This window comes from Hibiscus syriacus, unplaced genomic scaffold (genome assembly GCF_006381635.1).
Source record: "Hibiscus syriacus cultivar Baekdansim isolate YM2019G1 unplaced genomic scaffold, ASM638163v2 tig00111582_pilon, whole genome shotgun sequence".
Classification (NCBI taxonomy): domain Eukaryota; kingdom Viridiplantae; phylum Streptophyta; class Magnoliopsida; order Malvales; family Malvaceae; genus Hibiscus; species Hibiscus syriacus.
In genome coordinates, this window is record NW_024063126.1 from 1,409,480 (window position 1) to 1,465,576 (window position 56,097).

At 33.1% G+C, this 56,097-nt stretch overlaps 2 protein-coding genes across 3 annotated transcripts; both read right to left on the reverse strand.

Annotated features, from left to right (window-relative positions):
- Positions 1 to 6,135: 6,135 nt before the first annotated feature.
- On the reverse strand, positions 6,136 to 16,131 carry LOC120165525 (protein TRANSPARENT TESTA 9-like). Its single transcript, XM_039175037.1, has 21 exons — positions 15,940 to 16,131; positions 15,219 to 15,270; positions 15,053 to 15,129; positions 14,839 to 14,972; positions 14,634 to 14,730; positions 14,421 to 14,478; positions 14,211 to 14,319; positions 13,971 to 14,094; positions 13,700 to 13,886; positions 13,227 to 13,543; positions 11,656 to 11,744; positions 11,510 to 11,580; positions 10,996 to 11,106; positions 10,004 to 10,063; positions 9,088 to 9,225; positions 8,590 to 8,695; positions 8,443 to 8,514; positions 8,283 to 8,338; positions 7,918 to 8,077; positions 7,592 to 7,758; positions 6,136 to 6,778 (listed from the first exon to the last, which is right to left on the reverse strand). The coding sequence occupies exons 1-21, from the start codon at positions 16,023 to 16,025 to the stop codon at positions 6,524 to 6,526; spliced, it is 2,526 nt and encodes an 841-aa protein (XP_039030968.1). The 5' UTR covers positions 16,026 to 16,131; the 3' UTR covers positions 6,136 to 6,523.
- An 11,619-nt stretch (positions 16,132 to 27,750) lies between these two features.
- On the reverse strand, positions 27,751 to 32,901 carry LOC120165182 (ethanolamine-phosphate cytidylyltransferase-like). Of its 2 annotated transcripts, none has more exons than XM_039174762.1 (10): positions 32,674 to 32,901; positions 31,989 to 32,378; positions 31,084 to 31,319; positions 30,824 to 30,957; positions 29,597 to 29,668; positions 29,173 to 29,240; positions 28,906 to 29,026; positions 28,433 to 28,498; positions 28,220 to 28,342; positions 27,751 to 27,888 (listed from the first exon to the last, which is right to left on the reverse strand). In XM_039174762.1, the coding sequence occupies exons 2-10, from the start codon at positions 32,342 to 32,344 to the stop codon at positions 27,817 to 27,819; spliced, it is 1,248 nt and encodes a 415-aa protein (XP_039030693.1). In that variant the 5' UTR covers positions 32,345 to 32,378; positions 32,674 to 32,901; the 3' UTR covers positions 27,751 to 27,816. The 2 variants fall into 2 exon arrangements, with proteins under 2 accessions (XP_039030693.1, XP_039030692.1); XM_039174761.1 differs by having other exon boundaries at positions 32,801 to 32,885.
- Between the last annotated feature and the right edge of the window lie 23,196 nt (positions 32,902 to 56,097).

Genomic DNA, 56,097 nt, shown 5'->3' on the forward strand with positions numbered 1-56,097 from the left:
CTTTTTTCATTTATCCCTTCACAAAAGGAGAAAAAGATACATCTCTTGTTGTCCCCATTTGAGCCTAAACTATTTTTGTTCAGATTCAACCCTAACCAAGGATCACCCTCCACACTAGGGGAAATGAGAAGGAAATTTGCTTGCATGAGTGAAGATCATCAATCCAAGTTTTATTATAGAGGCAAGCCCTTGGAAATCAAGTGAGAAATAACAAGACACCACAGGGTAGATCAAATGCAAAGTGCAGAGATCAAATATAGTCGAGAACAATGAAAGAAGTTCCAAATGCAAGAAATAAAGAGGAAAATAAGGTGCTCAAAGCAATTGAAGTCCTAAACTCATCCAATAAATTCATATTCAAAATAGAAATAGAAAAAGGAAAAGGAAAAAAAGAAGAAGAAAATAGATCAAGTATTTCAAGATGAGTGACTCATTAAGCCTCAAGCCACATGGTTGATCAAGTACAAATGGTTTAAAGATACATATTCAACAAGAAGAGCGAGAAATGCCAAAGATATAGGAAAATGAAAATGAATTCTAGGGTGAAAACCCAAAAATGGGCAGTATAGAGGGATCCATAAAAAGAATGAAAATAAAAGACAAGTGACAAGCAGATTCAAATTTGATAAGATGAGATTGAAAGGATCAGAATGTATTGATCTTGTGTTCGACCACCTTTAAACACTTGTTTGGGCCTATTATCCCTTTATTTCGTAACTGTGATCGTAGCCTACATTATGTCCCTAAAAAGTCCCTTCTAATCATACATGGAGTTCTAAGCAAAAGAGACTATCTTCAAATTTCATTATGCCTCTCAAGATTAATTTTTTATTTGCAATTAGTTTTCTAAAATCTTTAATGCATGATAGGAAAAATAATAAAGGGTGTTCAAGACATAAAATTTTGAAAGACGTCTTGAAGTCAAAGGAGGATTTGAGTTAAAAACCTGAAAGGGACTCGAATATTAAATTGAACAACTACGACATAAGAGGCGATTTCTTGATGAAACACCTCACATCCCAAATGTGCTCCTGAGAGCTTGGAACTAATGAGTATCTCTAGAAGATGAACATAGCAACCACTTCCTCCAATATATGATATAATAAAAAAGGCCAACCTGAGAGACCTTACCTTTCAATCAACCTATACCTCAAATTTGTCATTAATATTGACACTTGTCAAAAGGATATAATACTTGAAGAATCAAAAGAGTAATTGATTTGTTCGATAGTTAATGAACTCTTGTTTTATAATTTGTTTCAATTGCGAGCCCATTGTATGGGGCACCAGTTTTCAAAAATTCTTCATCAAAAGATTTCACATTTTGAAAAATTGAAAGAGGAAGAAATTTTTTTCAAACAAGACAATCTTTTGAGAATGAATGAGGTCCTTGAAGATGATGAGACTTGTTCTGCCTCAAATGAATAAATGAGAGGAAATAATAAGAGCCAAAGCAAGAAGAATAAACGGCATAGGAGAAATGGAGACATTCTTCGTTTACTTTCGAAGCAATGAAGTTTGAAATATCAAAAGACTTACGAACAAAACTCTCATACTTTGTTGTGACATCATCAACATCAGTAATAGATCATGAAGCATGCAATCACCTTAATAAGAATGGCTTGTGATTTTTGATAAATGATGCAAGAGTGAGACCAGTCAATGATGAAATTTTGGCACCTAAATAGGGATGAGTCATGAAAGTACCCATATTGGGGCATGACAAAAGACCCATATCATGTTGAGATAACAAGGTTCAGACCAAAAAGACATTGAGAATGAGCCTCACAACTTGGAGTGTCAGGGGAAGAACATGAATTTGAGAAGAGCTTACCTTGTAGAGCAAACCAGTTGAGCATCAATTAACTGTAGAGTCCTGGAAAAACAACTATGATAGCGCAAATGAGTTAAGGACAGAAAAGGGCATCAAGGTCATATTTCTGACCGTATCAAGAATTTAAGAAATGAAACATTTCTTATGAGACTTTAATGTAGATAAGAGGAAAATAAGAAACAAAGACATAAGATGATCAAATGACTTTTCAAAAATGCAAGCTTGAAATTATAAGTTGCTACACTAATATCAGAGTAAACCCTAGAGAAGATTGATCAAGTGAAAGAAGACTGAGTTCTCCACTTTGGAGTCAAAGGAAAATGGAATAAACATTTATGTATTCATGAGAACATCATTTGTATAAAAGAAAATACATTACATTGGTATATTTAATTGCATTCGCGTTTCACACATAAATGCATGGTTTTTACAGATCTTCCAATGAAAAGAGAAGATTCATGATGTCAATATCCCAAAAAGTGAAAGCTAGAATTCAAACCTCAAATAACATAGGGGCCCAATCCACAGAAGAAGCATTACTTTGAAGTGAGGCATGTTACCCGACCATTAAGATGCTTTCATATGATAATTTGAAAAATGAGAAAGCGATTTTCAAAGTTTCTCATTTAGTATTTTCAGAAAATGAAATTTTTGAAAAGTAAGAATGTGATTTCCAAAGTTTCTTACCTAGTAAACTATTTCCAAAATTGGTAAGTCCTTCGGGTCATCAATAAGTCTTTTGAGCATGATGATTAAATCATTCGGGTCATCTGTCAGTTTTTCGAGCAAGATGATAAGTCCTTCGGGACATCTATAAGACCTTCGGGCAAGCTACTTTCATATGATAGTTTGAAAAATGAGAAAGCAAATTTCAAAGTTTCTCATTTAGTATTTTCAGAAAATGAAATTTTTGATAAGTAAGAAAGCGATTTCCAAAGTTTCTTACCTAGTAAACTATTTCCAAAATTGATAAGTCGTTTGGGCCATCAGTAAGTCTTTTGAGTATGATGAGTAAATCCTTCGGGTCATTTGATAGTCTCACTTGTGACAACATCATGATGGAACTAGACAAAAATGCATTGTCTTTTTTTTGTCTTTTCCTTATTCTTGTTAACACAAGCATGAGCAAAAAGGGGCAACTGTAGACACCCGTTTTGTCCAAGTTTTTAGTATTATTATTATTACTATTATTATTATTAATTATTTTTATTTTTTATTACATGCCTATTACAACAAGCCCAACACAAGCATGCCCAAATTACAGTAAGACCCAACCCAATGGCCCAATTGCAAACCCTAGGCCCAACATTACACAAACCTTGGCTAGCCCTAAAATTAGAGTTAGTCACCAACGACACTGTCACCAATAGGATTCTCACCCGCGTCGCGCTGCATCGCCGTCGAAGCCACTTTCGCCGCCGCCAATGATTCCCAAGCAGCTCTTGTCAGTAAACCCAACCAAATCTCACAAAATCAAAAAATATATAATAATAATAATAAAACAAAAACAAGCAATCGATCCCGAAAAATCTGGGATCCCCATTCCTCTACCGACCAACCCTAGCCTTAGCCCTCATGTCTCCTCTGTCTTCATCAAACTCCAACCACCATGAAGAAGGAAGCAATAACAATAAAAGAGATGAGAAAGAAAAGAAGTTAAAAAAACATAAGGGGTTGAGCAAAAAGAAAGAAAAAACAGGAGATCGATGGGGAACTTTTTTCGAATTCGAAAAGCAGAGGGAGAAAAGAAAGAAAAAAAGAAAACAGAAAGAAAAAAGGTATTTTTTCGGATTTGAAAAACAGAGAGTTCAAAAAAGGAAAAGGAAAAAAGAAAGAAGTTCAAAAACAAAAAAAAAAAAGAACGAGAGAACAGAGAAAATAAAAAAAAGGAAGAAACCTCACTGTTGGAGTCGAATTGCCCTGCTTTACCGACGTTGTGGGATCCCTAAGACACTAAAGGTAGTTTTTTTCGTCATGGATTTTATTTTGAGATAATGGGAGGGGTGATTCCATAGTTTAGGAGTCTGTTTTTTTAGGGGTACAAAAAAAGGAGAATATGAGGCTGATGGTCCCTCATTGGGATTGTTGATGGTGGCCAGAGAGGAAACCTTTTAATCTCTTAGCGGAGAGAAGGAAAATGAGGGGGAAAGAGATGAAAGAAAGATTGAAAACAGCATGGGGGCATGAAAATATTAGGTTTTCTTTAGTTATAATAAGGTATATATATCAGATAAAACGACGCCATTTTGGTATTCTAGGGCAACCCAGTTTGGGTTTTATGGGTTAATTGCCTAAGGAGTCATCCGAATTTTTGTACATTTGCAATTTGGTCATCAAATGTAAACTTTGCTTAGTGGCATTTGAATTTCAAATTTTACTGGCTTTACATTTTAGTCACCATATATATAGTTGATGTTACTTGGGTAAACTACTCGAATGGGGTCTTCAAATTTGTGAAGTTGCAATTTTAATCCCTGTTAAAAGGTTTTTAGAGGTTTCGATTTTGCCTCTTCATTTTGCGTGTGTTACAGTTTGGTCACCTTTAGTTATTTGATTTTGCTTATTTTAATTTCCAGCTTGTAATTTTAAATACTTTTATTTTAGTCCCAAATATTTATGGTTTATTTCCATTTCCTAGTCTTTGTATGTTACAATATTTACGTTTAGATCCTTATCTTTGTCATGTTTTTTATTTTACCTTTACAGTTTCAATTTCTTTTTATTTATTTAATCATGAATGGTATATTTGATTTGTATACTATTTCATAAATTTATTATATTATTTATATTGATATGATCTTCATATAATATGTCTTTATTTATATATATATATATTCCTTGTATTTCCAATTTACATGTATATATTATATTTTTTTAAAATTTATATATGACGTGTATGTAATAAAATTTATATTTATGTTTTTAAATTATTATTTTATTTATATGATATACTAAGGTAAGGTATGAACTAATTTTTATTAAATATTTTTATGTATAGGTTTACCATTAAGTATTATATATTATTATATTTATGTGATGCATGTACATACAGGTTTAGGTTTTTAATTTGAATTAAATTGTATGAAACCCTTATAAGCATGACTTGACTTGAATTAAAATAATTTGACTAAGGATAATATTCGTTCATTTTAAGATTATTGTGAAGTGATTGTCTTAACGTATATGAAAGTTGCTTTCGGTCATTTTTAAAATGAAAATGTATCCTATTAAGTGAAACCTTAAAATTTGACTACGCGTAAAATTTGGGAATGTGAGAAAAAGAAATGTTTATCTATTTAAATATATCGAGAAAATATCATTAGAACTTATAAAAAGTTCGATCTCTATGTCTTTAAATAACCTTCTTTCTGAAAGAATTGGTAATTCGTATTTAATTAATTTTTGTCATCATGTATGCATTCGAATTAATAATGAATTTTAGAATGGAATTGTAATATTTATTTATTTTGATTGGAGTAAGAAATGACTGCTTTAAGGCAAAATAAATCATTTTTTCTCGATATGAAATAATTAAATATTGTTGTTTTTCATCCTAAAATTCAAGAAACGTGTTTTAAAAAAAATCTTAAATTTAATTTGTTTTATTTTATTTTATTGTTATTTATTCATTTGAATTTGGAATTAATAATGAACTTTAGGATGATATTGTAATATTTCTTTATTTCGATTGGAGTAGGAACTGACTACTTTAAGGCATGAGAGATCAATTCTTCTCGATAGGAAATAATTAAATATTACTGTTTTTCATTCTAAAATTCAAAAATTATTATTTATATGGGATCTTGAATTAAATTAAACTTGAATTCATAAATTTCATGACAAAGACAACTAATTGATCGACTAGGTATCAATTTAGGGCATTGTGGGGCTGATAATCCTTCCCACGCGTAACCGACTCTCGAACTCAAATTTTTTGTAACACAAACCGTAATTTTTTTTTAATTAAAATTAATATTTTTATTAAAATGAAAAATATGCTTTTGGTACTCAATCACAACCTAATCAAATATTTGTGACAACTTCTCGAACCATTTTTTTATTTTTTTAAAAAAAAAACACCAAATCAATCGAGACGAGATTTTTTAAACCAATCACTTAAAAATTAAATTTGTTTTTAAGAAAAATCGTTTCGACATAATAAATTGTGTTGGTAAGGTCGCCCTTGCCTTTGTAGTACCCAATACGGATTAGTCGATTAATAGATCGGATATAAGTGGTTATACCAAAAAAATACAAATAATACAAAGCTTAAATGAATATAGTGTTGCAAATTTTGGAAATAAAAGAAAAGAAATGCACACCGGCTTTTACTTCTATGAGGTTGAAGATGTACATCAATGTTACATAGCTTACAAAATTAGGAGATGAGGGTAAGCAATGCCTAAGCTGAAGAATGAAAGTAAAAAATTATAAAGAGAACCAAATAAAAAGGAACAAGGCAAGACCAACAAACTTACAAATAAGACAAGGGATTGGTATATAGCTTAGCTATGGCTAACAAGAAAAACCTGAGGACTTGATCTACGGCATACATACGAGGGGCTATACCTAGGCTCGCCTAACCGGCATAGACAAAAGGAGTCAAAGGACTCGCACCTAAAAACACTAAAGCCTCAAACAGGCTAGTAACAACGGGGTATTTATAGAAAATTAAAAGGATTGAAGAATCTACAGTTCGAGGTCGAGAACCGGTTTTAGTCTTCTCTCCACTTCGGTGCTTTGTAGATCAATCTCTTCCAGGATCATAGATACAGCGGTTTTGCAGGATTCGTCGTCCCTGAAAGCTAGGGTCCATCTTCCGTCGATTAGAGATTTTATCCTCGTTTCACCGGGCATGCTAGATTTAGGAGGATCCAAGAAGGGCAATGATGATGGACGAATACGCAAGTGTAGCCATCTTGAATGCTTATCATCTATTATGGGCTGAAGATTTGAAGACATTAGCACAATTACCCAGAAAGGACAAAAATTATGAATGACATGATATCTGCCCTCGACGTTCAAATCATAAACAAACAAAAGTAGTACTTCGGGTTTTGCAGCACACAAGTTCTAGTTGTTGACCAATGAAAGTAAATACAGATCGTGTTCAATTATTTTAAGGCATAATAGAGCTACAGATTGTTCAATTATTTTAAGGCATAATAGAGCTACAGCAATCTTTTTTTAATAGAAAAGGTGCCTTGTTAAAACCACTGTTCGGAGTAGGCATAGCAGAAAAGGGGTGCACCCGTGTGGTCTTCCATTGATCACAACAAATCAGTACAAAACCAAGGACTAATAAAAGGTGATGGTTCATGCCACCACAAGATATTTTTTATCACATCCTAGAGAAGTGAGTTTAGCAAGATGACAAGCTAGGGACGAATACAGTAATCAATTTTTAATTTAAATAAAAAAATTAAAAAGGAAAATGATATATATAATATATTAATACTTACTAAATACGGTACAGGTTGATTCAGGTCCAGGTCAAATTTGTTTTGCAGTTTTGGTTGGGCAGGTATTTTGTGCTATAGGTTTTGCCAGCTCTTGGGCCTTAAGATGTACCAAGACCAACCTCAACTCATTCCTAGTTCCCAATCTCACTAATTATGCTAAAAGCCTAAAAATCCTAAGCTGTTATTTCATACCGGAACTAAAGCAAATAGAACAGGCACAAGCATTCGATCAAGTGCATACAAGTTCTCTGGCATCTACTATGAAATTCACAACAGAATATATAGCTGAGCTTACATTTGTTCCAGCCAAGGGAGCAGCAACACGAACTATGCCATAATTCTGCTTCAGTGGTAACTCTTCAGCAAGAACAACCCATCCCAATGTGCCCACAGAAACTGCTAGAAAATGGAAATGACGCTCTTTGCCCCTTCCAAATGCAATCCGACAAGGCAGTGCATGAACTGCAATGGCAGTGACAGAGTTAGGGAATCGGAAATCCCAATTGCTTAAATAGAACAAGTCAGATTTTTTTTTTGGGGTAAATAATTGAAAGTGATTGAACAGAGTGAACACAGTGCATTACACACGCTCGCATAATTACATATAGAGACAGAACAGACCAAGTCTTATTTCAGTGCCTGGCTTCAGACCTAAAACATCCAGACCAACTGCCTTGGCACGAGATGTTTCTGGGATGTCAATTGAAGGATGGATAGGAGGCTGTTCAGGCGAAGTTCTACCAAGGGAGAACATTTGAAGCTGATGAAGAAGTACAAATACCTAATATAGAAAGGTTAGAAATATTAGCAACCTAATGCAATCAGAATGCTGTAAAGCCATGCTGATGGAATAAAAAGGCTAGACTGTTAGAATCTATAGACCATCAAAAGAAAATGACATTTCTATAGCAGACTAACATTAAGCATAGTCACATTGATAAAAAAAAAATATTAATTTGATTTATACAGAGAGTATATATACAAACCTTCACCAAATCACACATCCTCTCACCAGCAGCAAAGGATGATTCCGCAGGAATATCTGTACATGTAAAAATGAATATTCCACATTCCAGAAAAATAATAGAAACAAAGTTAGAAAAATGGTTTAAAACCATCCCATTTTTGAAAAGCAGTCAATCCTACCTTCAGAATTCAATTTCTGAAATGGCAAAAGTATGCACTTGGGCTCCTTTCGAGGGGATGAAGCCTCAATAGCTACAATAAACTGTTTTAGTCAAAAATATGACCACCAAAATCACTATTTACTGCATTAACTTCTTAGAAGAATACCTCTTTTGCAGTTTTTCCACTGATCACAAAACACCGTTATAAGGACATCAACCCAAATCCCTTTAGTCTCCTGTAGAAGAGCACTTCTGCAATTCCTATACGAGTCCTGCACATAATAAGAACGTTCACTAATAGCTCATACTGAAAAGAAATTTTATAATATAGTAAAAAAAGTGAAGTGCATAAACCAATAAGAAGAATTTGCATAAATTTTCAAATTAGAAACATAATAGAAAATGTTATTATGAAGTACGTTGAAGATGGCTGAGGAGGAATTTTTCCTAGTTTAGGTTTATATGATTTGTATTTATGTATATATACATTACACATGCTGTTTATAAATGAAACAGAAAAACTCTTTCAAATCAAAACGATTACCGTCATTAATAATATCACAAAAGTCTGATATAAACGAAGCTAGAATGGTAAGATTCCTTGAATTTGAGGCAGTAATACAATTCCTACTATATCCTGTATATTCAGAGACATATCACTCACCTTCGACAATTTAAGATGATAGCTTTTGAACTCTGCCTCACTATAAGGAAGCAGTTGTCGCAAAAGCCAACCAGCATCCCACAAAATTTCTGTAGGTATATTTGACCGACAAAGAAGCTTGACCAATGCATCAAGAACCTACAATAAAAAAATTAAACTTCAAAAGTTCTTATGATTTTCATATCACAGAAATATGTATTTACAATCTTGGCCTTTGTTCCTTTTATTATTACTTTTCCCCCAAAAAAATTTTAAAGTAAATATAGGGATGGTCAAGGGGATGGATTTATGAATTCTGAAGTAATACTTCTGCATATAATTATATATTTGTTTATTTGAACACTTTATGCAATTGCATAGCATGTTGTTTTGTTCACATTATTTTTCATCGGGTTAAATCATAATTTGTAATGCAATTATCATGATGGGTTGATGCAAGCATCATCTGTATATTACATTTAGATGTTGAAAATATCAAATTGTGATTGTTTGGAATCAAATACTCAAAAAAGATCGTTTACAAATTTTGTATTATTAATCTATCTGTGGCTGTGAGTTAAAACCACAATCAATAAAGTCAATTTTACATTTGTAAGTTACTAGTTAGTAACCATTTACGTTATGCAACTTCTGTACAAATAAAACATATATTTCTGAAAAAACCCTGCAGCCTTGTTAGGATTTCTTTTACAAAATAATTATATTTCAAATTTTATTTAATCATTGATATTATCCTTGATGAACATTTGAAAAATATTTATAATTTTTATTTTCCACATGATAAAAACAAACAGAATATCCTTTTTCTTTGAGTGATTATAAAATTGCAACAAAAATTGGATAAGTGCATAAAATAACAATGAAACAATCACAGGGTGAACAATTTGTAGCCCCTAGTTTAGTAGAGCAAAAATACCTGGTTTTTATGCATACGAGGACTTGCTCCTGCTCCTACAATAGACACTCCGTATTGTTCCTATTAACCAATGAAGGAAAAATAAATTACACAAAAATCATACTTTAACCTAAACCCAAGAGCCACAACTTGCAACATGACAGGTAAGGTGTTGTAGTTATTAATCATTATGAAATCTGTGCGTACTGCTATCAGTTCAATGAGAAAACCTTCCCAAATTTAATGCAACAACAGATGTCAATCAGTTGCAGATATTAAGGACTTAAAGTACCGTAAATCTACCAATAGAGAAAAAGAGAATTAAGACTGGAGAAAACTTGGCAAATAAAAGATAAATAGATGGTACCTTTTGAATAGCAAGCTAAAGAACTATTGACATTAATGACATCCTATTCTGACTTTTAAGTTGCAAAATAATCAAATCCACAACTTAAGGTTAAAAACTGTATACTTCTTCCGACTGTCTTGTTTTCTTTTTTTCTCAGATACTTCTATTTTTTTTTTCAAAATTAGCATTCAGAAAGCACTAAATCTATTAGAAGATCCCTGGTAAGGTTAGATCTCAATTCATACTACAATCTAGCTTTAGGTTTGATCTCTTAAATGTTATTAAAAGGTGGAAAATGCACTCTAAATCCTAGGACTCTTCTATACCCCAAGGAAAATGGGAAGGGGGGAAAACCACCTACAAGGCTACACCACAAGTAAAACAATCAGATAGCAGTAGACCAACAATAAATGAACACCAAGAACAATTTCTCTATGATACCCTAGCTTGGGATGCTAAAGTGAATAACTTTTATCAGTTCACACTCCTGATAAGGCAACCAAAGAAACCAACATAGAAATTGTTCGTAGCATTAATGGATAAATTAACAATCAGAAGGAAAATTATTCACTTTATCTACATTTTTCTAGGCACAATTTCTTTTTTTTACTTTCTTTTAAGGGTATACATGAGTGCGTATAGATATAGAGAAAGAGAACAATACCTTCAACTTTTTTAAATATCCATCAAGCTCAGTACTAACACCATCTCTTGGAGAGCCACCTTCAAAAGAAAAAAGTTGCTCTTCACCTGAGCCCTCACCTACCAAAGCTTGCTGCCAAAATTTAAGACAAAAGGTTCAACACTTCAATCAAATTGATAAAAGGAAATTAGGTACAAAATGACAAGCGCAATAAATCTCTAAGTTTTTTATTTCTCTTAGGCGTGCATTCATAGGTGTTAAACTAATCTTCACAAATTGTTTTTTTTTCCCCAAAAAATACTTGCACCTGGTTCTGCTGTCCATGCATGTGAGACATTATTAGACTCCACTAGGGAGCAATGAAATAGTGCTTATCATTATGAACCATCTGATAATCCTTGAGTATTGAACTATAGGTCACTGATGAATTTTCATGAAAAAATCATAGGAAAATAAGCAAAACTTTTAGAAATCACATGCTAAGACAGAGCTCACTATTCCCTCTGAAAGATCATGACTTTACATTAAAACTTACCAGTAAGAGTCTTTTGTGTTGTTTGCGCTGGGGAAGAATACCAAGAAAATCTAGCATTGATTCATCCAATTCTACAATATAAATACTCAATAAGAAAAGAGCAATATAAATGAAATAAGTGATGTAAACTTCCTCATCATTATTACCCTTTGTTTGTAACAATGTAGCCAACACATTCAAAGCTCCCAGGGCTCGTGCATCATCTCCATCAGTGATATAAGAAAGCAAAGTCTCCCTAGACATAACATAAATGCAAATCCAAAATTAGACCATATGCAACACAAACAGTTATGAAAAATAACCTACAATGGAGATCATTAATTGCTTTTGAAAAGGGAAAATAATTAAAAAAGAAAAATTGTTTTTCCTTGATATTATGTTTTTTTACACAGATTAAGTAATAGGTATTGGCCAAATATGCTTCTTCAGAACCAAAAGCGGAATGAGGGTTTTAAAGGATTGACCAAGTGCCAACAATGAAACAGATCATCCAAGAAATAAGTTGCCATCTGTCTATGACAAAGTACCGTTCCAAGTAGCACCATGCACAGACTTCAATAAGAAAAAAATGATTGCGCAAAGACTGCAATAATGGATCCTTTTAGCTTTTGTATTTTGTACCACAGAAATGGTAAATTTCCTGAATTTCAAATGGTTATCTACTTGCCTTATGCTACATGTCAGTAAGTTTGGAGTTCAACAATCAAGCTTCCTTACAGGGTATCTCTCAACTTGGAGAGAATTTACCCAGTCATGATCTACAGAACTTTTTTTTATATTTTACTCCAAAAATTTTTGCAAGAACCTTTTTGTACTTCTAGATTTTCTCATCTAAGGTAACTTAGAGACCCAAACCATCTAGGTCATGCTATGATTAACTATTTGTTGGGATCTATATTACCAAGATCAGCTAATAAAAGGCTTCATATTTAGCTCTATGATTTGGTCATTATTGAACAAGAGTTCTGGTTTGCTTTATTTGTTTCTTTTCCTTCTTACCCTTAATGCTTGCAAATCAAGTCCCATCACTCATAATATTTCTTACCATGCCCCCTGAATAACAAATCTGCTTTCTAATTTGACCTTTATCTGACTGCTCTTTACAGGTTCATCAACTATAGGATAAGTCGACCAACAAAAGCTACAAAATTACTTCAATTAAAGATTCTTATCCTTGCATTAAATTTACTCTACTTTTATTAGAACAAAATCTGCACTCACAAATGGAAATTAGAGTTCAAGGCAGAGTGAATAATGAAATAGAACAAAAACCAAAAAGCAAAGTAGCATGATAACTACAATTAGACTGAAGACAGAAATGAACTTAGCCTTAAATTTCAAGATAAAAAGAACCATAGTTCTACCGCTGTTAAGGCAGGAATCAAACAAATTCAGACTCATGATGCCGGTACAGAAATCAATAACCAAAATTATAATTACCCTGATTAATGATTATTATATCAGACTGTAAAGTTAAAGGCCAAGTTCAAAAGGCAAACATATTTTATCCTTTATCAAAATAATTACATATCCAAAATAACGAAAGATTTATGCAAAAGAATTACAGCAAGAAATAATGAATTTTTTGACTTATGAATTGGAATTATTTACTGTGGATTTATTGCTAATAAATGTTTTAAATGATAGAAAACAGAGCAGGAAATGTAAAACATATATGATTGAGCAATGGGCTGTAATTAATGAACATATATCTTACCTCAAAGAAAAATGTGAACGAGATAAACTCCTCTCTGCAATAATGCCTTCAGGATGAACATGTGAAGAACTAGCCTTGTTTGGTATATCAACACATAATTGTCCAGGAGTAACACTATCACTGTGTGGCTCTTCATTTTCATTTGCACGATTATTTCCAGAAACACAGCCATTGATTTTAGCTTCAGAATTAGCAGCAAAGACCTCCAGTGGATATAAAAAAGCTGCAGCAACGGTGTTCGCCAGATCTTTGATTTTCACAACCCGCAAGATGCAACAAAGTAGGTACAAAGAAGTGATTGCACCTATCTTCAGGTTCTATATTAAGGGAATAACAAAAAACAGTTAGCATCTCTACAAGTCAAAGGACAACTTTCAAACCGCAGAAAAAAACCCAACAACCAGGGTTTTTTCTCTTTTCATTTCAGTATCCAATTCCAGAACAAACAAAAAAGGAAGGAAAAAGCTTCATACACTGTCAGCATCTATTTGAAGTGCTGGAAACAGCAAAGGAAGTATCAAAAACTGCAAAATGTTGTCTGTTATCAAACTCCCAACAACAGGAATCCCAGCAGAGATAACATCACTAAAATAGTAGAGATTGTCCTCAATTTCATCCACTGTAGCAAGTATCGCAGAGACTGACTCCGAGCATGGGTTTCTGTCTCAGCCACAATACCTATCATGTTAGGAAATAAAAGGACTTCTGTTGTTTCCAAATAAAGATTATTACTCGGAAACTTACTTTGGATATTCGAGAACCAGTTTGCTTAAATTGATGCACTGATCCCGGAAAAATGAGACCAATTTAAAAAAATATTCAGAATGTGGGGCACTGGTAATGAACTTATTGACAAAATCATCTTCAACTGGATAAAAAAGACGCATCAGAATATAAGATCATTAGTTCTAACAGAAATGTATTAGAATGGTATAAATACGAAACGAACAGACAAGGAACAAAATTAGAAAAATAAAAACCAACCATGATAGACATTCAGTGTTAGCGAACGCACTGCCGTGCGGATCATGCTTTCTTCATTAAAAGCAAACCGTATTGCCTCAACATACAATGGGAAGGAAACTACTTCTTCCTAGAAAACAAATGAAAAATATAAGAAGTCACACCAATAGGAAGTAGATCGAAAAAGAGAGGTATCAAAATATTCCATGCATAATAAGGAGAAATGCTTACATCTTCAGTTTTCACAAGCAAAGAAATTGTGTTCTTGTTTAGCTTCCCACTTATTGCTCTTCACAAGCGCAGCATGCCAAATAAAGTACCATTGTTATATATAAGAAAAGAAAGAAGAAGCTTTTTCCTTTTAAGACTTAAAGAGGTTAGGAAATTAATAAAATAAGAAGCCAAGTATAATTATGAGTTCAGCCGAAAGAAAAGAAAAGAAACCTTAAGAATGATATATAGTAAGAAAGTATCTCTTCATTGCGGAAGTCAAATGAATAAGTTATTAGGCGGTTAACATGTTCATTACTGAACATATAGTCTGCAAAATTTTCACGAGGAAAATCAGTAAAATCATCCAACAGTGTTAGAATCAACTAAAAGGACCAATCACCAGGAAATCTTGTTCTTTCATCAACAACCAACTTACATATGGCATGTTCTCTTCTTAGGTTTTGAATCAAAATACTTATTGTTTGAAGTAATTGAAGAGAAACTGTCACAGTTTTGCTAATATTCAGTATACGTATGAACTCTCCCATGACTTGCTTCTCCATGAAAAAACTGCAAGGAGAATGTATGACATAAAAGTGCTGAAACCAGAAATGTGAATCATATAGATATTAAGCTTGAAGAAACCTCACTCGAAGAAGGACGGATCATGTTGATCGCCATATGTCAACAACTCCGCAATAGATCTCAATGCCTCAATAACGAAATCCTTCATAACAATAAAATTATGAGGACAGACAATACATGGTAAACTATAACTGCAGTAATGAAAATAGTAAAGAAGTATGTTTCTGTTACCTTATTAACTTCATTAATAATTTGAACTTTCTGCAGCTGGTTCGTCAAATATCTGCATGCTAGGAGACACGACAGTTAATCTAAAAGCACGCTTCCAAATTCAAAGATACAAAAGTCCAACCAAGATTTCAGGAGCCATCAAGCTACACTTCAAGGGCTGAGATTAAACTGGAAATATTACATGCTTTTCAAGGAATTCCAAGCAGCATTTCAACGTCACCAAAGCTATCCGAATCTTACTAACAGAAAAGAAATAAAAACAACACTATATTTTATTTCCACATGGCTAATCACTGCCTAGGGTATTCATAATATATGACATTTTCACATTTAATTCCCAGTTTGGTTGTCTACTTCACCGCATGCTTTTTATTTCCTGTAAAATTTCTATAAAAAGCATAAGCAAATTGAAGAAGAAAGAAGCATATTTGATTAAAAAAGAAAGGAACAAATAACAAAATATAAAATATAAAATTTTAAAACATAATGGTTTATTCATGTTATGCTATTCACAGAACTTGAAAATTAAAATTCTTTTTCTTTAACAGAAAAAAAAGGCAGCAACAAGGGAAGCAGTACTACTGAGAAATTGTCTAAACTAAATTCAAATTCTATCGACACGATAAGTTAAATTATTCAGGAAGATCATATAATTAGATCCCCCATATTACAAATAAATGAGAATAAATTAATCGATTAAGAGAAAAAGAGAAGATAAAACCTGAGTTCGTCTAAGGAGAATCGATCTCTGGATCTCCAAAAGGATAGCCACATGATTGGTTCCTCAAACTTCAAAAATTGGCTCATCACTATTCATTCTTGCTCCGCCGTACAATTTGTTCTCACTAATGCCGAAGCCCAGAAAAGGAAAACAATAAAATCTGCTTCAATCTCCTCAATTAATAGTTTCTTTCATCAGTCAAGGGATCTCGATCCAGCACAAGTTGTGCTAGAAAAACCTTTTCTTTGTATAATTCGTAGCCAAAAAGTGGAATAAATTGAAAATATGGGGGTTGGTTGAGAATATTATTATTAGTTAGCAGAATTCAATTGGATTTGAAAAAATATTGATCCATTAAATAGAATTTGATTAACTTTTTTAATTCAAATTGAATTAATATTTTTTGACAAAATTTTGAATTAATATTTAAATTTAAAGCCTGAGTGAATTTAAATATTATTATTTTGTTTTTATTTTTTGGAATTGAATATTATCATTTTATTACTTTTTCAATTTTTATATTAAATTAAATTTTATTAAATTTGAACTACAAATTAATAAAGTATAATAATGCATAATTTTAACTTTTTTATCATATTTTATTTAATTTGATATTCTAATTAAAATTATGGATCTGTTTGTTTCCCCGTAATTGGTTTTTCGAAAAATATTTTCCTCATTTTTCAGTGTTGATTGACAGAAGACAGTTGGTCAATATAATTCATTTTACTGGTCAACTGAATTTCTTTTCCATTTTCTAAAAATGACTTACCATCTGATTTCTCGTAAGTTATTTTACGAACTTTTTACTTTAAAGCATAAACACTCAAATTATTATTTTATATATGTAATATTAATATATTATTTTAATATTATTTTAATATTATTTTAATAAAAATATTAATTATTAAATTATATTTGTTTATAATTTTAATAATTTAATATTATATTTTATTGTTATAGTTATATTTTTATAATGTATAATATTATACTTTTATTTTAATAATATAAAATAAATTATTAATAAAATTAAAATTATTTATTAATTTCATAAAATTAATATTTTAATTATTTAATATTTAATATATACTCTTTAAAATATAATACAATATTCTTATTTTAATATTATAATTTTTAATAATTTAATAATAATATTATTTTAATAAATAATTAATATAATTAATAATATATTATTCTATTTTAATAAATAATTAATATAATTTATAATTATTTTATTTTAATAAAATATAACAATCATAATATTTGTATTTATAAAATTGTAGATATAATATTTAATAATAATAATGACATAAATAACATTAAATAAATTATTCTAATATTTAAAAATATTTATTATTATTTTATTAATAAATAATAGTATTCATTGTATTTGATGTTTATAATAAAGAATTTTAAAAAAATTACAAACCAGTGGAAAATGAATTACACAACGTCATTCAAACACCGTAAAATATTTTTCAGAAAATGTTTTCTAGGAAATGTAATTCATTTTACGAAATTCATTTTTCGGAATCTGTTTTCCGTTAAACAAACGAACCCTCTATGTAAGTTCTTTATGCATATCAGTCTCTTTATTTCTCCATTGATATTCTATCTTAGAACTCATTCTGTAAAAACTAATATTGTAAATATATTAGATAATTTTATATTAATAAATTATATTTATAAATTATTTTAAAATATATAAAAATAAAATAAAAAAGATACATGTGTATATCGTTTATGATTAAAGAGTTTTTTATTAAGCTAAGATGATTACTACTCAAACATTTGACAATGAACACTCAATCACTCTGCTACAGCCGTTAGTACTCAAACCTATAACCTCTAAGAACAACAATGATTCCTTTAACCACTGAGGTAGATTGGTTCGTATCATTTATGGTTAAAGAGTTGCTTAAATTAAAACAAACAAATATCACAACATTATAAATAATTAATATATATATATATCAAATAATATAGGTAAGTACATGGCGGTATTTGTTCAAAGATAACTTTCAACCTTTTGACATTGATAGTTCATGTAACACCCTAAACCAGTACGACAAACAATTGATTTATTAGAGTGATATATGGAGACACCGAAGTGGCTAACCCAAAAAATAATTCACTTTAAAACTACTATTTTCATAATAAAATCAGCCATAAAATAAATGTAAACTTTACATAGCTCTCAAAATAAATAATTACATTTAAAACATATACAGATCAACTCTTAAATAAGTTTACGACTCAACTTTAAAACAATGTTTATGAATTATAAATGCCCTTCAAAAATTTGAGACGTACTCTAATTTGCACTTGGTCTGGACCTCAGTCTCCAAAGCTTCTCAACTGTTCCACGTAATTTGTGTAAGGAAACAAATTCTAAACGCTGAGCTAACTAGCTCGGTGCCACATTAATAACTAGAACATACTAAAAGTGTACCAATAAAATGCTCAAGCTATCAAGTCTACTGATTTAGTGAGTATACTCGTGTACTCACTCTCTACTCTATGGTAGACATCGGGGCTGAGGGTTCTACATCTTGGAGTTCCACACACCCTCTAGTCTACCAAGGATGATTGCCTGAAATCTCTGCATCATTCAACACCCTCGACTAACCCACCCCTTGCTAGTGTCGGACTTTGGCCCTAGTTAGTTAGCTTAAAGTGCCTTGCACACTCCCTAAGGATATGGATTGAATCTATACTTTCGACACTGCTAGCTTTTCTAAAGAAACTCAGTTGTCCTTATCATTTCCCAAGCATTCAAACAAGGCTAGTCTTATTTCATCCTACATTATCTTGTTTCTAAGTTTGATTAAGCATTATGATTGTTCTCACTTGTAGTCTTATCCGGGAGTAATTATTAAGCTTTCGGGAAACCTCACTTTTCTTTAACATATCTCTTCTTTATAGCCCAAAACCAAGCTTTAGTATCGATATTGGCCTTACAGTATCAATAATGTCTCTTCAGTATCGATACCTACCCAAGGTATCGATACCCTAACACAGATTTACCTTGCAAAAAAATGGGAAGTATCGATACTCATGTGGGAGTATCGATACTTGGACTTTGGATCGATACTCCCTAGAGTATCGATACCAAAATGGCATTCTAGAATCTTGGTTTCAATACCAAATACTCAGTCTCGATACCAAACCCTTAATATCGATACACCTATAAGGGGTATCGATACTGCCCTTATAACTCTATGAATTTTTGCATGAAACATGAATAGTATTGAGACTGCTTCTTACAGTATCGATACTCACCTTAAGTATGCCCTAATTAGGCATGAAATTACCCTTTAAACTTCCCGAATTTACTACGTTAAGGTTTCCCAATCATTATTAATATCTTATGTGATCATAGGGTAATAAATAAGGCTTTAACACATGCTAACAACATCAAATATAATATCTACCATGAAACGAATCACTAAGCTTAATAACTTACTCTCAAGTTATAACTTATTTCTAATAACCCACAATCGGTACGAGGAAGTTGTGAGTCTGTTACTTGGCTTCCTTGGCTGCTAAAATCTCTCTCAACTCAACTAGGAAATCATATTTCCTTTATCTTTTGAACTCTCTCCCACCTCCTTCTCTAATTAAGGCAAGAAATGAGTTACCAACTAAACTAGGTTTTAGATTTAACATAAAAACACTCTCCATAACTCGAATCTACCAAAACTGAGCTTAAAACACATGGTTCCTTTCAAACTCCCAAAAACCCATTTTCTAAAACCAACACCAAAACTTGAGATTAAGAGCTTCAAATGAAGCTTAAGGGATGAAGGTTAGGACTCTTACCTTGGTTGATTCAAACTAAACTTAAGATTCCAAAAGCTTGCTCCTTTTTAGATGTTCTTGGAGAGAAAAGAGAAGAGAAAATGGAGGAGTATTTGGGAAGCTTGGGTTCACGTGAAATCCTCTAAATATAAGGTGGTTTTATCCTTTAAAACAAACAATGGTTAAATTACTCTATTGGTCCCTCTATTTTTTTCACCAACCTAAAACCATCATTTACCTTAACTTTTGGGCTAAACTTAAGCCCAATACCCTTTTGAAAAGGTCCAAACTACTTGAGGAGATCTAATGGGCTCGAATTATTGGTCTTGGGTTGACCCAAACCTGGGAATTTGGGTATTATAGCTCATACCCTGGCGTCTATGGTGCTCGAACCCGAGTCCTCAATGAATAACAACAATTCCTTTACAACGGAAACTACTTTGGCACGTGCAACTAAAAATTATATTTAAATAAAAATTCAAACAAATATATTTAATTCAATTTGACTCAAAAACTCTAAAATTAATTTAAAAATTATAAATAAAATTTAAATGAACATTGTATGAAGATGTCAACAGGAAAAAATGACTTAAATTTTTAATCGTATTGTCCCTACCGAAAAATCACCCTTAATATAAAATATTATATGTCAGGCATCCTTTCTTCAAATATTATCAATCTAGCACTCTTTCTGACATAGAGATAATAAAGTGTGTTTCAGGGGGCGCGTTTTTTGTACGTGGATGGAAGGTGCGTTTTAGGGGCTGCGCCTTCTTGGGGTTTTGTCCAAGTTGGTGCCACGGTGAGAAGGCGTGTTCTTGGGGAAGCACTTTCGTGGGAAATTATGAAGGCACATTGCATGGGCGCACCTCCATGGAGAAATTCTGACACAAAGAAGGTGTGTTGGAGAGGGCGCACCTTCCATTATTCACCTTCAATTATTGCCCTTTCCATTATTACCCTAGCTATCCCTTAAATCATGGTTAACCCATCCTTTTCCCCTTATAAATACCCCCCGAATCCAAATATCAAACCACAACAAAATTAAATTCATATTCTTCTTTCTATAAATTCCTTCTATCAAGCCAAGTAAATTTTTTATAGTTTTTAGAAGGTAAGACCATTTTTTATTATATTATAATTTATTTAATATATAATTATTTTGCCAAATTTTATTGTACTAATTATTTTTATTACTTTTTTAAGGTTGTAAAATGGAAGGTGGGGTATTACGATTGGATAATGATCATATCTCATGACATTTTACCGATACGGTAATAATATTAAATTATGTTATTTAAAGTATTGTGATAATTTTTTAAGCATTAGTTTATATTTTAATTTGTATATTATTTATTTAATTAGGTGAATGGTCGTATATTAGAATCATTTATTTATTTTTTCAGATATAAGACTTAATACTAAAAATTGCATCTACTACATCTCTCAAACTTGTCAAACCGGCTAACTCTCGGTCTTTGAAACTCTCAAACTCTCAAAATGAGGCGTATTTCAGCTATTGTTTACTATGATGGAAAATTTTGGGAATATGAAATCGGCTTTATCTCAAATCATTTTATCACCTTATACTTCAAGAGAAACATCACTCTTGAGGTGTTGATCACTAAAATTTTAAGGAATGTTCATGTTAGAAGTACTAGAAGACTGTCTTCACTTCAATACATATTTCTAACTACACTATTTCTGTTAACTTATACATCGTTTGAACTCTCCAACGATGACGATGTTTCTTTGATGGTTGATGCTCAGAATCAAAATTCAGACTCTGTTACACAAATGTATGCCACATTTGTTGAAGTGTTTGTGGTTCGTGGTATATCAGTATGCTATCAATATGGGTTGGTTGAATAAGCTGATCAAGTTGACATACTAACTCAAGTAATGTGTAATGATTTTACCTCGTTAAAAGCAAATCCACATCCTGGTACTATTCTATCGAGTTCAATGGGGAGACATTCATCAACAACTTGTTACGATCTCTACAGAGGTTGTTCCACGAATAATCTGTATGGCAACATCTCTTTCAGTTCAAGGGGAAGGCATTCATCGACTAATTTCTTTGATCTGAATATGGAGATTCCCTCGACACAGCAACCTGTTCAATACCCATTTGACATAATGACTTCAAGTTCCAAGGAAAGACATTAAACTGCTAGCTTCTTCAACCTCAATATAAAGATGCATGTGAAACAACACATAGTTCTAAACCCGTATGACACGATGTCTTTAAGTTCAAGGGGAAGGCATTCAACTACCAGCTTGTTCGACCTAAATATCAGCATCACAAAGGAACTCTCATCTCCACCAAGAAAACCTCTTCGTGAGCCAGATGTGGACGGTACTGAGACTAGACATTCATTGATCCCGAATTATCGTAATTCAACATGGACTCCGATGATGATGATGTAGCTCCCAAAAATACGGTACACATCGAACCTTCAGTACACATGTATAAAGATGATTATGATGCAATATACAGGCTAGAATTTACGGATATGCCTAATGTTAGTGACTACGGATAAACTCATCAGTCAATGATGGTGAGTTATATATCAAAATGGAGTTTTCATCCAAAGAAGAAACGATGATTGCAATTAAGAATTACAACATTCGTAATTCTGTTCACTCTAGAGTCGACTGATCCACCATCGAAAAATATGTTTACCACTGTGTCTAACGTGATAACGGATGCAACTGGATAGTTCGTGTATCAAAGAGGAAGAGGAAAAACAATATATAAGAACTAACAGTATACAAAAATCCTTATACATTTTGTGCTAGATGGATTAACCATGATCATCCCAACTTGGACTCCGATATTATCTGTCAAACCATTATGCTCATGGTCAAAGCAAGCTCCCATATATCTATTGCGATACTGATTTCAGCTATACAATCTTAATATGGGTACACCGTCTCCTATAGAAAAGCATGGAAGGCAAAGCAGAATGCCATTAAAAAACTTCACGACGAGTAGGATTCATCTTACAACAAACTACTAAGTTGGTTTAACGTAGTGAGCAAATTGAATCTTGGGATAATAGTCAACTTTGAAACTTGTCGTGCATACCATAATGATCGAGTGATTTGCGATCGATGCCAATTCTACCGGCTTTTTTGGACTTATCTACAGTGTATTAATGTTGTGAAATACTGTAAGACTGTGGTCCAAATTAATGGGACATTTTTGTATGCAAGTTTTACTATTAGCAATTGTCCAAAATGGTCATTGCAATATTCTTCCAGTTGTTTTTGCCCTTGTTGAAGGTGAAGATGCAGATTCTTGGGTTTTTTTTCCTCAAAAACTTACGCTTATATGTTGTTACGAGGAAAAAATTTGCATCATTTCAGATCGTCGTACTAGGATCAAAGTAACAATGGACTATATGGGTTCAATGTGGCAACCACCCCATGTCCAACATCGTTATTGTATCTAACATATTGCTATAAACTATCATAGAAAATTTAAGAAGAATGAACACCAATTACTTGTGTGCATGGGTATAATTTCATTTCTCAATCATTTTCTTTTTTTATGGGAACTTAACAGTAAGTATTACATTTGACGTGCAGATTATGAACTATTACCACAAACTTTTGAGTCCATGATTCAAGATTTACGAGGAAAAAATTAGCAATGATATAATTACATTAGTCTCATCAACAACGAAATATGGACAAATGCATACGATGGTGGTTATTGATATGGACATATGACAACCAACTTGGATGAGGCTATCAATTCGACCTTAAAGTGGGTGCACCATTTACCAGTAACAGATTTGGTTAAAATGACGTATTTTTCGTTTGGAAGCGCTTTTTCCAAGCTCGGGGGACAAGCTCTAACTTAGATGCAAAATGGTCATGTTTATCACCCAAGATTGGTTGTAGATCTATAAAAAAATTGTTGTATCAAATGGAATGTATGTAACAAGATTTTCTCGAACTCATGAATTATTTTATGTCATAGAAATGCCACGACTTCTTCAAGGGATTGAAGCTAAGTCGTTCAGAGTTAATCTACAAGACAGGTGGTGTGACTGTGGGTTTTTTCAAGCTCTGAAGTATTCATGCTCCCATGTCATAACAGCTTGCTCTTATACCCGTCAAGACTATAACCATTTTGTGGATCTCGTATACCAACTTTCAAAAGTATTTAAGCCATTTGAATTTGAGTTCCCCATGATAGGTAATGAGAATGACCCATATGATGTTCAGAATTGGCTTATGATTGTACCAGATATGTCCTTATTAAGGGAGCCAAGACATCCAAAATCCACTCGAATTCATTGTGAAATAGATATTCGAGAGACGTCCAAGGAAAACAAAAGATGTGGGCATTGTAGAAACCTAGGCCATAATAGGAAACAATGTTCATCTCTTTTATCATCACGTAACCATTGAGCATTAACATGTAATTATAGTTTATAAAATCTCAATTTGTGTTATTTCATTTTTGTTTACTTTCAATTAATGTCATTTGAGTTTGTTTATTTTAAAAGATGTCATTTTCATATATATATATATATATATATATATATATATATATATATATATATATATATATATATATATATACACATATTTTGCGATGTAATGCTTAAAATTCTTTATTTTTGATTTAAGGTTTATTTATCACAATCATAATTTTACTTTTTATCTAACCCTTAAACCATTAAAATAAACCCTAAAATAATTAAATAATACAAATATTACAATTGAAATAATGAATAATAAAAAAATTAAGAAACAATTAAATAATAAAAATATTAAGAAACAAAAAATTAAATAAAAGTATTATAAACTAAATAATTAAAATAATTAAAATAAACTAAATAAGTATATCGATGTATGCGTCTTGAATGTGTTCCACAGGGCGGTGGTCGTTTATTTCGTCGAGGGTTTCTTCGTATAACTTGCTCATCATCATCATCATCAACAACGATAACAACTACATTTTGTTGATGAAGGACGGATGACGATGTAGCACCTCTATAGAATAAAAACCCTAAACGTGTATGATTAACTATCACACCACTCATAGAAAACTGTGAAAACCGTGAAAACATCGACAGTGATGATTGTTATCCATATTAAGCTGAAAGTGTGTGTTTGTGGTGGAGCACCACTCGCCAGATAAGTAACATATGAAGCCCACGCTAGATCTATAGGTATGGCAGTATAATATCCACTAGGAGGTGTCATAAAACCCTGTGGTAGTGGTATTTGAACCGACTACAGTGGTATCTGGTACGACTGAGTGGCATCTGTTAGAACTACGGTTGCATATGTGGCATGCTGGGTGTAAACCAATGTTGAAAGTGGTTGTTGTGATGGTCTCGGTACTGCAGCTAAGGACTAGCCGAAAGCGCTCGCTCTTCAAGAGTTTCTGGCCAAATTCATTTTGGGCAAATTCGTGAGTTTCTAGGTAAGAGTATCAACACTTTGGGTCATAGTTTCGAAACTCCCAAAAAGTTTTGAAACTGGGTAGAACATAATGTTTAAAAGTATCGGCACTTATATAAAGTATCGAAATTTTTGCAAAAGTATCAAAAGTTTTGCAAAAGTATCAAAAGTTTTGCAGGAGTATCGATGCTCTTGGGCTAGTATCAATACTTTCAATCTGTTTTGGCCAAAATGTTGCCCAATAGACCCTAGACCCATAGTATGACCATAAATGGGATCGATTAGGTGTAAAACACTAGAATAAGTGCTATAGAAGGTGTTTAAAGTTGTGTTAAAATGGATGAAATAACTATAAGGGTATCGATACCATAGGTAGGGTATCGATACTGCAGAGAGGGTATTGATATTGTAAGGCAGTATCGATACCAAGGGTATGGTTTGAGTCTTAAAGTACGAGTAAGTGTATAGGCAAGCGAGCATATTGATATTGTAAGGCTGGTATCGATACCAAGGTTGAGAAATTGGCTTTAAGTCAAGAAAAAAATATAGAAGTAAGTGAGGTTTCCCAAAAGCTTATAATTTCTCTCAAATAAGGCTACAAGTGAGAACATTTATTAATGTTTAATTCAAACAAAGAAATGAGAATAAAGTAGGGTGAAATAAGATTAGCCTTGTTTGAATGCTTAGGAAAACGACTAGGACTCCCGAGTTCCTTTAGAAAAAATAGCAGAGTCGTAAGTATAGAATCAGTCTGGATATCCTTAAGGAGTGCACAAGACACTTTAAGTTGACTAGTCGAGAGTGTGGTATCCGATGCAGAGATTTCGGGGGCCATATTCTTGATAGAATATAGGGGTGTGTAAGCTCTGAGATGCAGAACCCTCAGTCGTACCATGATGTCTATTATAAAATAGAGAGTAAGTATACGAGTATACTCACTAAAGCATAACAAAACATACCAGTATACCATATAGCAGTAGACTTGATAGCTTGAGCATTTTAGTGACAAACTTTTAGTATGTTTTAGTTGTTAGTGTGGCGCTAAGCTAGTTAGCTCAGCCTTCGGATGTTTCCGTGGGCAGGTTAGAAGATCCAGTGGTTGAGAAGCTTTAGAGAGACTGAGGTCCAAACCTAGTGCAGAGCAGAGTACATCACAAGCTTCTTAAATGGCATGTATATTCATGAATTCAGTTGTATTGAGTTGTGAAGTCAGTTAACAGTCAGTATGTAGGTATCTATATATTTTGAGGGCTCTCAGATGTAAAGAGTCATTTTAAAGTACAAGAAAGTAAGAATAAGTTGGTTAGCCATTTTGGTGGTTCAGTGTAGCACCTTAAATCGGTCGACTGTGTGTCGTACTAGTCTAGGGTGTTACATCTCTAACTTAGCATTAGGAATAAATGTTTCTAATATACGATCATTCCCCTAATTAAATTAATAGTATAAAAATTAAAATATAAACTAATACTAAAAAAATAAATTAATAAAATATTCCACAATAATTAAAATAACACAATTTAATATTGTTACCGTATCGGCAAATTGAGTCGAGATATGATTTCCATCTAATCGCAACATCCCGCCTTCCATTTTACAACTACAAAAAATAATAAAAGATCATTAGTACAATCAAATAATAAAATATTAAAATATTAAATAAATATAATATAATAAAAAATATTTTTACCTTCTAAAACTATAATCACACAAACTTACTTGATAGAAGGATATAAAAGGAAGAATGAGAGTAATTTTGGTGTGGGTTGAGTTTTGTAGAAGGGGGTATTTATAGGGGAAGGGGACGGGTGGTATTTATGGTTGATAGGTGAGATTTAAGTGGAAGTCGCGCCCCCTGCAACGCGCCTTTTCACGTGTCATAATTTCCTCACGAATGCGCATTCCCGGAAATGCACCTTCTCACAGTAGCGACAGTAGGACAAACCCCCAGGAAGGTACAACCCCTGAAACGCACATTCCATCCATGTACGTAAAGCACGTACCCTGAAACATACTTTATTATTTCTCTGTCAGAAAAAATGTTAGATCGATAATATTTATATAAAAAATAAGATGCCTAACCGGTAATATTTTATATTAAGGATGATTTTTCAGTGAAAACGCCCAAGAAGTAGAATCTTTGCTAAAAAAAAAAAGAAATTGTCGGATACTTGTGATATTTCACGTCACCCATCTAAAAGTAGTTTCAAATTCGTCTCTGATCTTTTTAAACCAATATTAAATCGGAAGTAGAGATTAGATAAAATTTTGAACTTGTAGACTTGACAAATTAAAGGACCCTCATTAATACTAAAAAAATGATTTGATGAGATATTTCTTGGATTTTGAACAAAAACACCCTAAAATTACAAAGCCCCAAGGCTTAAATTAATCAGTGATTACATTGCTTACAAGCATTAGTAAACAAATTATTATAAGTTTCCCCACATTTCAGACCCAAAAAAAAAGATGCAAAATTAATAATGATGATGGTAATGATAAATAATAAAAGATAAGAAAAACTGTTTGTTTGGAAGTTTCTGGTCTTCCAATGTCATGTCTACCCTCTTCGGCATGCATCTACACGAATGGTCAAGGCTGCATGAAGAGCTGCATCAAATTTGCTACCACCTAAAAATAGTACTTCATATCCTAGTCTCCCGCAACATAAGCCTTCTCTTCGTAGTATTTTTTTTCACTCTGCGTCTTCTTCGCGTTGCGTTTCTACATCAAAGCGAGCACCGAAAATTAGAGGAATATATATATATATATATATATCCAAGCTTACTAACAGAGATCCAGTGTTAAACATCATGTATTCACGGCGTGTAATAAATGCAATAAGTTAGGATGCATGTCTACAAACACCCTCATTTAGACTCATATCTCATGCAAAATTGTTCAACGATATACGGAGTCAGCTAATAACATCTAGAAGCAAGCGCCTAGCAAGTAATGTTATTCCAAAACAAGGTGAACAATTTCCAATCAATTTGCATTACTAGTTATTAACAATAACCGTGAACTCAAAGAACCATGCAGTGTAAGTGAATACCATGTAAGGCACATGATTGGCAACTATCCTTTGGGCTACCGAACTTGTGGTTATAATTTTAGGGCTTTCAAGCATCCGAAAAATTCCAATATCCTTGGGAACTGCAAATGGATCAGTTTCATTCTGTAGGAAGCAAAGTATTTTAAATCGATAGACACAAGGGGTCATAACAAATGGGAATAAAAAAATCTGAGGTTAAATCTGAAAACCTACCGGCAACAAAGTGTTACTCTCTGAAATTGTCCCGTGCACAACCAATGAAATGTTGAATGTTGTAGTCTGTTCAAAATAAAGAAAGTAGCTAAAAAATGCCTTTCTCATTTTAAAAGAGAAAAATATAGCAGCAGTAGTAACAAATAATACAAGTTGCCAATAGCATAGCTGTAGAGAGTACAGAAATGCACAATGATATATATACACAAATCAAGTGGTATGGTACAAGTATCTAATGAATGGACATGCTTCGGCAAATAAAGTGGTTTGGCTAAAAGCTAGGATGCATTTATCTGGAACCAAAAGAATTATCACAGTTCAAATTTTGGTTTATAAGGTTAGATGCATTATTTTCTAAAGAAATTAATAAAAAAGACAATGCTAATTAGGAGTAGAATCAATCAAGGTTTCCTAAGGGACAATTTTGCATAGGCATATTACCAATATAAACTTAAGAGATGAAAATTACATACCATGTCCTTTGAAACTCCCCAAGGTGCACCAATGATTACTTCATCGACATAACGACAAGCTAATACACTAAGAGTGCGCTCAAGTAAATGCATAACAGGGTAGGGTATTCCCCTTTGCTCACTACAAGAAAGGAGATTCATAAATTATTTCTTGCAAAAAAGGAGAGCCAACGCTAGTTTCATCCCTCTTAACCCGATAGTCCTAACAATACTTAAATGGTAATAAATTAGATAGAAGAAAGAAAAAAAACGACACAGATACGGTACCTCACAATATGGTCAGCATGGATACCAACTAGCAAAAAGTCTCCAAGCTGCCTTGCCTTCTTGAGGATCTGAGTAGACATAAAAGATGGATTAGGGACATGGACAAAATGGAATGAGTTGAAAAGTTCCTCTTACTAGAAAAAGAAAGAGCCATTTAGCATAAATTATGGGTCTCAAATTATAGTAAAACCTCTAAAATAATATGATTAGGGCTAAGAGAAAAGATAGAGCAATGCACTTCAACAAAGAAAATGGGGCATCTGTAACAATATGTCGTATTATTTTTCCTACTACTAGAGTAACAAAACTTGGTAAGATGAAGAACAATTACCAAATTGTCAATATGTCGCATGTTTATGTCATCATAATAACATAACCAACAAGAAAATAATTCAAGGAGTAAGTATAAACAAGTGAATAACACCTCCACATGCCCTGCATGAAAGAGATCGAACGCCCCATCAATGTAGACAATACGAGCATTTGGTCCAGGACCCTGAGGAAAAACTGAATGAGATTGACAGGGACAGAGACCCAGGCATTACACAAAAGAATTTTACCATTAAGGGAGAAAAAAAGCATAAAGGGATAAAGAAAGCGAAAGAAGAGAAAAATCTGCTCCACCGGGACCACCGCCACTCATAACCTTGTCACTCTTCCTCAACTTGGATAAATGAGAAAATAGCTCTTAGCACTTGCACAAAAATATTTACATGCCACCAGATGCAACAGGCTGTTGCCTGTCGATCCACGCTCATAATTTCAAGTCACCAACAAATTGTTTTAGACCAGCTCTCCAAATATGATCTTTCACGCAAATGATTTACATGCACACATATATACATATATAAAAATCTATTAACCATCCAGCATGAAAGTTGTTTGGATTTTATGTTCATGATAGTTACCCTCCATAGAAACTTGCTTGTATGCAACACATCTTTAACGAAATAGATGGTGAGGGGATTACGTGTCACAGGCAGGAGGTCAATTTCGTTATGTCAAGACAAATGCTACAGGAAATGATGACTTTGTCGGCCTAATTCAAAGAAAAATGTAATAAAATCATCTTCCATAGAAAAGAACATAGGACTTTGTACGCTTTTACCAAGCAAACTTGGTGAGAGACTAGTGAAACTTTTGTTATGGGGTTCCAAGCAAATTGGGGTGGGGGGGTTTTACACTAACACTTTTTGTTGAAAGATCTTTAAAGACTTCACACTTTCTTCCTTTTATTCCATGTTCACATTGCCTAAAATTATAATTTTTCATTGAGAGCTAATCTTGAAGGAACTTGTGTAAGATCCTTAATATAAAGGTTAGCTTCTCCTCCTCTCAATCTACAAAAGACGTTCAAATGTATTTTTTTCACAAGGCATTGAATGATCCTTTTTCTATTAGGAAGGCAATTAACTTCTGTGAAAGACTAGACATATAGGAAAATAGAATTAGTTCACTTTTTTTCTAAAGCGATGTAGAATTAAATTACCTTTTCTTCCACCTAGTGCATGGTGTCTAAGGAAAAAAAGGGGGGGGGGGAGAGGCATGTGTCAGAAACATACATCACCCAAGCTTTTCCAAGTGGCAGCCATTTTTTTCTTTCCTTGCCCTTTTGAGGCTTGTAACTGAGTGAAGAAAATAGTATTAGTACCTTTCCATTTGAGAATTGCACAATCCGCCGGGATGTTGGTAGAAATTGAGAAAGCTGACCCCTTTGCAATTGTTGACTTTTGCCTGAATCTCCCTTGGAGCTTTTATTATTCTTCATAGAAGAAAGTATTCTTCCTACGTACATATAAGTTGTGAAATAATTAAAAACAATGTTACACTTATCACACGACTTACAGAAGCTAGTTAATGACAATCCCCAACCAAAGGAATATTAAGAATGTCTCAAGGAAATTCCAGTACCTACAATATCTGTGCTGGAGACACCTTCAGTGCGCTTAATCTGCTTGTAGCGGCCAGCTTTCTTTGCTAAGGCATAAGCATCAGTTCCGTCTGGGAGAAGGCAAGGGTCATCACCATGTATTATGTAGTCAATCTTATACTCATTGAACAGAGTGTTCATGAACTTCTCAGTAATTGCATAGGGGGCATTTGCTATTACTTGATCCACCCACTTCAATCCACTGACAAGTGCCAGCCTGGTGAGAACTTCAAATAAGATATGTGGAAGTGAACCATCAACTAAATCAATTAAAAGAGAGGAGCCAGCACAACAAACAAACCATCAAAGTAACACCAGCACCAGGGCAGACTGATAAGTTCGATGCAAATTAACATATCTAAGATATAAAACCTTCTAACACATTCGGTATTGTAAACAAAATTGTCGCACCAGTTAACTAGCCTCTTTAATCCATCTTGTTCATTAACTAATGAAACAAGCATACATGAAGTTGTGAGGATACGATTCTACAAAAAAATCTGTCAATAATTATTGCTTTGCCTTCTTCCATTTTGCACTTCAGCTCTGGATACATTACATATTATTTTCCTACTTTTTTTTTCAATTAATTTTCTTTCACATATTAAGGACGCCATAGCCTCTTGTGCTGGACTTAGTCTAAAAAATTTCAATAGCCAAACCAATATATTTTTTTTGGACAAATACAAACCAAGATATTAAGAATGCTTTCTATGTGATTACAACTTAAACATCTTTGATGATGAATTGATGATCAAAATGGAACTATTTACATACATAAAAAAAATAGAACAAGGCACAAATGAAATAGAGATTGTGAAATCAAAATACCAAACTAAAACCCCAGACACCAAAAAAAAATTTAAAAAAAGTGCCTCATGAATACCTCTCTTCCATGGATAGAACAGGAGGGCCTTTATTAGCAACAATCTCCTCGTCACTCACAACACCCACCACTAATTCATCCCCTAAAGCTTTAGCTTGCCTCAAAGCATTAGCATGGCCATAATGCATAAGATCAAAGCATCCATCCATGTAAACCCGTATGCGCTTCCTCTCACGTTTCTTCTTGAGGAAGATCCCAAAATTTGACAAACCATAAGAAGGGAAAACTCCAATCCCACCAAAATAAGAAGTGGAAAACCCAAGCAAGGCAGCTGTTACCATTAAACCGCCAAACAGATGCGTAGAGCTATACAACCAATCCCAAACCCAATTGTTACTCTCATATTCCATTGGCATTTCTCTTCAGAAGCTCAATTCGAGGAGACACAACCTGCAAAACAACAAAACCCGAAGCTTTTCTCAGAAAATACAAAATTTCATATGTCTACAATTTCCAGACCTTTTGATCGAACTTCGGACGAAAATTATAGGCCTCAAAGGAAATCATCCAGATATTTCCCAACTTTTGCAAAAAATAAATCAGAGCGAATCCGAAACTTGGAAATAACTATAATAAATATTATAAAAATGTGTTATAGGTCTTAAAATATATTCAAATTTCAAACACATGCAGAAATGAAGGATCATAAGATGGATTTTTTGAAAAGTTCACAAATCTGAATCTTACCCAAATATCATATGAAGCTCTAATTCAACAAAACGGGGAAATGGAAGCGCTTTTGAGAAAAAAAAAATTGCTAACGCAAGAGCATAGGATTTGGAGTATGAGAAGATGATAGATCGAATCTTTACTCTTTTTTTTCTTACTTTTGGTTTCCGTATTGTTCGTGTCTCCTCCTTTTCTTTCTCCTTCTCCTTTGTTCTTTCTTTTCCCTCTTGTTTTTTTTAGTTTTCTGTTTTTTGCTTCTCTACCACGGAATCTCTCATAAAATGCGGGCTAATATACGATTAATATACGATATTACCGGATATATTAAAAAATATTTAATAAATTCGGTTTAGTACTATCAGAAATGTTGAGTAATAATAATATAGTAGGTCTAAATCATGAAGAAATATTAAAAAATTTAACAATCGGCAAACTTAGCTTGTCGATTTATGTCGATACTTTATAAAAATGTATCGATCCACATTAATATAACAGGAAAAAATATGACAAATCCGGTCACGAAAAGACAAAACCGGTAAAGCGCTACCGGATATATTGCAAGTGTCGCTACTTTAATATAAGTATCGACACAAACGCCTATAAAGTGTCGATTCTTTATAAATATGTATCGATCCACAACGATATAACAGGTAAAAATATGACAAAACCGGTCAGGAAAAGACAAAACCGATAAAGAGATATTGAATATATTGAAATGTCGATACTTTAATATAAGTATCGACACATTATGAATTTAAAGGAGAATCAGTTTTAGCGCCTATAAAGTGTCGATTCTTTATAAAGATGTATCGATCTATAAGGATATAAAAGGTAAAAATATGATAAAATCGATCTCTAAATGACAAAACCAATAAAGCGCTACCATATATATTGAAAGTGTCGATACTTTAATAAGTACACGTAATAAAGTATCGATACTTTCAAAGAAATAGGTAATTATACTATCAAAAGTATCGACACATGACATAAAAGTATAGACACTTTTGTAGTTGTATCGATTAAATAGAAATTACATATCCGGTGAAAATATAAAGGGCATAGTTAAATATCCTCTGCAAAATAGATAGAACGGACGATTTTTTGAAATCGAAACGTAATTGTTGTTGCATTTCAGAATGCGTTTCTGAAGCGAAGTTTGTTTGTTTGTTGCTGCAGTCGAATCGAAAAGTACGTTGTCAAAACCCTAGTTTTTTATTATTCCAGTAATCGGAAATAGTATTTTTATGTGTTGTTTGGGGTTTTCTAAGTAAAGAAGCATTTGAGACCGATTACAGGTAGAAAGTGATATTCTATGTAAAATATAAATATCGATACTTTTATTAAATATTATAGGTAGAAAATGATATTATAGGTTGTATAAATGTGCCGATACTTTGAGTATTGAGTGCTCTCATTTGTTTGAAGGAAATAGGGATTAGGGTTTTTGGGTTTAGTTTTGGGATTTCGAATTGAAGCCAAGAAGGATTTGAGACCGATTATATAATATTATAGGTAGAAAATAAATATGGATACATGTATATAATATTATAGGTAGAAAATAATATTTTAGGTTGTATAAATGTGTCGACACATTTTGTAGTGGTCATTCAAATTCTTTTGAAGAAAACCGTTTTACCACAAGAGTAGTTATCTATATTTGTATATTGAATAAAGTGTATGTAACAAGTATTTGATTTGATTTGCGTAAACTAATATATGAATGAAAAATGGAGTCAATGGGTGGAAATATTGTTGGTGATGCAGATGACTTTGAAATTGAGGCTGAGACTCGAAAGCAACCAAATAGTAGATATATGTACTTCTAGTAAATATCAATGTCTTTTTGTTATTATTGTTGAAATGGTAATTGGATTAAAGTATTTAAGAACTTTAAATTGATGACAAATTTTAAATGTTGACAGTATGACCAAATGCAAAAGGATGAAGGAAGGTGGCGAACACATCGGTTCGGTATGTAAATTGAAATTGACATTGAGTATTATTTAGCGTTAATGTATTGATTAAAAAACGTTTATGCTTAATATTAGGTGAGAAATGATGTGTTGGAGAAATGGAATTCGATGAGTGATGCTGAGAAGGAACCTTACATCGCACAGTCAAAGATGGATAGTGAAGAATACAAAGAATGGAGGAAATCACATGAAAATAAGGTATTCATTAAACTTGTAAATACGTTGATACAAAATATATAAGAACTATAACATTATATATTGTTAAAAAATGTAGGATGTGTCAACAATGTGCAACATTAAAAGGGTGAATTCATTAATTATACACCTTAAGGAGAAGGGTCAGTTGAATATACTGGGAGAAATAGGGTTTAGATCATTGGTAGGAATAAGAGATCGACCTATTCGGAGGGAATTGTGTCGATCCTTGATGGCGCAATTTGATGTCAAACAATGTATTGCTAAATATGGTGATTTTTCATTTCCTCTCGCGATCCCATGTGCTGAAGCCGTCTTGGGAGTAGAAAATGAAGGCAAAAATGATATAAAAGTCTCTTAGAGTAAGGAATGGAAAGCACTTGCCTCCAAATATGGATTGAAGCAGAAGGTGACATATGTTGAACTTGAAGAGGAAATCAAAAGTGGATCTTACGGGGGGATGAGCTGAAGGCCCGAGTTCTATAGTACCTTGTCGGGATCTTTCTTTGTCCAACGGGTGATACGTCAACGAACAATGACTATATGAAGCTCATTTGCGATGAAGGCTTAAAGGGTGAATTCAATTGGGCTAAATATGTCCATTCGAGATTGATTGAATCAATAATCACCTTTAAAAAGGGCAGCCACAGATACCTCAAAGGGTGCATAGCAATTTTAGAGGTAAATGAGTTGAAGAACGTTTTTATTTTTTTATATAAAATGATAATATAGTTATTATATAAAATTATAAATTTTATTATAAATGTATGTTGCACTGTTCGATTTCTGGTCGGGCTGTGAGACAGTGTCGGCTTATGAAAGAAACGGAGTGGCACGCATCCGTGCATGGGGGAAGGAAGAGGTGGTTAGAGTGATGGCGAAGTTGAAGTTGGATGGACCAAGGAAGCAAGAAAGGGTAATATATGTAATTAAATAATATTAAGAATATAATCAATGTCTTAATATTGTAATTTAATTTTGAAGGTTATTGGCAAGGATGTAATAGAGGCAGTGGAGCCAGAGGAGAAGGAAGAAGAGATGGTTGTATTGGGGGATGACGGTGAGGGAAAACATAGTAAATTCGACATTTTTATGTCTGAATTGGCTAATATCAAAAAAATCCAATTTGATATCATGCAAAGACAATCAAGAGTCGAAGAGACACTTGAGAGGCATAAGGGGGAAGTGGAAGGAAAAATAGATGGAGTGGTGAAAGAAGTTGAGGGGTGAAGTGGTGAAAGAAGTTGAGGTGTTAAGGGGTGAACTTAAGATGGTGAGGGGTGAAACAATTGATGGAGTGGTGAAGGAGGTTATGGAATTGAGGAGTGAACTTACGGCGGTGGTTGATGAATACTTGGATGAAGGGGAAAATTGAAGGGTGAAATAAAAGAGATGAAGAGCTATGTAGACCAAAAATACGATGAACTGAAAAAATATGAAGAAGAAAAGAGGGAGGAAGAAGAAAAGATGGAGGAAATGAGGAGGAAGGATGTCGATGTGATCTATACAGCGGAGAGTGTTATAGATGCAGATTTGGATTCGGAATGTCCTGCACCCCATAAGAAGAAGCATAAGGTAAGTTGAATAAAAGAAAACTTAATTTGATCTTTATCATGTTTTTGTGACAAAAATTTGTATGCAAAATTGTAGGTTGAAAAAGCGAATATTCCAAGCGGAATTGATGACATCGAAGTTGCAATTTGTGATTATTTATAGAATAGTGAGTTAGAATCGGGGTAAGTGAAATATATTGCTTTGTGAGTTATATTTAAATATTTAATGACAATATATTAATCCTAATGATTCATACAAATATTCTGTAATCTCAATGGGAAATCAATTCGCTAATATATCCGACGTTGCAACGTTGAAGCCTACGGAATGGGTTGGCGGTGTGGTAAGTAGAAAATACAAAATGTTAAAACCTATTGAATATGTTCTGATTGTGTAATTAATTTTGTTAGGTTATTGATTTGCTCGCCTGGACAGTATGCTACGATTCGAAAAAGTAACTCCGGAGGATTGGCTACCTTCCATACCACTTAGCGGTAAGTTAAATTAATAAATGTTGAAAAGTAGTGTTATAGACGGTAAATTAATAATGATTGTCACGTAATTGCAGCTACAGGCGTTGGATGCCAACAACAAAGTGTTGAGAGTATTGCTACCTTTTGGGGTCCTATATTGGGTAACTATATGAAATTCACCGACTGTGAGAAGGTAAGACACCATACGAATTGCAAATGATGTTTTCGGATATAGAATGTTGAATTTTGTCAAATTGGGTGTGAAATTTGTTGTAGATAATGATCACAATAAACTACCATAATTCACATTGGTATCTGTTGGTGTTGGATATGGTAGATCATGTTGCAACAATATATGATAGTCTGTTTACATCTGAAGCAGCTAAATAGAGAGTGAATGATGCTAACAGATTGGTATGTATGAAAGGACATTATGTAAATTATAATGCATATTTTGTTTGGATCATAACTTCATATTTTTGAATGCAGATGAAAATATTAGATAGTTATAATAAGAAATGCAATTGGGAAAAAGAATATGGATCTCTAGGAAAGTTCCCCTTGAAAAATTTCAAATTTGTGGAGCATAAGAAGAATGAGCGATTGAATGGGTATGAGATGTTATCATAAATAGAAAAATTAATTTATGCAGGTTTCATAATTGAAATTTGTGGTTTTCAAATTTTATTCCAGATATGATTGTGGCATGTATGTGATGATGTGGATAGAATCGATCGGTTCTACAGGGGCAACTGGTGATTTTGTAAGTGGAATTAAAAATTTGTTTGCGGTTAAATTGTTAAAAGTCGTAGATTGAATGGTATAGTTTACAATACTTAGCGTACTGACAATTTGAATATAGGTTGGTGGAGAGTGGGATCGATCGCGAATATTAAACGATCTCGTAAGCCATAATCAAAATCAACGAAGACAGGAGATAACGAAATCTGCCATGAGACACAAGAATAACAAAAGTAAGCGATTATGTAAATGTAGAGTTAATTTTGTATAAGATTTATAATTTTGTATGTGGATGTAATTATGTATGAGATGAGAAAAGTTAGCAGTAGGTTGTTGTATATGTTTCTTATACACAGTAAGAGTCATGTTGATACTTACGATATATGGATATCGTTGTCTGCATTATTCCAAATGTCATCATAATTGTCATCATGTGCGGGACTGAATGGTCATTCCATATAGAGGGTATGTACAATAACTATAAAATTCAATAACTTTAAAGTAAAAGGTAAATTTACAATGTAATTGGTAAAAATAGACTTTTTTAATGAAAAATTAATAAACACAGAGATTTGTTTCCAACATTTTGTCCAGTATGGTTCCCAAACGTTAAGTTTCCAAAACATAGGTAAGCATATGTGTCGATACATTTATAAAAAGTTTCGATACCAAAATCATCGAAACCCATAATTATAATGTAATAGGTAATTTTGAAATATAACCGGTATAAATATACTGGTTTTATGTGAGAATATATCTACATAATGTATCGACACTTTTTCATTATATGTCGATACTTTTTGTCCAGAATGAATGCCCAAAATGATGAACGCATAACGTGTCGATACATTTATTGAAAGTGTCGATCCCAGAAATATCGAAACCCATAATTATAACGTAATAGGTAATTTTTCAATGTAATCGGTATAACTAAACCGGTTTTATGAGAGAATAGGTCTACATAATGTATCGACACTTCTGGAATTTGTGTCGATACTGTTTCTCCAGAAGGAATGCCCAAATGGGTGCATGCAAAAAGTGTTGAAACATTTATAAACAAGTATCGATCCTAGAAACATCGAAACCCATAATTATAATGTAATAGGTAATTTTTCAATGTAATCGTTATACATATACCGATTTTATGAGAGAATATGTGTACAATATGTATCGACACTTGTGTAATTTGTGTCGATACTTTTGGTCCAGAAGGAATGCCCAAAAAGGGTGACCTACTAAGTGTCGATACATTTATAAGAAGTGTCGATCCCAGAAATATCGAAAACCATAATTATAATGTAATAGGTAATTTTTCAATGTAACCAGTATACTTATACCGGTTTTATGAGAGAATAGGTGTACAATAAGTATCGACACTTGTGTAATTTGTGTCGATACTTTTGGTCCATAAGGAATGCCCAAAAAGGGTGCACCACTAAGTGTCGATACATTTATACAAGTGACGATCCTAAAAACATCGAAACCCATAATTATAATGTAATAGGTAATTTTGTAATATAACCGGTATAAATATACCAGTTTTATGTAAGAATAGGTCTACATAATGTATCGACACTTTTTTATTTTGTGTCGATACGTTTTGTCCAGAATGAATGCCCAAAATGATGAACGCATAAAGTGTCGATATATTTATAAAAAGTGTCGATACCAGAAACATCGAAACCCATAAATATAATGTAATAGGTAAATTTACAATGTAACTGATATAATTATACCGGTTTTATGAGAGAATAGGTCTATAACATGTATCGACACTTGTGGAATTGGTGTCGATATTTTTTGTCCAGAAGGGATGTCAAAGGTTTGCATGCATAAAGTGTCGATACTTTTTTTAAAAATGTCGATCCTAAGAACATCGAAACTGATAATTATAATGTAATAGGTAAATTTCCAATGTAATTGGTATAAATATGTTGATTTTATGAGAAAATAGGTCGTCATAAAGTATCGACAATTGTTAAATTTGTGTCGATACCATTTTAAATATCGCGTGTGTTTCCCCCTTCATTATTTATAGATTATAATCGATACAAACTCCTTCATATCAATAAACCCTATACCTAAAGGCAGAAGAGAACTCTTCCTCTCCGACGAATACTAGCGTTATCATAACAGTGACGATCAGATATTCAAGTAAATTTATCATTATTTTATGGGTTTGATTGATTTCCACATTGGAGTTTTTTTCCTGAATGTGTTTGTGTTCCAATGTAATAGCATCCACACCCAAAATGGCTCTAAAATGTCAGCGTCAGAAGCGCGGTCTTTCTCAAAGCTCTTCTCAACCCAGGTTTTCTCAACCACAACCTTCTTCTCAAACAATCGCTTCTTCTGAGGAAATCAGGTCGTTCGAAACTCTGAACTTTAGATCCGATACGGAGAAAGAAAGATGGCAGACGAGTTTTAAAGTAAGGAAGATTCGTCCCGAACGTGTCATTGACATGGGTTTCTTATTAGATGATAAATATGCATTTAGTTTTAAATCCACATTTACATCTTGGGGTTGACTTGAATTCCTTGATGTAGAACCAAAAATATTACCCCAACCTAGTTAGAGTCTTCTACAACTATGATTCCTTACAGCACGAGCCTAATAAGACTAATATAATAGGAATTAATACCCATGTCATGGGGAAGGATATATATATATATATATATATCTGAAAACTATTGCGGAGGGTCTAGGTGTAGAGAATAAAGGGGATTCAGATTAAAATAATTTAGATACTACAATACAACAGGTTGCTAAAAATAGCCTAATTCACCTAGATGTAGAGTCGAGAGTGTTTCACAAAATGCTCTCTTGGTATATCCGGCCTACTGGGGGAAAATATTCAACGCTTCGAGACAACGATTATTGGTGGATAGCAAAGTATAAATCCAAAATGGCTCCAAACATTGCTAAACTGATATTTAATACAATTGTATATATGGTCAGAAATAGAGCAACAATTTCAACTTCACTACCATATGGATGTGTCATCACCCATCTGTTGAATAAGAAAGAAGTTGGTTTTTCACTTGACGCCCCTGTTTGATTAACCCGCAAGATTGACATGATATTTATTAAAAAAACGGGATATGATTTTGTTGAAAAAGTCGGTTGGAAGCATGTCAAGTAGGTCGAATTAGATCAAGAGATGGAGGAAATAGACCCCATTGGCCATGAAGACGGCCAACCAATTGGAGACGCAATGATGGAAGAAGCTCCAGTTGGAGAGGATGTCACAATTAAGACGGTGATGGAATACATGGTCAATTTTCGGGAGCATATTGATTCCCTTGTGAGTGGAATGTGAGCCGATATTTCATCATTGCACAATGAAGTCTTCATGTTGCGTGACGAACTACGTCAACGAAATCAAACGAGTTAGGTAATTAATTATTTATGTTTCTAAACATTTACACGTTCTGAAATGTATTTTCTTTTCTTTTAACAGATGTGGACAACCAAGAGGTCAATGAAGATGAAGATGATGATGATGATGATGATGATGATGATCCAAACAAGTATATCGTGTCTGCAACGCCGCCTGCAAGAAAACTTATAATTTTTTATGTCAATGGTGTACTTGCCTACATCCCAAGACAACCAAAAGGTTTTAATTCTGTTCTTTTGTATCCATTATTTTAACATATAAGCGTAGAACTTTAATCTCATTTTCTTCATGTTGTAGATGTTGTCCTCAGAACAGGATTATATGAATTTATGCATTTTTGTATAGACAATTTTATTGTTGTCATTTGGTTTTCCAAGATGAGGTTAGAACTGTTGAGCAATTGAATTACTGTAGCCAAAATTGTTAATATACAATTAAATGTTAACATTCAAACTTGATTACAATCTCAGGCATAACATCGACCCTGTACTTGAGAAACTACCGTTGATGTCTGACCATTTTCTATTTACTTGGGTAAGATGAATCTCATTACAGTTTGCTGATTTTTATTTGTCTATGATTCCTACATATTTATGTTCGACTGTTTGTGAACAGGATCAAGCAAATTGCAAAACATACGATAATGATACCTATTGTAAAGATCTCAATGATGTTTGGAACGTGTTTCCTTATTTTAACAACCTAAATACACTGATGGTCGATGATTCACGTGAAAAAATGATTTATAATCCGGTAAGTTACATTTATGCAATATGTTTTTCCAGTTAAACAGGTGTTCATACATTGATTGACTAACAATTTATGTGTTTATATAGAAATACAATTACATATGTCCACATTCCTTTGACGATGCTTCCCATTCCGGCGACAATGATCTAGGTATGACACAAATTTATTCCTGCTTATGCAAATTTAGTAGTAAAATTGCACCTCATTAGTTTGATAATTAAAATTATTTATATATGTCATCAGAAAAAGGCAGTAACATACGAGAGTATTTGGAAAATTTGTTGAAAGCGCCTAATATTCCGGGCTTCGTTAGAAATAACCCTTTTTCATCGGATTAATTTCGTTGTGGGTACATTATTTGAACATTGTTATGTATAAATTATTTGAACATTATTTGAACATTGTTATGTATAAATTTCTTGTGTACGTATGTTACTTGAACAGTATGAATCAATTATGCAATTTCATTTATAAGGTAACAACTTACCTTTTTCAAAACTTATTAACTTAGCTAATATGCATGTTATCATTGATTATTTCATATTTGTTTCTCTGTATACAGATACATTTGAGGATTGTTGAAATATTAATACTTGTTATTAATGTATTTTACATCTGCGTGCAAATGTATCGAAACACATTATTAAAGAATTGTTTTCTATAATCTCCACAACAAAGTTTTCATACATAAAGTTTCCAAACTTAAAGTTTCCCATAAAGTGTTGATACAGTTTTAAAAAGTATCGATCCCAGAAACTTCGAAATCTATAAATATAATGCAATAGGTAAATTTACAATGTAACCGGTATAACTAAACCGGTTTTATGAGAGAATAGGTCTACATAATTTATCGACACTTTTGGAATTTGTGTCGATACTGTTTGTCCATAAGACCAGAAGAAATGCCCATAAAAGGTGCACTCATAAAGTGTCGAAACATTTTTAAAACGTATCGATCCCAAAAATATTTTGAAACCTATAATTATAATGTAATAGGTAATTTTGTAATATAATCGGTATAAATATACCAGTTTTATGTGAAATATGTCGACACTTTTTAATGTTGTGTTGATACTTTTTGTACAGAATGAATGCACAAAAGGGTGAACGCATAAAGTGTCGATACATTTATAAAAAGTATCGATCCCAAAAATATCAAAACTGATAATTATAATGTAATAGGTAAATTTACAATGTAACCAGTATAAATATACCAGTTTTATGTTAAAATAGGAGAACATAATGTATCAACACGTTTTAGATTTGTGTCGATACTTTTTGTCCAAAATGAATGCCAAAAGGGTTGCACGTATAAAGTGTCGATACATATTTTAAAAAGTATCGATTCAAAAAATATTGAAACCGATAATTATAATGTAATAGGTAAATTTATAATGTAACCGGTATAAATGTACCAGTTTTATGAGAAAATAGGTGAACATAATGTATCGACACGTTTTAGATTTGTGTCGATACTTATAAATAATGCGTTTTTTCTTCATTCATTATTTATATGTAACGCTACAAACCCTAAATCGACAAACCCTAAAGGCAGTTCTCTTCTCTTCTTCTATGACGAATACTAGCGTTCATAACAGTTACGATCAGTTATTCATGTAAATTTCTCGATATTATGGTATTGATTTCCATATTGGACACTTTTTTTCCCTTCTTGTGTTCGATAGATATGTTGTCGGAACCCTAATTTTTTAGAAAATCTTTAAAAAGGGGGTTAGGTTTTAAAGTTTGATGTTTGTGAATGGTTATAGGTTGCAAGTTCAATCTTTGTTCGCGAAGATGATGACCTTCAAATGGAGCCCTAGCGTATCAATATTGATTCAAATCTCTACACTTACTGAATGCGAAAGGATAAAGGAAGCTCATAATCATGTTGACAACATAGCCAATAAAACCCCTTGCAGGGTCCAAATGGTAAGCTAGCAATTGGTAAGGAAAGCTTCTTTTGAGGGTTTAGGGTTTAGAGCCCTCTAACGTAAGGAGTGCATGATTGAACATTACAATAATAGTTGTATTCAGTTGTTGAAGAATTGTTCTTAATTTTATATAAGGATAGTTGTTATGGTATACGTTCACGTTTCGGGACCAATTAGTTAGATACGTGCAGTAGCCTATATCCTCGAGGTAGAGCACAAGAAATCTGGCACTTAAAGATTTACCAAGAGCGGTAGCTTTTGCTCTGCATGAAGACCGAACCTAGAATCATCAATTATGCCTATCATGCTGAAGAGAACTTGCTGAATAATAGGAATTGCACACAACTGCAAGCATTTTAAACCCTAAACCCAACTACTCACATTAAAAATTATGCAACAAAGATGTCAATCATTTTATGTAAAATTTCCATGTGAGGAGTTGGGTTTAGCATTTAAAATGCTTGCAGTTGTGTGCAAATCCTATTTTTCAGCAGGTTCTCTTCAGCATGATAGGCATAATTGCAAAGTAGATTCTAGGTTCGGTATTCATTCAGAACAAAAGCTACCGCTCTTGGTAAATCTTTAAGTGCCAAATTTCTTGTGCTCTGCCTCGAGGATATAGGCTATTGCACGCATCTAACTAATTGGTCCCGAAACGTGAACGTATATCATAACAGCTATCCTTATATAAAATTAAGAACAATTCTTCAACAACTGAATACAACTATTATATGTAATGTTCAATCACACATTCATTACGTTGGAGGGCTTTAAATCCTAAAACCTCAAAGGAAGCTTATCTTACCAATTGCTAGCTTACTATTTGGACCCCCAGGTTTTATTGGTTATGCAGTCAACATGATTAACCTGGATAATCCCAGTTACAGAACTGATTCCGACCATGATTGTGAGAGACTATAGTCTACAGATTGTTTGGCATTTATGTGATGATGTGGATGAAATATTAAACGGTCTCGTAAGCCACAATCAAAATAGACTGAGAGAGGAAATTTTGTTAATGTAGGGTTAATTTTGTATAAGTTACATACGATTTATAATTTTGTATGTGAATGTAATTATGTATGAGATGAGAAAAGTTAGCAATAGGTTGTTGTACATGTTTCTTATACATAATAGGAGTCATGTTGATACTTACGATATATTGAGATCGTTGCCATCACGTGCGGGACTGAATGGCCATTTCATTCCGTCTTCAAAAAAAATCAGTTGATGTAGGTTGTGTGCTTGTATTCAAACTGAGCTTGACTTGAGGACATGTTAGTTTGTTATGTCCCTCACCGTTGCAGTACCCACATCGCCTAATTTTCTTCTCGACCTTGTTCTTCGGTACTTCTTTTCGCTTGCGTTGTTTTCGTTAAGGGTCGCGAACGTTGTTTACTACACTGCTCTTATTGACTTAATCATTCAAACCAAACGAGCTTTCAAATTCTTCTATTAGTCTTTTCATCTCATCTCTTGCGATTTTGAAAGACGCGCCTGTCTTTGATGCAATGTAGCATAACCTACTTGACGTTGAACGTAGAGTAGCGAACCTTGCCATTTGCATCACTTCTGGAGGCACATTCAAGTAAACATAACCTTAGTCCACCTAATTTGAATCAAAGTCCCAGGCAAATATGTGTAATCCAAGTTCTTCAAAATGTGAAGTTGATAGCGACACGGAAGTCCAACGGTCTCAAATTTTTTGCAAGAGCAAATTAGGGTTTCCGTACGAGAATCAAAACTAATTTCAAATGTCCTATTTTTTCTTTGTACTTTGTAAAAATATAATGTTGACATTCATCTGATAAGGACTGAATCTCTTCCTCAATCCGGTACAATGTCTCTCGTTGAAGTTCATCTTGGAAAGTACGAAAAGATTCGCGGGTAAAAATCTCAGCAACATGGCTTTCAAGTTCGACTAGTTTTGTGATCTGGAAGGGCTTCGTCTGGGAACTTAAGTAATCCGCTTTCAACTCGTTCATACGCATTCTACTAATTTCATCTTCAATTGCACGAACAACTTCTAAATATGTATTCTTGTGTTTCAGTGCAATTACTAGTGAAGCATTCATAGACTCACACCTTTGTGTTGAGCAAATATTAGCAAAGAAATGGTCGGTTAGATATGCTTGTGCCCATACATGCCGAGTATTTCCCTTTTCAATCACCCATGGATGCTTTTCGACGTTGAATTCTGAAACAACCGAATGCCATTGAATATCGAATTCCTCGGTTGTCTACCAGGAAGCCATGCATTTTGAGAATGTTGCTGTAAATTTTGGGTCACCAATGTTAGCTTATGCATTGCGAGAAAGATGCCAAGAACATAATCTGTGCTTAGTATAAAGGATAACAGATTTGATAGCCCTCTACATTGCCCTATCCCCATCGGTGACAACTGAAATAGGCGATTTATTCATCATGGCTTCTAAAAAATTCTGTAGCACCCACTCGAAAGATTGGGACGTCTCGTCAGCGATTATGGCAGTGACAAACACAATTGTGTTATGGTGATGATTGACACCGACAATAGGCATAATTGGTCGACCATACAAATTATCTTTGTACGTTGTGTCGAACGCAATTACATCTCCGAAGCATGTGTAATCTGATCTCGATGTAGAATCCGACCAAATAAGATTATGCAATGCCCCTGATTCGTCTACCAAGTATGTCATAAAAAACCCGGGATCATCATGTTTCTTATAATCAAAGTAAAAAATAAGCGCATTCTCATCCCCATCGACGATTTCCTTTGCTTTACCTCTTTGAAGTGCATTGTAGAGGTCTTTATGTGTAAATCCAACATTATGATAGCCCCTGCCTACTGCGTTAAATAGTTCATTACTTGTGACGTGCCAACACCGACCTCTTTCAATGTTGTTGTCTCATCGATATCAGCCTTACTTACAGCTCTATTAGAACACATAAATGGTGTCATAGCAGGTTTGCACAATGCATGATTATGTTTTTGATAAGACTTACTTATAACCCAGTGATCGTTTGTATTTGTTGCTGTAACTATGACTCTAGCCTTGCATCCTGTTCTTGTGACTGGCGTATGAGCACGTTGACGATCAACAATATTGCTTTTTGATACTCGAAACCCTTCTTTGGAACAACAAAATTCTTGTGTCTTTAGATTCCCTTCCACGTCAAGCCATGTTATTCCCTTACGTGCACTAAACCCATATTCCTGTGCGAATCCCTTATAAAAGTACCAAGCTTGATCACGTGAAGAGAAGAGATGACCAACCAATCTATCAGATTCATCAATATTATGTACTTCATGGCATTCCTCGGTTGGCTTAACATTGTCTGCATCAATTTGATCCATGGCAAAAATTTTGTTGTGCAAGTTCAGTGGTCCCGGAGTTGATGGAGATGTAAGTAAAGGTTCATTCATTCAACATGTTTCAGTCGGGAGTCGTGCTTTCAATAGGAAGTGGTAGTGGTAGTTGAAGGGTGGGTACAACATTAAATTTGCGTGACATATTTAGGTGTGTACAATAACTACCTAAATATGTGTCGATAGATTTTCAAAAAGTATCGACCCAAAAAACATCGAAACCAATAATTATAATATAATAGGTAAATTAACAATGTAACCGATACAAATATACCGGTTAATTAGAAAACATGTCAACATAATGTATCGACACTTGTGTAATTTGTGTCGATACTTATTGTCTAGAATGAATGCCCAAACGAGGTGCACACATAAAGTGTCGATACAATTATTAAAATTATCGATCCCAATAAAATCGAAACCGATAATTATAATGTAATAGGTAAATTTACAATGTAATCGGTATAAATATACCAATTTTATGTTAAAATAGGTGAACATAATGTATCGACACGTTTTATATTTGTGTCGATACTTTTTGTCCAAAATGAATGCCAAAAGGGTTGCACGCATAAAGTGTCAATACATGTTTTAAAAAGTATCGATCCAAAAAACATCAAAACCGATAATTATAATGTAATATGTAAATTTACAATGTAACCAGTATAAATATATCGGTTTTATGAGAAAATAGGTCATCATAAAGTATCATACTTATTAAATTTGCGTCGATACATTTTGTCCAGAATGAATGCCCAATGAGGTGCACGCATAAAGTGTCGATACATTTAAAATTGTATCGATCCAAAAAGCATCGAAACCGATAATTATAATGTAATAGGTAAATTTGCAATGTTTCTGGTATAAATATATCGGTTTACTTATAAAATATATCAATATAAGCGCTACCTATTACATATATAAGCGTTACCTAATATGTTATTGTACTTGATAATATTTCCGGTTAAATGCCTATTTTATTATATAAGCGCTACCTAATATGTTATTGTACTTGATAATATTTCCGGTTAAATGATATAACATTACCGGTCTGAATTTTAACCGGTCACTTGTTTAACTGATCACACCGATTTTTAGCCTTTTTTTAGGTGCCGCACAGCAGAAGTTCCCTCTCTATCACGGATTTGTGACAAAGAGTTGTTCCATACTAATATATATATATATATATATATATATATATATAATTTTCTTCTATTAAATTAAGGCTTAATAGTTAAAAAGGTACCCAATGTAATTCTCTTTTTTAAGTTTGATGCCTGACATTTTTTTCGATCAATTTGAGACAAACATCTCGTCCTGTTGTAACTCAGTTTCGACCGACTTGTTTAAGGAAATTGAGCAGCCTAACCTCTTTCCACCAATCATAATTATTCTAAACAACAAAGTTCGAGTTATTTTCAGAACCCAGATCTTCATTTTTACTAAGAATCTTATTTACAATATCCTTGATCCCTACAATTTTTTTTCGGTGTATTCAAATCAAGTTCAGGTCGTTCTTGGCTTTTACCAGAAGAGACACCAATTCTACCGGTAGCTCCACCAATCGAGGCAGTTGGGTCAAAACCACAGTAAACTTTTGGTCTGACCAAACCAAGCTGATATTTTCATTGGTTATGGATTCAAGCAATCCTCTTTCTTTAAGTATTTTAACAACATTCGGCATGCTACCCGTTTGAGATTTCGGTTCAACAATTGGCTGAGTGTTAAGGCTACAACTTACGGAAGAAAATTTGAAACTTTTAATGGGAATTTTAGAAAAATGGATAACCTTGGTTGCAGCAAAAGGTAGGAGGAACTTTCCATGATTGAAGCAAAGGAAAGTCCTTGAAGCCATAAACAGTGGTCTGTTTCCAATAATTCTATTTATTTCTTACCCAAAAAGTGGTGCTGGTACTCTGGATTTCTCTGAAATGTGGTGCTGGTCCGGAAGTAACAATGAGGGGAGATTGTCAGCGGAGGAAGGACTGCATTTCGATGAAAGCCAAATGAGAACAAAATTCCAACATCAAATGACCAAAACATCAAATGACCAAGAAGAAAAAGAAGAAGAAGAAAGCCAAAGGAGAACAAAATTCCAACATCAAATGACCAAAACATCAACAACAACAACAAGAAGAAGAAGAAGAAGAAGAACTCTGAAATGTGGTGATGGTCCGGAAGTAACAATGAGGGGAGATTGTCAGCGGAGGAAGGACTGCATTTCGATGAAAGCCAAAGGAGAACAAAATTCCAACATCAAATGACCAAGAAGAAGAAGAAGAAGAAGAAGAAAAGAAGAAGAATTCTCTGAAATGTGGTGCTGTTCCGGAAGTAACAATGAGGGGAGATTGTCAGCGGAGGAAGGACTGCATTTCGATGAAAGCCAAAGGAGAACAAAATTCCAACATCAAATGACCAAAACATCAAATGACCAAGAAGAAGAAGAAGAAGAAGAAAGCCAAAGGAGAACAAAATTCCAACATCAAATGACCAAAACATCAAGAAGAAGAAGAAGAAGAAGAAGAAGAAGAAGGGGTGACCAAAATGCAAGACTATTAGAAGTTTGGAGATTATTTGTATATTTTCCATGTGATATTTAACGACTTAAATTAACGGTACTATTAAGCCTTAAATTAATTAAATAATAAATTAAAATAAATTTCTCATTCAAAAAGATCCTCCATCTTTCTTTGAACTAATCAGATCCTTCCTTTTCCTTCAAATATTAAAAATATCTTCTGCTTATATAGATTTATTTATTTATTTATTAACGTGTCTGCTCTAAGAATCCTATTTTCTTCAATCTCAAGTTTTAACGAAAGGCTACCTTTGACCAAATGTTCAAAACTTTTTAATATAATAATAAATAATTAAATATTGAATTTATGAAAAATTCTATAACTTTAATAAAAGTATTTAATAAATGAATTACAGTTATTTTGAGTTGCTTGAAATACAAAACTCTACATCTTACCACCAAACGTTACGTATAGGATGAAATTTGATAAAAATTGATTACTAAAGCTTTGTTTCTCTTGTTTGATATTTGTGTTATTGTATAGATTTTCAAAATTTTCTTTAATGTTCTTGTTGTTATTTCAAAGCTCTCTCGATCAAAATCTGCATGCCGAGATCAATTATCGAAAAGATTTTTGATATTTTTGCCGGTTATTACCTCCGGCAAGATTTCATATGATCATCTACGCTATTCTGAATAGCAAATATTTAAATAATGATCGTTATATAACAATAACGATATTATCTAAAAATATTGTATGACCATATATGATCATGATATATGTAATTAGGTCCATCTCAAATGATATGCACTTTATCTCTTATATTATCGATTCGTTCAGTGTAAGTCACTCGACTGTTAATTTTTGTTAATCCGTTAACGGAAGTCAGTTAACAATTAGAAAGAAAAAAAAAACCACGTGTCTCTACCCAAGGGAGCTCTCAAAGTAAGTTAATCAAAAGTCAAGCATTCTCCACCAACCTTCTCAATCCTAACTCTAGAAGGCTCAGCAAACCTAAGAGCAATAACCTTCGAAGAAGGAGCCTTATAAACCCTAATATCATTTGTCACTGTCCCCACTACCACAACAATCCTAGCTATCATCCTACAAGTCATTTATAGATACAAAATGATTAATGAAAACCATAAATCAATATACATGCAAAGATCCTTTAAAACCCAGAAATATTTTATAATATACCTTTTCCTTCATGAACTGAACTAGCTTAAAGAGAGATAGTGGACGATTGTTGACTTTGCTCACAAACAAGTGTTTCAATAGCATTGTATATTTGAATTTGTTTCTTGTTCTTTTTACAAGGAAACGGTAAAGCTAAAACTCAAAGCAAAAATTACCACGTTTTTTCAAAAACTAGAATAAAAGACGACATTTTTATGCAGAGAATGGGAACGAATATGAAACCTTGACGAGGAGTTTGAGGTAAATATCATCTGAAATAAATGGGAAGAGAAATAGAATGGAATGGGTAAGCAAAGAGAAGCACGTAATGAAAATGCATAAACAATGCAGCTTGGTTACATACATTTGCTGGAGGTAAAGTACGCCAAGAAGATGTACCCATAAGACGATTAAAATGGGGAACTAGTCTGATTGTTTGTTCTCATGTGACTCCTATACATTCTCTCTCTTTGCCACGAAATAGGAACAAGATCAGTTTCCAACAATCTCAACATCCCTCGAACTCAGCTATTTCAAATTATCATCATCATTCCCGCTTTTCTCCTTCCCCCTCTTCTTATTCCCAGTTGTAGAGGACAATCGTTTCTTGACACGTTTAACCGTTTAGGACTTAGCAGCAAAGCAGAGAGGGAATAACACAAATACAAAGCTTTGTTGGGGTTTTAGTAGGGGATATAGATTAGAGATGAAGAAATAGATTTCTAGACCTGAAACAAGAGGAAGCACGTAAGGGGGTCTTAAAGTAAAGGAATGAAGAAAGCCATTTGTAGGTAAGGCTGTGATTTTCTAGCTATATGTTTGTTGTTGGATTTTTCTAAAGATTTTACAACTCTAACAATAAATTTATAAAGAAGGCTAAAGGGTGAATTAGAGGAGAGAAAGTAGTGAGCGTTGACAGAGAGGATGAAGTTGTGAATAGTATTGGCAATCAATAATTAAGAGTGAGGTAAAAACCAACTTACTTTAGTGGATAGAGTTCGATACAAACCAATTTCTTTGAGTGAGTAAAAGATTCGTTGTTGTTTTTAAATATCACAAGTTCGAACATCAATAGCGTAGCAAGGTGATTAAGTGTTTACTTTTAAATAATTGAAAGTATTTAGAACAAATACTACTTTATATTCATTTTAGTTTAATAAAAAAAATTAAGAATGTGAGTTATAGATTTAAAAAGAAGAAGATACTTTAATGACCGAGTGACTTAAACAAAACAAAACGATAACGTAAGACACCAGACGCATTTAATTAAAAATTAGATGACCAAAGTCGATTAGACCATGTTACTTAATTACCAAAAACATGGACTATTGACCTAGTTTACTCAATATTTTATGATAAAAATTAATTTATCAAATTTGAAATTTCGAGGGTTCTATGAGATTTTTTTTACTAAAATTCATCATGAAAAATGATTAAAAATATTATTAAAATATTCGTTTACAATTTTCTCTACCATTTTTTCAAAAATCAAATAATTTATTTTCCTTTCGCAAGTAAATATCGCTAGGATACAAATATTAAATATTATACATAAACTTACCTAAATGACATTCATATTTAGGACCAATGTTATCAAAATTGGACCGGACCGGCCGGTTCGACCGATTGAACTGGGAATCGATTGCCTGTCCGATCCGGTCAGTCTCCAAAACCAGTTTTGCAATGAATCAGTTGGGAACCGACAAAACCAGTGTGAACCGATTGGTTCAACATGGTTCTTGGTTTTTGTTCTCAACAGGCGTGGAGCAGGCTTGGAATGGGCACAAAGAATTCTATTTTATTTCTTAGTTTTTGTCCTCAGCAGGCGTGGAGCAGGCTTGGAATAAGCACATGATGGGACTTGATTAAAAGGCATAGGCAATGGATGTGTTTGATTAAAAAAATGGTGCTCCTGCAACTTTAATGCTCCGACCAAGCGTGAGTTTTAATAAATAAAAAATTAAATCGGGTCGGGTCGGGTCAGATCGGGTGAAATTATAATTTCATTGGGTCGGGTCGGGTTATAGGTGGAGTACCCTTTCTTATCGGGTTGGGTAGTCCAAAAACCTGACCCGACCCATGCCCATCCCTACTTAAATATTATGTTGTAGTTGATTTGAATCATTTTGTTTCACTTGATTTTATGGTATTTAACTTATATATGTTATGTGTAACACCCTCAGACCCGTACCCGACCCGAATACGAGTATGAGGTGTCACATTGACTTTTCAAAAGTTGACTCTTGACAAAATTCAAAGAAAATTTAAAACTTTCATTAAAGTAAAAGCGGTTTATTTATATAAATTGACCACAATAACCAAAATCGATCAGAGCATATTTAACTCAATCAATTAGTATATGACAACTATATTCAAAATAACCAAACACATTTAAATCGTCTATTTTCTGATCTGAAATTTTGTAAGGGAGATGCTGACCTGTCTTGCTCTTCTTCGCTTCTGTAACCTACGTGTGAAACAATCACACGCTAAGTCTATGACTTAGTGAGGCATTAAACTTATAAAGGAAACTCTAAATGCTTAAACATGTATGAACATATCATCTTATAATGGCACATCAAAACAATATAACATTATATATAATATACTATATGCATGTACATATCACACATTATTTTAAATCTCTAACCTTATTCCACTATCAATATTCTTATCATTTATATCTTATAATTATATCATCTTATATCTATTTTTTTCTTACTCAACATATTATTCAATTAACCAAGCAATACATACATCATTATATAAATCATATCAGATTATCTAATAAGAAGTACATGCATGCATATAAATCATCATTAGTCACTTATCATTTAATCACATAGCACATATATCTAACCTTCTTAATCATATACTATACCTATACCTCATCATGTCCTTGCTATAAAATTTATCATATCACAATATATATTTGTTATCATTTCTTGATTAGCCCATGTACATATGTGAAAACTATTGATATGTGAGTCTCTAGAGGTTGTGCACTAATGTTGTCACCACAGCTCGTATAAATGCACCGAAATGCCACGTAGAATTGCACCGAAGTGCCGCGTAGAATGGCACCGAAGTGCCATATAAAATGTCCCTAAGGACCACATAGAAAATTCCTTAAGAATCATATACATATGTTAAGGACCAAATATGTGTCTCAAAAGACCTCATACATGTTCCAAAGAATACATATATATCCCGAAGTATTGCGTAGACCCTCGACTCTTGGCATGCCAACTATACCTCTGGCTCTCATAACACATAACATGGGCATTAATATTTATGTTATCACACATTCACATATACACATAGTCTCATTATTACATTTTTATAAGATCACACGTAGTCAAGTAGTTCATTTCCATATAAATCACACATACACGTAGATTACTTGCACATAGAACATTTTCATAAACTCACATATCACATAGCTTATAATTGTTCTTATATCTTCTCATAACATATTCTCTGGTAGCTTTCTGTCATATCATTCTCACCACTTAATTTCACCTAATTCATAGTCATGTGGCTTATTTTATATACCTATATTCACATACCTTATAATTACCTAGTTTACTCCATTTCACACATAGTCACATAACCACATAATTTACTTACACATAGATAATTTCCATACCTAAATCATATAACACCCGATTCTTCCTCATAAAGTTATACTGTATATTCATATAATCTCATATTATCCTATAAGTAAATACTTATCTTGTCTCATTTTTCCATTTATTCTCATAATTATTTATATCATAACATATAATTTATATCACATATATAATATTATTTGTATAATAAGTTAATCTATTTATTTAGTTAAATTTTACATAACTCCTATACCATAATTCTCTTTAAGTATACTTCTTCTCTATAACACTTATCTTATAGTTTGGCATCATCATTTATACTCAATTCCCTTCACTAATAAATTATTCTCATATTACTCTATAGTCTAATTTTATTTAACTCATCACCCTTCTCATGTATTCATATAAATCTATTATAATGATTCTTATAATTGATCACATTTACTATGTAACATGTATGGTCACCTATCATATAGCCTATTTCACAATCTCATGTAATCATATAGATCATTCATATTAATTCCTATAACTTATAACACTACATGTATTCACACAAATCATTTAATACATACTATAATATATATCACATATATCCAAATCAAACATATGCATATGATCATAAATTCATGCATTCTAATATAGGAAATAGACTAGTCGCAAGTCTTATTTCCATTAAACATCATAAACTAACTTGTATGCACTCACCTTGGCTTCATTACGTTCCAATCCACTGTTATGATTTTCCTCTTTTTCGATCGAATCTTAACTTGATAATCATTCCGGAACTTGTTCGTGCTCAATATCTATATAATCATACATTGATACATATCAGTATCCAATTGATGTATTATAATCTATCATTTCTTAGGCCAAAAGAAAGTTATTTTCATCTTTTAATAAAGGTATGTATCGATGCACTCTACAGTGTATCGATGCATTCCTTAACGTGTGCATCGATGCACTACCTGTGCATCGGTACACAATTCACCTTCGATGTTTTATTCTTACGAGGATGCATCGATGCACTCCTTATGCATCGATGCACTCCTTATGCATCGATGCACTAATTGCATTCGATGTTCATTTATTTGAAAGTGCATCGATACACATTGAATGTGCATCGATGCACTTTGCCCATAATTTGTATTTTACACCCGAAAATCCTTAACTCTTCCTTCAATTCTTCTATTTTAAGCCCCTATCATGTCATTAAACTCAACTAACATTACTTAAACCAACTTGTATTCATATAAATCATCTCTATCTTCCATATCTCATCATGATTCTTAAAATTAAGAATCTTACTAAACTTTCAACTTTGTTATTAATCCTTTCTAACTTCATAAATCTCTTATTCTTAGTGAAGACAAGTCAAATTCCTTCTCAAATTTCACTTATTAACTCTTTTCCAGAAATTCATCTAAAAACTCATTTTCTTTAATCTCTTCTATATCTTACATCTTGTTGTTTTAGAATAAATTAAGCTTTCCTTAAGCTTAATTATCATCTAATGATCATAACCCAACCTTAAAATCAATAATTAATCAACAAGCAAAGAAACTCACCTTTGAATTTGGAGATACGGGAGGAGGAATAAGAAGAAAGAAAACTCTAGAGAATTCTCTCATTTCCCACGTGGTTCCCTTATCTTATAAAAGGAATATAAAAATTTTCCTTGTCAAATGACCATTTTGTCCTTTAATTCCTTTAATAATTACTAACAATTTTTAGAAAATATTTCCAGATAAATCATTGAAC

Coding starts and splice junctions, on each gene's coding strand:
- LOC120165182 (XM_039174762.1), bottom strand. CDS start 32,344: ATGCCAATGGAATATGAGAGTAACAATTGGGTTTGGGATTGGTTGTAT. Junction 29,241..29,596: donor TTCATGCAGGGCATGTGGAG/GTGTTATTCACT, acceptor ATGTCTACTCAG/ATCCTCAAGAAGGCAAGGCA. Junction 28,343..28,432: donor AGAGTAACACTTTGTTGCCG/GTAGGTTTTCAG, acceptor TGCTTCCTACAG/AATGAAACTGATCCATTTGC.
- LOC120165525 (XM_039175037.1), bottom strand. CDS start 16,025: ATGAGCCAATTTTTGAAGTTTGAGGAACCAATCATGTGGCTATCCTTT. Junction 14,973..15,052: donor CATGATCCGTCCTTCTTCGA/GTGAGGTTTCTT, acceptor TTCTCCTTGCAG/TTTTTTCATGGAGAAGCAAG. Junction 14,479..14,633: donor TACTATATATCATTCTTAAG/GTTTCTTTTCTT, acceptor GCGCTTGTGAAG/AGCAATAAGTGGGAAGCTAA.